Source organism: Prionailurus viverrinus, unplaced genomic scaffold (assembly GCF_022837055.1).
Source record: "Prionailurus viverrinus isolate Anna unplaced genomic scaffold, UM_Priviv_1.0 scaffold_38, whole genome shotgun sequence".
Taxonomy (NCBI): Eukaryota; Metazoa; Chordata; class Mammalia; order Carnivora; family Felidae; genus Prionailurus; species Prionailurus viverrinus.
Window position 1 is genome coordinate 162,677 of NW_025927606.1, and position 68,131 is coordinate 230,807.

Genomic DNA, 68,131 nt, shown 5'->3' on the forward strand with positions numbered 1-68,131 from the left:
GGGTCAGGCATCCAGTCCTGGGGCGGCCGCTGCCGGCCAAGGGGTCGGGGGCCCGCGGGAGCGACACGCTTCCGTGTGGAAGCAGAAACCGCTGTCAGCAGTTGGCAGAAAACAAGCCTATCTTGCAACTTGCTGTAGAACGCATTCCACGGCCCCCTGGCCGCCGCAGCCCCCGTGCGTGCGCGGCTTAACCATTTCCTCGCTCACTCGCCCGCGAACCGCCCTTCTGGGAGCAGGTCCTCCAAGGGTATCTGGTGCTCGATGAGCCGACCTTCGGCCTCCAGTCCATTTCCAGCCGAGCTATCGGTCTGGGGGAAATCCTCCGGCTTCTGGCCATTTTATTGCTCCTCTGGTTTCAACACGAGCCGACCACGATAAACAAAACTTGACAAGCAGGCCGGGAGGGGGACCGACACGGGGAGCTGTGACCGTGCCTGGTTGGCACAGAAGCCTCACGTACGCGCCTTCCTAAGCCTCCCCGAGCGAACCGTGTGTTCCTGGCCCTTCGAAGTCGGGGCCTTCAGGGACGTGTGGCACAGCGTTCTCGGGGGGCCACTCAGGGTTCTGTGTGGGACAGAGAGCGGCCTCTCCAAAGGAAGTTGATTAGACGCGGGGAGATAAATCTTCGGCTTCCTTCCTCTCTGAGACGATTCTGGGCAAAGTGCCCCCCGCAGTCCCTGCCGGGGGAACAAAGGCCCTCTGTCCAGCCAGGCGCCTCCGCCCGACCTCTTCTGCGTTATGAGCCGTGACCTCATGATCATTTCATAAAGCTTGCCAGCCTCTGAAACGGCCACTCCCCGCCCTCGGGCTGCAGGAGACGGCTGGGCCTCTCCAGACCTCCGTTCTCCCCCCCATCCAACTGTCCCTGCTCTCTAGCCCCGGGGGCCTGCCAACCCCCCACCCCACCCCCCCCCCAGCCATAAATGCAGCCAAGGCTTCTGCTGATGTCACCCTGGCTGTCATCCAGGCCCCCGGAAGGCTTCCTCTAGATGATCGCCCTGAGGGGACCCTGACCTGCAGGAAGGCCTGGTACCCCAAGCGGACGATGAGCGCAGGCTTTAGGGGCGGACACGGCGGCCTTCCAATCCACCCAGCACCCGCTTCCCAGGCACCACTGGGGGGGGGGAGGTGGAGTGGGGGGCTCCCGAGCTCCCTGCCTCCGCCTGCTTGTCTGCCCACGGGGGATGGTGACAGCAAGGCTGAGCTCACAGGGGCGGTGAGAGGCTACACGTGGTCACGTGTGTGTGCCGGGCTGGCAGAGGGCAGGGGCCACAGCCAGAGCGGGATAAACCCCAGCAGGGGGGAGGTGAGAAGGTGCGCCTCCCGGCTCAAAGGACAGGAAAGACCTTTCTCCTTTCTTCTGGCCACCCTCCCCTCCCCCACCCCGCCACCCCCTTCCCCCAACCCTACTTGTCCTGCCGTTTTTAATGCATTATTTGAGGACACACCCCCCGGGGCACAGGACGCTCTTGGACAAGTGGGTGGAGAGCCGCGGTGGTTCCTGGGGAGGGAAGGGAGCCGGCGGCTGTGATGGGTTCCGGGAGGCAGGGAGGTGGCAGCGGGAGGCACCAGCAAGGCCCCCACGCGTGCTCCACTGTCCCATCGCACTTGACTTACAAAACGCAAATGCAGGGGCACCTGGGTGGCTCAGCTGGGTAAGTGTCCAACTTCGGCTCAGGTCGTGATCTCGCAGTTCGTGGGTTCGAGCCCCGCATCAGGCTCCACGCTGGCAGTTCGCAGTCTGCTTGGGATTCTCCTCCCCTCTCTTTCTCTGCCTCTCCCCTGCTTGTGCATTCTCTCTCTCTTTCTCTCTCTCTCTCTCTCTCTCTCTCTCTCTCAAAAATGGATACATGGGGGCATCTGGGTGGCTCAGTCGGTTAAGCACCCAACTTCAGCTCAGGTCATGATCGCACAGTTCGTGGGTTCGAGCCCCACGTCGGGCTCTGTGCTGACCGCTCGGAGCCTGGAGCCTGCTTCGGATCCTGTGTCTCCCTCTCTCTCGGCCTCTCCCCGCCCAAAAATAAACCTTAAAAAATGTTTTTAATGGACAAACGAACTTTAAAAAAGCAGATTAAAACAACGCAAATGCAAAGATAAAATTATTAAGAATTTCAAACCAGCTACCACGGAAAATTAAATCCCAAGCGTGGCCCACCCAATCAGGGGGCCCCGTGTGACTTCACGGCCCCAACGCCCCGGAGACCAGCCCTGACCGTAGTTACTCTTTCGATGTATCCATCACCCTGATTCTTAGATTCGAGAATGTCATTCATCGGATAAACGGTTTCTAACCACTTGAGAGTATCTACGAATGCCGAACTTAGACACACGCAGCCACTCTACTCCTCAGAACACACCCACAGGACCAGGGCACGTGTAAGACCTTGTGCTAGAATGTTCTTAGCAGCACTACTCACGCTGGCAATGACGCGAATGCCCATCGACGGTAGAAGGGTGGGGGGGAAGGGTGGTCTATCCACAGGACAGAGACCCCCGCAGAACAAAGAATGAGTTACGACTGCCCGTGGCGGCGGGGCCGGGTCTCACGAATGTGACGCCAAGTCAGAGGAATCAGACAGAGCACGCGGGTGTGTGTGTGTGTGTGTGTGTGTGTGTGTGTGTGGTTCGCGCACAAAAGCAGGACAACAAATCCATGCTGTTAGAAGTTAGGATGATGTTTACCATGCGGGGGACTCAGTGAGCGAGAGCCAGTGGATTAAATACCGTGAAATACGAGGTCTTGATATCCTCCTGGTTTGATTTATGGCTCCTGACTGGAGGGGTTCAGCCAGCATTGGATGAGCACCTACTATGTGCCAGGTAACTGGGGACACAAGGTTAAGGATATCTCTCTCTCGAAGAGCTCAGGGTCTGGTGCCAGAGTCAGAGGGATGGCCCTTCCTTTAAAAAAAAATTTTTTTTTTTACGTTTATTTATTTCTGAGACAGAGACAGAGCATGAGTGGGGGAGGGGCAGAGAGAGAGGGAGACACAGAATCCGAAGCAGGTTCCAGGCTCCGAGCCGTCAGCCCAGAGCCGACGGGGGGGGCTCGAACTCACGCGAGATCACTCGAGATCTCGCGAGATCGTGAACTCCCGGACCGCGAGATCGTGACCTGGCTGAAGTCGGACGCTTAACCGACTGCGCCACCCAGGCGCCCCTATGCCCCTTCTTTTAGAGTTCAGCATGGGAAGTGCTCCCCAGGGGATTCCGGAGGACGGAAAGGCTGGAATGGTTTTATAGGCCCAAGGAGATGGGCCAGCGGGGAACGGGGCAAGCAACACCCCAGCAGCTCAGATCATTTAGGCCTCAATCTACGAGGGGCTCAAGAGCCATAAGAAGCCAATGGCAGGGGCCCGTCACTCAGCTTCCTTCTGACTCATGGTTTGGAAAGAGTCACACGAGAGCAAAGCTTAGCTACAAGACTGCTCACTGCAGCGTTGTATAAATAGTGAAAACATTGGAAATAACCTATGTTTCCGACAGCGGGAGATTGGTCCAAAGAGTGACAGGAAAGAGAAGTGAGGGAAAGCTGTGCACCCGCTGGAGTGGTGCTGGGGAGGACCACCGAGTGGCCCGGGACCGTGGACAAGCAGTACATACACCGGGAGGATCACTGAGTGGCTCAGGACCGTGGACGAACAGGACGCATGCCAGGGCGGACCACCGAGTGGTCCGGGACCGTGAATGAGCAAGATGTATGTTGGGGAGGACCCCCAAGTGGCCTGGGACCATGGACGAACAGTACATACACCAGGAGGACCACTGAGTGGCCCGGGACCATGGACGAGCAGGACGCATGACGGGGGGTGGGACCAATGAGTGGCCCAGGACCGTGGACGAGCAGGACTCATGCCGGGGAGGACCACCAAGTGGTTTAAAACTGTGGATGAGCAGTATATACACCGGGAGGATCACCGAGTGCTCAGGACCGTGGATGAGCAGGACGTATGCTGGGGAGGACCACTGAGCGGCCCAGGACCGTGGATGAGCAGGACGCATGCTGGGGAGGACCACTGAGTAGCCCAGGACCGTGGACGAGCAGGATGCATGCCGGGGAGGACCACGGAGTGGCCTGGGACCATGGACGAGCAGGACGCATGCCGGGGAGGACCACGGAGTGGCCCAGGACCGTGGATGAGCAGGACGCATGCCGGGGAGGGGGGGACCACTGAGTGGCTCAGGACCGTGGATGAGCAGGACGCATGCTGGGGAGGACCACTGAGTGGCCCGGGACCGTGGATGAGCAGTACATACGCCGAGAGGACCACCGAGCGACCCGGGGACTGCGGTGAGCAGACATCGTTCCCTGCACACAGCCCACGAGTGGCCTACCAGCTCCAAGGCTGCTGAAGGAAGACACGAGCTCTCTGGGTCAGAGAAGGGCTTCGTTACCCACAGCACAGCAGCAACGTGAGCTTAGGTCTGCCTCTGCTCCCTGTGTCCCAGGTCCCTCGGGGGCGATGAGCCGTGGCCCAGCATGTTCCTCCCCACGGAGGAACCCTGAGCTCAGGAAATCCAAACCTCTTCTGCTGGGCTGGAAGCCTGCCTGGCCATTGTCCTGAGGCAAGACTCCGTGTCTTAGCGGGCAGAGAACCAAAGCTGCCTTTGGCTCGGGGGAACACGTCCAACCAACAAGGCCTTCTTCTACTTAAACAGCCTTACAGACAGTCAATGCTTCTGCTTACAACACAGGCAGAAACCGGAGACGGCCACGGAGAAGGGTCCCCCCAAAATGACGCAGAGAAATCGCGGCATCGCAGGGAAACGGTTCACGAAACAGCCCATATGTTGTGCGAGATCTCGAGTCCCGGGGATACACACACGCATATTACAGAAGCGCTCATCCTCTCAGCAACCTCGGAGGCGGTGCTATCCATTATCCCCATTTTCCAGGCGAGGCAAACTGAGGCCTGGAGAGGTCACGCCGTGGGGAATCCGCACAGCTGGATTCTGAACCCAAGGTGTCGCGGCCGCTTAAAACCACTTTCCTCTGTGCCTTATTACTACAGGACAGAAAGCCCCTCCACCAGAAAAATCAAATGAAGCTAAAACCAGCCATGGCTGGTGATCAACACCGTGTAGTAACACGCAAATGCTCCAGGATTAAGTCAAAAGGCAGGATAAGTAATTTACGTTCAGCAGCATCACAGATACGTGCGAAGAAACAGGTACCAATACATATACCTGTGTACCAAACGGTGGGGGAGCATGAGACGCAATAAACGAAGATCCCACTGGCCTCGCTCTGGGGGGCTGATCTCTTCGGGCTGCTTTTTTTCTTTCCTCCATTTTCTGAATTTTCTATAATACAGTTATAATTCCCTCATAATGAGAAGAGGTAGAAACATTTAAGAAGATAAAGCACCAACGAGGCTACTCAGGAGCTTTTCGGGATAACAGAGGTCAAGACCTACCCAGCCGAGGGGCGCCTGGGTGGCTCAGTCGGTTAAGCGGCCGACTTCGGTTCAGGTCACTATCTCGCAGTCTGTGAGTTCAAGCCCCGCGTCGGGCTCTGGGCTGACGGCTCGGAGCCTGGAGCCTGCTTCGGATTCCGTGTCTCCCTCTCTCTCTCCGCCCCTCCCCCACTCATGCTCTGTCTCTGTCTCTCAATAATAAATAAATGTTTAAAAATAAATACATAAATAAATGTGGATTCATTCCAATGAGAATTGGTAAATTTCACATAGAATCCAGGTTTCTGACGCTTCTTGAACTGTTCGCTGATGACACCCCTAACCGGTGAAGTTCACTGAGTTAGGGGGCCACTGCCGCTTTCGGGGGGGGGGGGGACACCTGCTCTGCACGGCTCTACGGTCTACACGGGGACCACCAACCATTCTGAGTTGCCTGGGACGTGGGTCTTTCGGGTTTAACGCCAGACAGTTCTGAGGCCAGACCTGGGCGGTTGGGCACCCTTGTCCCCACCCAGACCATGTGCTCGCTCGTGGTCCCTGTCTGGCCCTGGAATTGGAGTCTGAGACCCCTTGTGAATTATATGTTAATAATATTCTGACCACGCATGATCTCAGGGTAGGTGGGATCGAGCCCCGAGTCAGGCTCTGTGCTGACGGTCTGGAACCGGCTTGGGATTCTCTCTCCCCCTCTCTCTCTCTGTCCCTCCCCCACTCACACTCGTTCTCTCTCTCTCTCAAAATAAATAAATACTAAAAAAATAATATAATCATATACGGACCATATGCCCTCTCTTTTGCCACTCTGGCCCCTGACCCCTTTGCCCTTATGTGATGCGCCCACCTGCCCTCCACCACCCACACCTGCATTTCTCTGCCCAGTGGCTGCTGTCTTTGGCCAGGACCACTCTGCTCACCTGTAAGGGAAGGAAATGCAGAGGCCTGATGTCCTGGGCCAGTGTGAGGGAGGGGAGGGCAAGTATCAGCTGCCTTGACCTTAGAGGGAACACGACAGCCTCCAGGGTGCCCCAGGGGGACCGAGTCCCTGCTGCCTTGTAAGGTCACAACCCTCCCATTATTTCTTCCCTCCTGTCTCACCTCGACCCTCCTGCTCCCGTATCTTAGACCACTTCCCAAATGACCTTGCCTTGGGTTCTGTTGGTTTGGGACCCGAATTAAGTCAGCCACGAAATGCCCAGCACAGGCTGGCCTGGGGAGCACTCAAGAAAGCATCTTTGAGCAAATCAGCCAAAGGGGTATGTTAGGTAAGCCTTCCTGCGGGCTGAAGTGGGGCCCAGGGCCCGGCTCTGGAGTCAGACCTGATTCCAGAACATCTGTGTCACTTACGGGGGTCACTTACCGCCCCTCTGGGCCGCAGGCCCCTCATCTGTGAAATGGGCGTAATCACCACTTGCCCCAAAACGTGGTTGGGAGGACGAGGGAGTTAATGCAGGAACACTCACAGCACAAGCGAGCACTCCCCGAATGTGGCACCATGTGGGGTCCTTGCTGATCCCGCGGGCATCTCCTCTACCCAGACCCGAGGACCCCCGCGGTCCTACAGCCAGACTGTCAGCGGAAGGGCAGGTGCCTGGGGGCTCGGACTCACGCTGCCTGGTGCCCGAGGGGCTAAAGCGCATCCATCAGACAGAGCCAGTACTCCTTCATGGTGAACGCGCCCAGAGGACAACCTGAGGTTGACTCTGTGAATACTTCCCGGGGACCAGTGCATAAGCAGAGTTCGGACAGGAGCCCAGGGAACATTCCAGAACAGCTCCTGGTTCTCAGGAAAACAGCCAGGCAGAGGTGGGGGATCTGTGCATAATAGCTCGGCTCTGGAGGCCCGAGCTGTCTATCTCCAGCAGGGGACGGCTGCTGGGAAACCGCACATCGGTGTGGGGTGACAAGCAAGCCCAGGCACTGTGCCTATGTGTCCATGGCTGACACCCCACCCCCATCACCATTTATCCTAGCTACACCGGCCTGGTGAAAGCCCCAGTGGATAGCATGCCTTTGTACCACAGGGCCTTTGCATGGCATCGTGGTTTCCAATGGCTGCTCGCCAAGTTTGGGAGTCCCAGGACCGCCTCACTTCTGACACACTCAGATTTGACGACTTACCAGGAGGACTCAGAAAAGCCATTGGACCCATGCCATTACAGTTGACAGACTGATTCAGCAAAGGGAAGAGGTGCCTAGGGCAGAGTTCCAGAAACACAAGCTTCCAGGGGTCCCAAAGGGGTGCTTATTCCCGCAGCGCTGATGTGCTCGGAGTATCGCCAAAACGAGCGGCTCACCGGAGCCCTGATGTCTAGTTTTCCCGGGGCTCGCTCACTGAGGATGTGGCAGACCACCTGCGTGGCCGACCTCAGCCTCCAGCCCCTCCAGAGGTCAAGTTGAGACTGTGCGTCCACCCTCATCAAAAAAAAAAAAACAATCCCACATTTTTAGCCCAAGGTTAAAATCCCCTCCTGGCCCTTCTGACCCCTAAGAGGCACCAGAGAGAGAGAGAGAGAGAGCATGGGAGCAGGGGAGGGGCAGAGAGAGAATCCCAAGCAGCCTCTGCCTGGTCAGCACAGCGCCAACGTCATCCTTGCTCCAAAGTCAAAGCCACGGGGCGCCTGGGGGGCTCAGTCAGTTAAGCGTCTGACTCTCGGTTTCGGCTCGGGTCCTGATGTCCCAGTTTCCTGGGTTCGAGCCCTATGTCAGGCTCTGCGCTGACAGTGTGGAGGCCGCTTGGGATTCTCTCTCTCTCTCTGCCCCTCCCCTGCTCGCTCTCTCTGTCGCTCTCAAAAAAAAAAAAAAAAAAAAAGTCGAAGTCGCTGAATCAGAAATGCTAGGGGTGGGCCCAGCCATCTGCATTGTAACATGCCCTGCGGGTGGTTCTGCGCCTGCTCAAGCGTCAGGACCCCCGACGGAAGAGTGAGCTTCCCCCGTGGATGTTTTAACATTCCAATGATTACACAGCAATTAACACGAGCCCTAACGTCACCCCCGCAAAATCTCCAGTCTCTTATCCATCGCATTAAGGAAGACTGACCAGGGGACACCGAGAGCCAGGGAAGCAGAGGGACTGTCAGCCCGGGGGGCCACACAGCTTGCCCGGGGCAGAACCAGAATCAGAGCGAGGTCCCCCACTCCCCGGCCTGCTGTCTCTGCCCAAGGACCTCCCGTCCAGTGATCCTATCCTGAGTTTTCTTGGTTTCAAAGCCCCCCCTGGGTCAAGGGCACACGATTTTGCATGAGAAAGCCTACATCTGGGGGTCAGATTGCTCTTCAGATGTGGCTTCTACTCTTCTGGCTGTGTAGCCTCTGCAGGGAGGCTGGCCGTCCCCGCGTGCGGGGCAGATGGAGACAGGAGGGCCCTTTTCGCTCAGCCAGCCTGGGCCCTGGGGGAAAGGGCCCCGGGGTCAGCCCAGGGTGGAAATCAGAATCTTGGAAACCAGAGCCCAGAGCAGCCTTTCAAAGTGGAACCCCAGGGTGCCGTGAAAATGGCCTCCGGGGGCGCCTGGGTGGCTCAGTCGGTTAAGCACGGGTTCGTGAGTTCGAGCCCCGCGATGGGCTCTGTGCTGACAGCTGGGAGCCTGGAGCTCGGGTTGGATTTTGTGCCTCCCGCTCTCTGCCCCTCCCCCACTCACTCTCTGTCTCTCTCAAACGTAAGCCTTTAAAAAAATATTAAAAGAAAAAAAAGAAAAGAAAAGAAAATGGCCTCTGGAGCTTTTTTTTTTTTTTTTAACTGAAAGTGTGCATCATGAATAATTAAATAGCTATCTCGTCCTGTCGTTATGATGGGTTCCGGGCGGGGGGGGGGGAGAGAAAGAAAGACGTGAGCGCAACCTTTTGAGCCGACAGACTTGGGTTCAAGCCCCAGCTTCACCGCTTAGCTTTGCCATCTTAGGCCAACAGCTTCGGCTCTCTGAGCCTCAGTTTCCTCGCCTGTAAACTGGTTTAACCATACCGCATCCCTCAGAGACGAGCGCGGGGTGTGCCCTCAGTGACAACGGCGGCCCCTCCTGCGCGGGGAGGGCCCCCACCCCCCTTCCCCAAAACACCTCTCACTCTCTCATGTCGGCACCGGGGCGCTGGGGGGGGGCTGCATGGGAGGCCCAGAGCCACGGCTTTCCCACACATAAATGAAACCTGAGATCCTAAGTTAATGTGACTGCAGACCTTTGGGTGTAACGGTCTTTGTCTAGAAGAGCCTTTTAGGAAAACTTCCAAGTGGGAGCCAGGTTTTCAGGCCCCTGTGGGCTTGTTAAAACCAGCACGTCCCCCCTCAGCCAGGCAGCCCTAGGGAGGCCTGCTTGCACCCCCAGAGCTCTCCAGCACCCCCCCCCCCGACAGCTGGTGTGCCCCCAGCCTCCTCCCAGAGGCCCGCGCGGGCTGCAGGCTGCAGGGGTGGGGTTTCCTCTCTCCCTCTTTCAGCCCAGGAACAGCCCCAGCCCCCAAGGCCAACTCAGCACAATGCACCCGGCTGGGGAGGTCAGAGCCCTCCCACAGCATCTGCTGAGGGCGAGCATAAATCCAGCCAACAACCCCCTCCGGGGGACATCTCCAGGTCACATGGGGAGGGGGTGCTCGGCCCAAAGGGGGCCTTAAGATACTCCAGGAAAGCAACACACCCAGGCTTGCTTTTCCTCAGATGCTCCGCAGTGCTATGGAAACAGCGAGGCACACAGGCAGCTGAAGAGAATGTTCTAGAATCTTTAAAGAGCCTGGCAGGAACGAGCTGGGCCTGGAGACCGAGCCGGGGGTGTCTGTCTGGGGCTTTCCAGCCTCCAGCAACCTGGGACCCGCTGTTCCCGCACCTCTCCTTCATTCCCTTGGCAAGGGAGCCAGCCCGCGGGGCAGAATGGCTCCCAGCTCCCGACCACCCCCGCTTCTCCACGTCGTCTGGAACAACTAGAACGTGCTTTCTGCATGAGATGCCAGCCCCTGTTCCATAAATATCCCGATCCGGGCCCTCTTTTGAACATCATGAGATCCAAGAACACAATGGCCACTGTGATGTGGGGTGAGAGCCGCCCTCTGAAACAGGGCAGGACCTCTTCCCTGGCCGCAGTCCCCACCCCTCCATGCTGTCCCCTCGCCACTCTGCCCCCTGCCCAGAGAGGGGAGGGCCTGAGGAGGCCCAGGCCAGACAAGATACAGGCGGCTCTCCCACTTGGGATCAGCAGGCTGCAGAACAAGGAAGGTGGGGGCGGGGGTGGGGGGGTGGGGGGGACCGGAGGGGCAGGGATGTGTTCATCCCTGTTTGTTTTTTGAGACAGAAAGCACAGTTAGCTGGTCTGGGCTGGGGCGGTGGGGGTAGAGGTAGAGAGGGGCTGCTTAATGGGTAGCAGGTGTTCTTTGGGGGTGATGGAAAGTTCCGGAACCAGACAGCAGTGATGGCCGAGCCATATGATGAATGTGTGTGATGCCGCCGAATAATTCACTTTAAAATGGTTAACATGGGGGCACCTGGGTGGCTCAGTCGATCAAGCATCTGACCCTTGATCTCGGCTCAGGTCCTCGGTTCAAGCCCCATGACGGGCTCTGGGCTGACGGTGCGGAGCCTGCTTGGGATCCTCTCTCTCTCTGCCTCTCTCTCTCTCTCTCCCCCCAAATAAATAAACTTAAACAAAATTTTTTTAACTAAATAAAATGGTTAAAGTGGTAGATGTTACGTGTATTTTACCACCAAAACAAAAAACAAAAAAAAAATCATAAGACCCAGTGCGGGTGAGGGCATGGGGAGGCGGGTGGGGCGCACACAAGCCCAGGGCTTCGAGACTGCTGGTTCCTGTCATCATCTAAAGGTTCAGCTTAAAAACCCTGCAGAAACTCTGGAGTGAAAACGTGTAACCAAAGGAGTTCACGACAAAGAGGCCAATTAAAGACAAAGAAGCAAAAGCTGGGGACAACCTAAATGCCATATTCCTTTTCTACGGCTGGGGAACAAATTTCCGCCACCTTAAAACCAGACCCTCCCGAGCCCTTGCCACCCACGGACGCCCCCACAGCCGCGCAGGTCAGCGGCACCGAGCACCACGGCCGGGTCCTCGGGGCATCGAAACCCCAAGGCCAGCAAGGTGCAGTCGCCTGGGGCTCAGGGCCGGCTCCAAGCGCGTTCAGCTTGGTGGCGGAATGTGCTTCCTCGTGGCTTTGTACCCGAGATCCCCGTTTTCCTGCTGACCATCGGCCGGGAGTCTCTCTCAGCCACCCGCCCCCAGCAGTGGAGTATCCCCATCGCACCAAACCCTCGGACACCTTGGACTTCCCCGCCAGAGAGGACTCACCCTTTTAGGTCAGGCCCACCAGGGAGAATCGCCCTTTCTTAAAATCAGCGGTGCCGTGGAACACGCCCCAGCCACAGGAGCGACGCCCCTTCCTCTTTATCGGTCCTCCGCACCCAAGCCCGGGGGGATACGCATGGTGTGGGTCACTGGGGGGCGTCACAGAATTCTGCCTGCCACAGTGTCCATCGCGGGGGACCAGTCAAGTAGGGATACCTCCATGATCTCGAAAGGGAAGGAGAATTTAAGTAAAAGGACATCCGTCTAGGGGCGCCTGGGCGGCGCGGTCGGTGAAGCGTCCGACTTCCGCCAGGTCACGATCTCGCGGTCCGGGGGTTCGAGCCCCGCGTCGGGCTCTGGGCTGATGGCTCAGAGCCTGGAGCCTGCTTCCAATTCTGTGTCTCCCTCTCTCTCTGCCCCTCCCCCGTTCATGCTCTGTCTCTCTCTGTCCCAAAAAATAAATAAACGTTGAAAAAATAAATTAAAAAAATAAATTAAAAAAATAAATAAAAAAATAAAGGAGATCCGTCTATGCGAATTGACGTCGAACATTTTCTTTGATGCGTTAACTGAAAATAGCACATTGCAAAACTATACACATGCACACGTAAAAATAAGGCTTCACGTATGTGTACAATGTCACTTAACGTAATTTCTTTTATTTTTGTAAGTTTATTTATTTTAAGGGGGGGGCAGGGGAGGGACAGAGAGAGAGGGACAGAGGATCCCAAGCAGCCTCTGTGCTGTCAGCACAGAGCGTGATGCGGGGCTCGATCCCACCAACTGTGAGATCGTGACCTGAGCCGAGGTCAAGAGTCAGATGCTTAACCGACGGAGCCACCCAAGCGCCCCACTTACATGTAATTTCATTGTATCAAAAAAATTCTATCTATGCACGCCTGTGTCTGTGTGTGGGTGTGTCTGTGTGTGCACATCAGAAAGCCTCAAGAATACAGATTGAGGTGCCCACAGTTTGTACTGTGGTCTGTGTTCTTCCAGACTTTTTCTTTTATACCCTCCGAAACTACCAGAATTAGTTACATCGGAAATCTATTACTTTTGTAGTTTACAAAGATTGAAACACTAGTAAGAAAAAGGTCACGATGTAATCACTAATTTAATCTCCACATTTTTTAAGTCACGTAAAGGAAAACTGGTCCACCCCCACAGGCCCTTTGATGTGATGACACTGGGTATCATTTCCAAGCCAGGCTTGTTCTTTGTAGTTTTGAAATATTCCTTAGTGACTCCTGAACTTACTCATTGCTAAGTGAGAGATTCCAGAAATCAGAGCGTAGCAAGAACCTGGAACCACTTGCCCGGTACCGTGTTTTTCTCGAGGAGCAGGGACCGAATGCTTGTGTGCAGGCGGGTCACAGTCTGAAGTGGGTTGTCTACACTGGAGGTAAGCAGCAGCCTGAGATCAGAGCCAGGCTCAGAATCAAGACCCAGCCGCTAATGGAAGGTTGGGAGGGGCACACACACCAGGGGCCGGCAGGGGTGGGGACCCAGGCAGGTGGGCTGAGTCAGGCTCTGTACAGAAAGCAGAAACGATTCAAAGTATTTCTAGCAGAAAGCAACTTAGTACAGGGCATTAGGTGCTTACAGAAGCGATGGCTGGCAGAGAAGCAGCTCCGGACCCAGCCGCCGTAATGACCCCCAGATGCCACCGAACTGACCCGCCGGGGGAACCGCCGCCCTCGGGAGGAGTAAGAATCAGAAAGTGGTTCAGGAGGCCACTGAGTCAAGAACACGCCCTCTGAGCTGCCGTCCAGGCTATCAGCCCCCACGGCTGCCCTGTACCTGCCTCGACACACCCACAAAACCGGAGACCGGACGTCAGCACCCGCCATGGGCGTCAGGGGGAAACAGGCCACAGACAGACAGCTTCCGTCTCCCCCGCCCCTGCCTTCCGAACCTCACACGAGTGCATCTAATGGACACCACCAGATTCCCACCCAGAGAGCCCTGGCCGAGAGCTTGGGGAATTCTTTTCTTTCTTTTTTTTTTTAAGATTTTATTTTTATTTATTTATTTATTTTTTTAATTTTTTTTCAACGTTTATTTATTTTTGGGACAGAGAGAGACAGAGCATGAACGGGGAAGGGGCAGAGAGAGAGGGAGACATAGAATCGGAAACAGGCTCCAGGCTCTGAGCCATCAGCCCGGAGCCTGATGCGGGGCTCGAACTCACAGACCGCGAGATCGTGACCTGGCTGAAGTCGGACGCTTAACCCGACTGCGCCACCCAGGAGCCCCAAGATTTTATTTTTAAGAAATCTCTGTGCCCAATGTGGGGTTACAATGTACACCCCTGAGATCATGAGTTGCGTGCTGTACCCACTGAGCCCGCCAGGTGCCCTGGGGAATTCATTTTTAACTTTTCAAGGAAGTTGGAACGGGTGCTGGGTCCAAGGGCGGTTGGTTACCCAGGAGGGGGCAGTACGCCCCAGGAGGTCAGGGACCCGGGCCGGGGGCGGGGGGGGCTGGAGAGTCAGGGCAGAATCCGGTTCGAAGGCCCAACACCTCGTTCGCAGCCCCAGCGGCAAACACTTTGCCATGGCGCCCAGTTTAGGGTTCTTGGATGACTCCAGTGGTCCTTAGCTATAGTAATGGGGGCCGGGTTTCTCTGCTTTACTCTCACCGCGGCTGCGCAGATAAACTCTCGCTAAACTCACACTCTGATTGTTCTCAGTCATCTAAGTTGTAGTGGCCATTATCAGCCAAGCACTGTGTTCAGGGCTAAAGGCCTTGCCATATATCGGACAGTTTGCAGCAACCTCATAAGATGGGCACTGCGCTTCGGGCGCCTGGGTGGCTCAGTCGGTTAAGCGTCTGACTCGTGGTTTCGGCTCAGGTCACGATCTCACAGTTTGTGAGACCGAGCCTCAAGTCGGGCTCTCCACAGACAGAATGGAGTCTGCTTGGGATTCTCTCTCTCTCTCTCTCTCTCTCTCTCTCTCTCTCTCTCGCTCCCGCTCTCTCAATAAATAAACCTTCAATAAATAAATAAATAAATAGTGATAAAACAGAGGCCCAGAGGAGTTTTGTAACTTGCCCAAGGTCACACAGCAACTGAATGGCAGAGCCAGGATTAGAACCCACTTAGTCAACTACATGGCATTTAATTAACGGTATGACAAGCACAATTCGGCTACCACAATTCATCTTTGATTGTCTGTTTTCTTCTTTCTCTTTTTGATTTATTTTGAGAGAGAGAGAGAGAGGGCGTGCGCAGGCACACGTGTGTGCAGGGTAGGCACAGAGAGGAGGAAAGAGAACCCCAAGCAGGCTCCACGCTGGCCCTGCAGAGCCCGACTCTGGGTTGGATCCCACAAACCGGGAGATCACGACCTGAGCCAAAATCACGAGGGAGAGGTTTCCCTGACCGAGCCACCCAGGTGCCCCTCATTTTCTCTTTAAGTGAGAGAACAACTCGGTGCTTCCTAAATGCAGCCTGCTTGGCAGACAAATGTTCAAAGCCTGGGATGCCCCGGGGCGGCAAATCATAAAAGGAATCCTTCCTGCGGGGGGAGGAGCCAGAATCTGCCGTCCTCTGCGGGCCCGGGGCTCCCTTCCAGAGCGAACATTCTGTTCTAAAAGCAAGCCTCCTTCCCCTGTGAAACAGTACCTGGGATCTTAGCCACCCTGGAGGTGAAGACTCGGGGGGGGGGGGGGGGAGGGATGGGGGGTGCTGCTTCTTGGAGGGCCCTCTGTGATCACTCTTGAAGCGGTCGTAATGCGGTCCCGCAGTTGCCATAGCAACCCCCCATCTGGGCTATTTAAATGAAATATAGAAAGCATCTTCGGCTTCCAGCCTGTCGTGGCTTTGAAGTGTGAACCCTTCATTCATTCAACACCTATCTACACGTGTCATCTATGTGGCCTCTGGTGGCCGACTCAGAGGCTTACGGGGGTCAGACGGTTAACAGAAAGGACTTTTTATAAAAGGACGGCAGGGAATTAACCAAAAGTTGGGGCCTGTAGGGCCCTGCCAAAGGCACCTCCCCCACTCCCATCTGTACGGGCAGCCGCCTCAGGCCCAGCCCCTCCTTGCTCTGCAAGCATGTAATCCCGGCGTTACAGATCTTTTTTGGGTTTGTCAAGAATTGTTGAGAGCTGGGTTTGCCTGTGAAATCTTTCCATCTTAAAAGAATTGGCAACCGAGGGCACCTGGGTGGCGCAGTCGGTTAAGCGTCCGACTTCAGCCAGGTCACGATCTCGCGGTCCGTGAGTTTGAGCCCCGCGTCGGGCTCTGGGCTGATGGCTCAGAGCCTGGAGCCTGTTTCTGATTCTGTGTCTCCCTCTCTCTCTCTGCCCCTCCCCCGTTCATGCTCTGTCTCTGTCTCAAAAATAAATAAACGTTGGAAAAAAAAAAAAAGAATTGGCAACCGGTTCAACATTTGGAGCGGGGCTTCTGAGGACTGGTGTGCAGGTGGCGCACTGCATCACTCAGGGGTCACCTGCTAATGACTATACAACCGTCCAGAGAAGACAGCAACAATAGGCCGGCAGTGTTCGCTGATGGGAAAAAGCATTCGCCATGTCCTAATAAGTGGAAAGCGCAGGTTACAAAAACATAAACAGAGCGTAAGCTCTGTTTTGGAAAATAAAAATGTGTGCTCTGTGTGAAAAAGTCTGAAAGGCTGGGGGCGCCTGGGTGGCTCAGTCGGCTGGGCGTCCGACTTCGGGTCCGGTCATGATCTCACGGTTCGTGGATCAGGCCCCGCGTCGGGCTCTGTACTGATGGCTCAGAGCCTGGAGGCTGCTTCAGATCCTGCCTCTGTCTCTCTGCCCCTCCCCCGCTCAAGCGCACGCGCGCTCTCTCTCTCTCTCTCTCTCAAATATAAATAAAAATATTAAAATAATTTTTAAACTTTTTCTAAACATCTATATTCCAAACAGACAGGAAAAGAGGGCAAATAATCTACCAAACCCCCACCTGTCCACCACACGGATGCTGACCTTTTATTGTATATATTGTCTGCAGCTCTTTTAAAAATAAATGAAACCAGGGCACCTGGATGGCTCAGTCGGTTAAGCGTCCGACTTTGGCTCAGGTCAGGATCTCGCGGTCCGTGAGTTCGAGCCCCGCGTCGGGCTCTGGGCTGATGGCTCAGAGCCTGGAGCCTGCTTCGGATTCTGTGTCTCCCTCTCTCTCTGCCCCACCCCCATTCATGCTCTGTCTCTCCCTGCCTCAAAAATAAATCAACGTTAAAAAAAATTAAAAAAAAAAAAATGAAACCAAAGGGATACAGCTGGAATCCGTCTGTGACCCATCTCCCTCCTTCCCTCCCCGCCCCCCAGGGCTCACTATTCATTCTCCCAGCGTCTGGTACGGTTTTGCCGATACGTATATATTCACAACCAGTACATTATTCTCTTTAAGAAGGTAGCTCGGGTGTAATCATCCTATATCCTTATCATTTTGCGAGGTGCCTTTTTCGCCCGCCTTTACGCTTTATGCTCTGGGGTTTACCGGCGGAATCACATTCCGTGTCGCCCGGGCACGCCGTCGCAGCTTTTGCGTGCCCTCGCCGGTGACATCAGACTCGGGGACTGCTGGGGACGAGCCAACCAAGAACGCGTCGCGGTCTGCCCCAGCTCTCTCCAATTTGCCAAAACGACCCGTGCCAGAATTAGCTCTCGGTTCAAAGAGCCCTCTTCTCTCCCTTGTCCCCCAGCTGCTGGGCAGCTACCCAGACCAGGGATGGGGTCCCCCCCTGCAGGCTGCAAGCCCCCTCCCCACACTCCTGGTCTCCAAGTCTCCCCAGACTCACCAGTGTGGCTCTGGGGCTCAGGGCAACACCGGCCCCCCTCCTGCCCCTCCTCCCCCACCTGGGAGGGAGCCAGCCTCCCAGCCCTGGGCGCCTCCCCAGTGGAACCTTAAGGCCCCCCCAGGGACAATCAGAAGGGAGGAGCAGTCTGGGTAATGGTGGGAAGCTCCTGGAGGTAGAGAAGCTGGGCAGGTGCACCAGATAGGTGGACGGACACATAAGGCCTGTGCTCGGCCTCCAGGGGCCATCTGGGGACACAGCCGGAGGTGGGAGCCAGCGTCCAGGTGAGGAAGCTGGGAAGCACCCCCCACTCCCCGCCGCTTTGCCTGGCTGAGCACAGAACAGATGGGAGCAGGGGTGGGTCCTGTGTATGGCCTGGAAGGCAGTGCAGCCCCATTCACTGACTGTCGCCCGAGCACCTCCAATGTGAGAGGCTCTGGGGACGCTGTCCCTGCCCTGGAGAGGGTGACAGTTAATGGGGGAGGGGGCAGATGCAAAAGAGGTAGGGACGGGTCCTGGGGCTCCTGTCACTTTGACCACCACCTGGGGACTTAAAACAACAGAAATGTCTTCTCTTACGGTTCTGAAGGCCAGAGGGCTGAAATCAAGGTGTGGCAGGGTGGGGCGACCTCCAGATGCTGGAGGCCCTGGGGAGGACACTGCCTGCGTCTTCCAACTGCTGTGGCTCCAAGCGTCCCTCGTCCCGTGGCCACGTCACTCCAATCCCTGCCTCTGTCTTCACCAGGCCTCCCCCTCTGTGGCTCTGTCTCGAGTCTCCTCTGCTTCCTCTTATAAGGACCACCTGCCACTGGTTTCGGAGCCCCTCCCAAATCCAGGATGATCCCATCTGAAGATCCTTAATGTAATTACATCTCAAAGGCCTTATGGCCAAATTCGATCACGTGCGTAAGTTCCAGGGCACGGACACATCATTCGGGGACTGCTATTCACCCCACTACAGAGGACCTTCTAGAAGAAGCAGATCAGGGCGGAGACCAGTCTCTTGTCCAGGGGGAGGGTGGGGCCTTCAGGAAAGTGAGGGGAGGATGGCCGGATCAGCGGTCCAAGGAGGGAAGTGCACAGAGTCCTGGCCGGAGAGACAAACAAGGCCTGCTATTCCCCCGGTGGGAAACTTAAACTTGATCCCAGGGCAATGAAGCCCCCCTCCCAGGGGGCTTTTAGCAAAGGGCTGATAAGGAGCTGTAGTCTGGGGAGGGAAACTCTCTTCTAAATTTAGGAGGAGCTTTTCTTTCTTTTCTTTTTAAGTTATTTTGAGCGAGAGAGGGAGCTGGGGAGGGGCAGAGAGAGGGAGACACAGAATCGGAAGCGGGCTCCAGGCTCCGAGCTGTCAGCACAGAGCCCGACGCGGGGCTCGAACCCACGAACCGGGAGATCATGACCGGAGCCGAAGTCGGATGGTTAACCAACTGGGCCCCCCAGGCTCCCCTCTGAGGTTACGGTTTAAAAGGCTATGACTCGACCCATCCCGACCAAGACAAGCAGAATCCAGGCTCGGACGATTGTCCCCGTTGGAAGATGCTTCTGGGTCTGCCTTCAAGGCACATCAAAGATGCCCGCCAGGTAGAGCGTCATGCGGTCTCCCCCAAGACACCTTCAGTTTTTCTTTGCTCTTATCTTGAACTACAGGGAAAAAGTGGCCATGGTTCTCACGCTGTCATGGCCCCATGGCCCCATGGCGCCATATTGGAGTTCGAATGCCTGGCATTTATCCCTCTTTCTTTTTTTTTTTTTTTTTAATTTTTTTTTTCAACGTTTATTTATTTTTGGGACAGAGAGAGACAGAGCATGAACGGGGGAGGGGCAGAGAGAGAGGGAGACACAGAATCGGAAACAGGCTCCAGGCTCTGAGCCATCAGCCCAGAGCCCGACGCGGGGCTCGAACTCCCGGACCGCGAGATCGTGACCTGGCTGAAGTCGGATGCTCAACCGACTGCGCCACCCAGGCGCCCCTCCCTCTTTCTTTAAAAAAAAAAAAAAAAAGTTCCTTTGAGAGAGGGCGAGAGAGCGCAAGTGGGGGGAGGGCAGAGAGAGAGAGAGAGAGAGATCGAGAATCCCAAGCAGGCTCCACACTCGGTATGGAGCCCAACGATCTCGTGACTGTGAGATCGTGACCTGAGCCGAGATCAAGAGTCGGACGCTTACGTGACTGAGCCACCCAGGTGCCCCGTCTCTCTTTCGTTGAATGGGAGCCCAGCTGCCAGAATTCCTACTACAGCCTGCCCGGAAGGACCACCTGCTAAGGGGCCCTGTCCCGGCCAACAGGCAGCTGGGGACCCGCGTGAGGCCACGCAGCCTCTTCCTGTTGGGCGGAACGTTGGTGCTCCCTCCATTCCTGGGGCAGACCCACAGCATGGGCCTGGGTTCAAATCCTGCCTGGCTGTATTTCTGTTCACAAATATTTGGGGACATATCCCTGCCCCACTGGACTCCAGCCTGGCCATATGCCTTGCCCTGGCTACCCCAAAGGGAGGTGAAGTGTCCTCCCTGAGGTCACACAGGCTATAATCGGTAGAGCTGGGATGGGAACCCTCCCACCTCACCCGGTGCCGGCTCCCACCACCGGCCCCCCTCCCCATCGGGACGGCCGAGAGCCCCTCCCAAGCCCCATCCAGATGTCTCCCTGCTCTGGAGAAACACAGCTCGGGAGGTGTTTGTTTTCCCATCCGCCGAGCAGCAGGGATAGAAGGATCTGGACGCTCTATCTGTGCCTCGGTGTCCGGCCGGAAGCTACTCACGGCCCAGCCCTTCCCAGAGCAAGGACGGTCTTCTGGGACCACTCAGAGAGTAGCCAATATAACGCGAAGATAACGTCGTCGTGCTGAGCTGTTGGCACGGTTCACCCACGGACGGGACATCCATGTGGCTGTCATATAAATGCATGAGGGAACACCGTGGTCTTGAGTGTGTGTCCCTCCGATTCACGCGTTGGAACCCCAACGCCCAGCATGATGGTGTTAGAAGGTGGCACCTTGGGGAGGAGACAGGGTCGTGAGGTGGGACTAGACCTCACGTAGGAGACCCCATGGAGCTCCCGCCCTCACCCCTTCCCTGTGACAACACAGTGAGAACCAGGAGAGAGCCCTCACCCGACCACGCCAGTGCCCTGACCTTGGACTTGCGGCCTCCAGGCTGTAAGAAATCAATCTCTGCTCTTTATAAGCCCTCCCGGTCCATGGTATTTTGCGTAGGAGTTCAGCAGACGAAGACAGGTAAGTACTGTGTTCACGGTCCTGGTTTCTTATTTATTTATTTTTTTAAGTTTTATTTATTTATTTTGGCAAGGGGGGAGGAGGGACAGAGAGAGAGAGAGAGAGAGAAAGAGAAAAAAAGCCCAAGCTTCTGCACTGTCAGCCCAGAGCCCAGCATGGGGCTCGATCCCACGAACCCTGAGATCGTGACCCGAGCCAAACTCGAGAGTCGGACGCCCCACGGTCCTGCTGTAGAGAGGAGGAAACTGAGGCTCGGAGAGGCGGAGAGGCGAAGGCACCGGCCGCCTCTGACCTGGCTCGGCCCGAGTGCAGAGGTGTCTCCTGTCCCCAGCGGTCACCTCCTCACAGCCGCCCTTTCGGCACCGGTTTCTTGCCTCTCTTCTGCAGCTCACCGAGAAGCGGGGGGCCGGGAAGCAGTGGACTGACAGTAATGAGGACAGCCCCTCCTGGGCGGGGGAGGGGCCGCAGGAGGCCTGGCCCCAGCTGGGGCACCCGGGGGCTGGGCCCCCAGAGTCCACGTTGATCAGGAGCCCTGGGTGAAGTAGAGAAATAGGGGCCTCCCCCGAGGAACAATCAGCCAGGAGCCGCGAGCTCCGTGCTCCCCGAGGGCCCAGAAACACCAGGGCAACAAGTGACTTCTTTGACTGCGGATCGCCTCTGCCCCACCCCCACCGCCACCGCCACCGTCTTTGAGTGGGAGGCTGCCCCTGCCCTAGCAGATGCCTGGCCGCTAACAGGGACACACAGGCCGTGGCATGCCCCCCACTGAAAGGTGAGGTCCACGTCCCCTCCCCTTGAATTTGGGTGGGGGAGGCTCACGACCGCTGCCCCAATAGAATCCAATGGATAGGCTGCCACGTGACTTCCGAGGGCCACCCAGCCTCCCCCTGGTCCTCAGGGACGCTCGCTCTGGGGGAAGAAGTCCAGAACGCTGACCCCGCCAGGCCAGGGTTGGGGTGGGCCACGCTGGGTGCTCACATCCATGCCCCGCCGAGCTCCCGGACAGCCGCCCGTGTCGGCCGCCGGCCACAGGAGAGGGGCCACAGGAGAGGGGCCATGGGAGAGGGGCCACAGGAGAGGGGCCACGGGAGAGGGGCCACAGGAGAGGGGCCACAGGAGAGGGGCCTGTGGCCGGCTAGCACGACCGGCCAGGCGGATCTGACCGCCACCGCGTTGACACCCTGCTGGTGAGAACCGCCCCGCTGAGCCCTTCCGGGATCCCCGGCTCACAAAATCAAGGGCAGAATAAACGGTGGCTGTTTTCCACCGTGCGATTCAGGGGAGCCCGGAACAGCTGTCGAATGACCAAGCGAAGGGTTTCAGAGCACACCGAGGCGGAGACTTGAGTAGCTAGAACCCCATCCCTACCACCTGGCAGGCCCTGACCGAGGGGGGGATCAGGGAGGGGGGGATCGGGGCCCATCCAGGCCTCTGCTGAGACGGGAGCTGCCGGAGGTCGTCCCCGGCAATGTCACTGGCCCCCTGCCAGGCGCTGGTTACAGGGGATAAAGAGACGCAGAGGCAAAGCCTCTCTCTGCCCTCGAGACCTCATGCTCCCCTCAGGTGCCCTCTGAAATCCCAGCAAAGGCCGGAGCCGCCACTTGAGATTAAATCCAAGCTCCTTGACACACAAACCCAGCTTCGCCCTTTGCTTCTTGCCCCGGGCACACATCCCCACGGAGCCTCTGTCCCCCGACCCCCTCCACCCACCTCACTGCTCCTCTCCTTCAGGTTTCAGGCGTCACCTCCTCAGGGAAGCCCTCCTTGATGCCTCTGACCAAGCCCAGGGCCCTCGTAACTTGCCCTCCTGGAGCCCGGCTTTTCTTCCAGAGGGGGCCTGTCCTGACCTGTAAGTGTCCCCAGCTCTCTCACCAGAGTTAAAACCCATGTGCCGCGAAGCCGGAGACCTAGTTCGGCTCGCTCCGTTCCGGGTGTGGGAAAAATCTGGGACACGCAGAGCTAACAAGACCTAGAGGTGGGCCTGGCGTCATGAGAGCGGAGCCCCGACGGGGACACCGGCAGAATCCTTCCCACCCCTTCTGCCTTCCGACCCATCCCGGCGGGTGGTAGGTATTACTGGTTTTGCAGATGAGGGAACTGGGGCCCAGAGAGGTTCAGTAACGTGCCTAAAGCCACTGAGCTTTAGGGAGACGGGCAGGCATTCAAACCCCGTCGCGGCTGGGGCAGGGTGGTGGTGGTGGGCGGGGGGGGGGGGGGGGGTGCGGCGGGCTGCCTTCAGCCCTGCGCCGGTCTTGGGTGCTGTCCTGTCCGGCCCCACACTCAGCTCCTCTGCGCCCGCTGTCTGTGTGTCTGAAACTCCTCCGGCCTGATTCTGAGTCCCCCCCCCCGCCAGGGCTGGCGTCCCAGAAGTACGGTTCTTTGGCTCGAGGACAACCTCCGAAAGGCTGTCGCAGCCCAGCTGAGGAAGGCGCTCTCCATCAGCCTTTCCTGAAAAGCCAGCGTGGACGGTCCTGGCCACTCGGCAAATGTCACAACCCTGATGCGTCGTCACCCTCTCAAACGCAGGGCCTCTCCGCCGCCCTCCCAGATGCGGCGCCTGGGGCCCTGGGAGACGGAGGTTCGAATCCCAGCTCCGCTTTCTAGCTGGGCGGCCGCAGGTGACCCACTGAGTCTCTCTGAGCCTCAGTTTCCATGAAAGGGACACAAATGGCATCTAGTTCTTCAGGTTGTGGTTAAAAATTAAGCTACTGGGGCGCCTGGGTGGCTCGGTCGGTTGGGCGGCCGACTACAGCTCAGGGCATGATCTCGCGGTCCGTGAGTTCGAGCCCCGCGTCGGGCTCTGTGCCGACAGCTCGGAGCCTGGGTCCCGCTTTGGATTCTGTGTCTCCCTCTCTCTCTGCCCCTCCCCCACTCACGCTCTGTCTCTTTTAAAAATAAATAAGTAATTAATTAATTAAATTTAAATAAATAAATAAATAAATAATTTTTAAAAATTAAAAAAAAATTAAGCTACTGAATGCGAACGTGCCTCTGTCCCCAGTAGCCCCATAAATGCCTCTTAGGTCCGAATAGGACAACTGCCTCCGTTGTTACAGGGAAGGAAGACGCTTCCTAAGACAAATGAGGCAAACTCGTTTCTTTTTGAAAAACAAAAAAAACCACATTTATTTCTGTAAACTGTTTGAGGGCAGATGTTCGCAGCCCCGATACAGCACAGACTTCCTACCCCCAAATGAAATGAGCAAGGAAAGAAAGAAAACGAATTGGACGCGTGAAGAAACAAGCCAATCTCATCTTCCTCTGAAAACAAAACTGCGTTTGGACGTGTGGTGTGGACCTGGGATGAACACCGCTGACTTTCTGGGGCCACGCGGGCGGGGGTCCGTTCCACCGGCGGCTCGGCGGGGGCCCCCCGAAAGCGAGGAATCGGGTTCTGCCCGAATCCCCACTCGGCACCCCGGCCTCCCTCCCTGGCGTCCTCATCACCTTGGGAGCCCCTGAAGCGAACCCTGAGAGATGCCAGGTCACAGCTGGACTCGGACCCGTGTCCCCACTCCGCGCCGCGCAGTGGGGTTCCGAGCAAAAGGGTAGGAACGAGCCGCTGCTGGGCGACTGTTAAGGCAAATTTTCTCTCTTCTCTTCGGTCGGAGTCAGGCTTCGATGTGTCACTGCCGGGCATGGGTAGCTTAGGCAGCTCTGAATGCAGGGGTGAGGGACCCCCGGAGCACGCTCTGGGGGGGTCCGAGCCTGACGCATGGGATGAACGAGGGTGCTCCCAAGACGGCCCCCCGACGGGCGCGGCCCCCAAGCCACGCGGGCTACGGTGTAAGAGAAGGCCAGGAGAGGGGGGTCACCGCAGGGGGAGCCTCAGATCTGATGATGTGCGTGGCCTTGGGATCAAAATGATTTTTCCTTAGAACGAGAAAGAGCGGGAAAGGAAGAGGAGATAAAAGAAACATGTTCCGCGAGCTTCGGGAGATGGGGCGCAACAGGGCTCGGGAGGGAAGCGGGGAAGGGGAGGCAGGCGGCAGACAGGGAGGCGCGTGCCTCTCACTGCGTCTCCCGTCCCTGGCGGGCTGGTGGGCTGGTGGCTGAGGCCGCGGTCCCCTCCCCCGGGGGGCAGGCAGATGACTTTGCAAGGGGCAGGGGAAGGGCTGGGGTTACTCCGTCTGGGCGTCGTAATTGGCTCCCCCCGCCTTCTTGAGCTCGCTCTTGATGAAATCTTCCTCCAGCTCCTTCCGATCGCTGATCACAAACTCTTTAGCAAAATTCTGCAAGAAAAGAACAAAATAAAACACAGAGTTCCCGTGAAGAAGGGACAGGATCTACACGTTGCTCAGACGACACACGAGCGAGTCCTGGCACCTAAAACGCTAAGAAATGATCAAAACGACAATCGCGTGGTAGCGTGGTTTGGCACGAGAAAGAAAAACCGTGACTGGAGATCACACAACGTGTGACATCAGGGTACGGGGTAGGCCCGAGGCCAAGGACGTGGGGCCAAAGTCAGCCCGGGTTTGAATTCTGGCTCTGCCATTTTCTGGCTGCGTGACCTTGGGCAAGTTCCTGCAACTCCCCGGGCCTCAGTTGCCCTGTCTGTGAAAGACCAACCTGTCAGGAGAACAGCAGGAGAGGAGGCTGGAAAGCCCGGCTGGAACACCAGGCTTTCCAGAACAAAAAAGAGACAGGAAGAAAGACAAGTGGTGAGTAGCTTTTGCTCATTTCCATGGTGTGAATATTCCCGCAACGGCTGGTTTCAGCCACAGCAAAGAGCTAAATGGGTATGGCCACTGTCCCCCCTCCCCCCCCGCCCCCAGAGGACACAGGCTTCAACCATAACATCCCACAGGCCAGGCGCACGTGGGGCACGCCGTAAATGCCTGTGGCATGAATGCATGAAGCGGGTGACCGGGCTTATCCGATAACTCCGAGCCATGAAGAATCAACGAATCAACGGCTGTTGTGGTATGTGGGTCACAAGACTTGGATAAACAAGGAAAATTTCAGGATGGTGAAAGAGACGAATACAGAGAAACTTACCAAGGTACAAGTAACAAGCCTGAAGGTCAGAAAAATCATCCCCATAAAAAAAAAAAAAAAAAAAAGAAATCCACAAGGAAATTGTGTTAACAATTACCGCCATTATTAAGCACCTACGGGTACCAGACACGGTCACGCATTGGCAAACTTAAAACACTTCAGTGTGACCCAGCCATTTCACCCCCCAGAGCTCTACACAAAGAAATAAAGCACACGGTCCCACAAATACTTGTACACGAATATTCATAGCAGCATCACTCGTAACAGCCCCAAAGTGGAAACCACCCAGACGTCCGCCGACAAATTGCAGTCTATCCACACAATGGAATATTATTCAGCCACAAAAAGGAACGAACGTCATGGATGAGTCTCAGAACCGTCACGCTGAGTGAAAGACACCAGCCGTGAAAGATCGCCTGCTCTATGATCCCTTTTATATGAAATGTCCAGAAAAGGCAAATCCACACAGACAGGAAGTAGATTGGCAGTTTCCAAGGACTGGGGGTGGAATGGGGTGACTGGTAATGGGGACGGGGTTTCTTCCGGGGGGATGAAGATGCCTTGGAACTAGACAGGGATAGTGGTTGCACAACACTGTGAAGAACTACCAACGAACTCTATGTTTTAAAACGGTTCGTTTTAGGTTATGTGAATTTCACCTCTACTGGAAAAAAAAAAAGTCACCATGCCTCCAAGAACAATGACTAAACCAGGGGAACACTCAAGGTTGAGCCTCACAGTATAAAGATAAACCATTTGCCAGGCCAAGGAACTAAGACTACTAACTGGGAGGCGAGAGGGGAAGGTTAATATTTATCAAGCAACTAATATGTGCCAGGTGTAGGCTCACACATTTTCTCACTTAATCCTCCCTCAGTAGATTAGCTGTATTCCTTTAAGATAAGACCCACGGGTTGGGTTTGGAGAGATTGTGTAGCCCAGAAGGACGAGACGTCCTTCTGACACTCTCTAGTCCCATTCCGTCATCCTGTGCCGTCTGTCCTCACTACAGTGAGGGAACACGAGTTGGGGCAGAAAGGGGAACTGAGAATTAACGTGTTTCTCAACCTGAGCCCAAGCGGCACGGCGGGGGGGGGGGGGGGGGGTAGGCAGAGAGCAGACCCAGGAGGAGGAAGCCAACATCTCGAGAGGCCTCTAGCAGGAAGTCCGAAGTTCCCCTGCCTCGTGATAGCTATATATGGCAATCTAAAGAAATAAGAACACTCCTGTTTGTGTCTGTTAGCCATTAGAAGATTTAGATTAAGAAAAGTTTGATAAGGGCCTAAGAAATCTACAGTAAAAGTGTAAATGGAGCTATGCATCGTCCAACTTAAGACCACAGGTATATGGCAAACCAAATCACGGCCAAAATGAGGAACGATCCAGAATAATGGAACCCAGTAAAAACACGACATAACAATAAATGTAAATGAGCAAAATTACCCTCCCCCAACACAGCTATGTCTTAGACTACCAAACCCCCCCCCCCGAAACCCTATGCTACATACCAGAGACATGATTTAAAAACCAAAAGGCTAGTAAGAACGATGATTATACCGAACAAAAGTACATAGAGAAGCAGCCCCATCCGCTCCCACTATGGGAACAGCACCCGCCCTCCAGGGGGCCAAAGGAGAGGGAGGGGGTGGAGCCACATGGAGGGGGCCCCACCAGGCCTCACAGGCCTCCCCCACACAGGATGCTCGTCACCCCCAGAGGCTTCAGAGGGGAGCTGACACTACCCCTGAGGGTGTGGACTCTACAAAAAGTCCCTGAAGGTCTGAGTCAATCTAAAACCCAACTTGCATCAACCCCCTCCCTCCCCCACCTCTGTCCCTTTCCAGCAGTCCTCAGGACGGGCCTTTCACTGGGGAGGGGGGACACCAGCGCCCCTGGGGGGGGGTGGGCTTCATTGTGACATTTCAAAAAGAGGCAGAAACAGCAAAACCATACGCCCATGGGGCAGAAGCTGCAAGAGACAGAGGCATGTCCTCACCAGGAAGGACACAGGGCCCAGAGCAATGCTAACACATAGGGAATCTTTCATTTTCTAGCATCCACGGTGAAAACAGTAAAAAACAAACAAACAAACAAACAAAAAACAGGTGATACTTTCATAGGATTGTATCTAACTTTATATATCCCAAATACTGCCATTTGAACAGGTTACGGACATACAGAATCACTCATGGGACCTTCTACGTTCTTCTCTCCGTATTAAGTTTTAGGAACCCGGTGCACATGGCCCACCTACGGCCCAAAGCGGTACAGATGTGCCAAACCTCAAGAGCTCAGCAGCCACGTGTGGTTGGTGGCGGGGCAGGTCTAGCTAGAACAGGAAAGAGTCTGAAAGAATAATGTGTTCAGTCAAGGAGAAACATGAATCATAAAATAGCTGAGCTGAGCTGACTGGAGGCCTGGAAATGTTCGTCTTGATCTGGAGTTGAAAAAAAAAGAAAGAAAGAAAAGAAAAAAGAAACCTTAACTCCGACATTCACCCCCTCCTTTGATTGAAAAGCAGCATGAGACCCAGAGAGGGGAAGCTATTCATCCCCGGGCACACAGCAGCCTCATGGCAGGGGTCCTGGGGGCAGGTCCTGACCCTAGTCTGTCCTGTCCTCTCCCTTCCTCTGCTCCAGACTGCCCGCCCCACGACAGCCTCTGTCATACCCTCAAGGCTGCCAAAGCCACATGTCATAGACTTCAAAGCAAAAAGGTGCCGGTCTGCAGGTAGGGTTACCTATGGTTCTAGAAAGATCTTCTTTGTCATATCTAAGAACACTCTGTCCCTGTCTGATAGCTTCCAGAAAGGGTCACTCCCCCACCCCACCCCACCTTTTTTTTTTTTTTTTTTTTTTTTTTTTGCCATGGCAGGACTTTTCCAAGGAAGAGGCCCATCCATCTCAATCTGACTCAGGGATGGCTTAGAAACCAATAACCAAGTTGAGGACACATTTGTCCCTGAGACTTTTCTCAAGTGCATACATGTTCATATTTCAAAGATGTAAGACAGACATTGTTTCCAGCGGAAGCTTCCAATGGTCTGTTCCAAGGAAGGCAACTCTAGAGGACAGGTTAAGAACCAGGCTCTGTACACAGCCAAGAATCTATTTGCAAAGTTGGTCTAAAAAGCGCTGGGGTGCCTGGGTGGCTTGGTCGGTTAACTGTCTGACTTCAGCTCAGGTCATGATCTCGCGGTTCGAGGGTTCGAGCCTCGCATCGGGCTCTGTGCTGACAGCTGGGAGCCTGGAGCCTGCTTCAGATTCTGTGTCTCCCTCTCTCTCTGCCCCTCCGCTGCTCTCTCTCTGTCTCAAAAATAAGTAAACATTTAAAAAAATAAAAAACACTAAAACATTTTCCGATCTTTGGTTTTAAACCATGTCATTTTCAAACAGCTCCCAACTGGCTGGCTTTAAACCCCCGCGTCAATCCTGAAGCATGCTGGGTGCCGCAGGTTTGGACCGAACACAAACAAGGGGCAGTTGTCCATTTGAATCTGCAGCAGCCGGCCCTCCCCAGGGACTTACCCCCCTCCCCCATCCCGAACTACCACTCCCCACCCCCCACTTCCCTGTCCCCCCAAGATTCCATCTCCTGGTCGGGTGGATCCGACGAGTGTGCAAAGGGCTTAGACACTCCATGAGGGTACCCAAGAATCATTAGGTGATAGTTTGGGTGATCCTGGCTGGGTTCACCTTTGTTTGCAAGATTGCCAGGGGACTCCGAGATTCAAAGTTTCCTGAAACACTCGAGTGTGAAGGCATAGAGATCTGGCTCGTTCCTCTTCTCTCACCCACGATGATTCCTTCACCTCCACCCTTATTTTAGTGGAGGAAAGTCCGGGGAATTCCTGAGAATAACCAAGGCAGTGACTCTGGCATCACCTCGCCCTTGGAGAGAGAAGATAGCAAATCCAGCTGCACACCCAAAAGCTGGGTGGGACACGGGGTGAGCCGTGGGAGGACAGCCTGTCAGGGTAGAAGTGTCAGGTCTCGTACCCAGAACATTAGGACTAAGGTGGGTTGCGAACCCGTGCAGACAATGTGGGTGCAGAGGAGGGTCTGGGAAGAGAAGAGGAACGTGGAGTCTTTAACGGTGAGGTTTGTGATGTCAGCAATGCACATTCCTACAGAGCAGGGCATGGTAAGAGAGGTGACCTTCATTGTATCCAAAGATGAGGAGAGCTAATGCAACTCACACAACCAACACATGCTTACGAAGCACCTACTGCACAGCAGACATTCTGCCAGGTCCCGGGAAGTCAAAATTCTGGTACCTAGGGCTCTCTCTGAGAGTCTGAGAGCATAAAAGGAGAAGCAGAGGACTCTAAAATGCCCTAAGGGAAGCAGCCAATGGCTCTGGGCCCTGGTTTCTAGCTGCGTGAAAGAAGAGGGCTAGGCAACAGGCTCTTCTGACACCTTCCCACCAGCCATCCCGGGTTTGCACTTAAGCCATCGGAGCGCGTGGGACAAAATTCCACCTCAGATGCCAGAATCTGATGGGCAATAGGGAAAAAAAAACTGGCACAGAAAAGCCAACTATGGGATTAGAGCCTGGCCTTCAAAAGGAAGGCCCGTCTTCAAAAGGAAGGCCAGACGTGGCCCGTCCCAAACCCTTGCGTAGACGTGTGGGGAATAGGCTCTCTCCTCCTGTGTGTGTGAGACACAAGACAAGACACACGCTGGCCACGATCACGCATCTTTCCCCCAAGTGGGTGGAGATTAATTAGCAACCAAAGACCTCAGTGTGCTGAAGGAAAGCAGTTGGTACCCTGCCGCCTGAATCTTGCTAGGAGAAAGCACACCCTCCCAGGACCATGTGCCAGATGAAAATGCACGGCATCGAACCCGCTGGGCATTCAGCTGCAACCCCTCCTGGGCCCCCCACGCTTTGCCCTCCTACAACCATTCTAAAGAGCTTCAAAGACCCAGCTTCTCAAAATCCTTCCAGCAAAGTGTAACTGACTCAAAAAGAACAGGTTCTTATAACAGCCGTGAGTCATCAGAGAAACAAGAAAAACACAAACACCAAAATTGTACAGTCTAGTGTTCGGCAGGTTCGGGAACAAAGGCACATACGTCACCTGAGCATCTCGTGAATGGTGTGACCCTCCTTCGCGGGGGAGAGAAAACAAAGGCCACGAGAGAGGCACGCAGTCAGGTTTCAGGTGGGCACGATTCAGGGAATCGTCCAACGCAGACGGATGGCAAGGAGGCATGACATCCTAGAACACGCTGTGGGTAGGTCTGGGCCAAAACCTAATAGGGCCAGTTGTCCATATGCCTCGAATCCTGACCCCGGCAGGGCCACCCACCTCTTTAATACTTGGGTGACTGCCTAGGTTCTGACCCCCGTTTTCCTGACCGTGGACACTGACAGAAGCCCCGACTCCCCTCTGCCTGATGTCTGACTGCGCCTACGTCCAGATCAGGAATGTGGGAAACACACGTCACTCCTCCCGCATCCACGGCAGACATAACCAATCGTGGCACTTTCCTCACGAGTCCAGACTTCGCATCAGAAGCCTCCTTAACCCAGAGCCCCAGCTGTCGACCAACTGGCAAGCACAGTGCAATCCGGGCTGGGGTGTTCAATTTCTGCCCGGTCAAAATCGTGCCTGTCATTTCTTGTTCCCCAGCCACGCCCACTTGGGGGAATGTTGCCCGGGAAATAATTCAGCAGATTTTTTTCCCTAATTATAATATATACGCACAGATGTTCGTTGTCCGTAAACACCAGACTGTTTTCACTTTTCGACAAAAGCTGAATAAGTAAATAGCATCGCCATCAAACCCTTCATACACATCAGGCACTTTGATAGGGTATTTTATTTAATTTTTGCGACTCCACGCGTCAGCCAGAGATGCTCGTCCCGAACTTTCAGAGGAGGAGGCTCAAACTCAGGTTAGGGAAGTAGCCCGACAAAGGTCGCACCTGCCGAGTGCTGGGCTGGGCCCGGGAGCCACGACTCACCCCGTGCTGAGATCCCTGTCGGGAGAGCGTGCCCGTGTGCACGCACACGGGCACTACGCTGAACACAACAGCACGCAGACGCTAAAATGATGAAAGCACACTTACGAAGCGTTAAGAGGACGCTGCTATTAGTCTGCTATGACTAATCACCTTCGTAAAACACGTTCCATTGGCAAGGGCTCCACAGGAAGCCGCAGCAATCAGAAATCTCTGCGTGAGGTGAGGGATTGCGGCTGATCGTTCTTTTCTGCCTTCATTTTGTCTGAGCCACTTAAAAAAAATTTTTTTTATGTTTATTTATTTTGTAATAGAGAGAGAGAGAGACAGAGGGTGGCAGAGAGAGAGGGAGACACAGAATCGGAAGCAGGCTCCAGGCTCTGAGCTGTCAGCACAGAGCCCGACGTGGGGCTTGAACTCACGGACTGTGAAATCATGACCTGAGCCGAAGTCAGACATTCAACCGACTGAGCCATCCAGGCACCCCTATTATTATTATTTTTGATGTTTACTCATTTTTGAGCGCTAGAGAGAGAGAGAGAGAGAGAGAGAGAGACAGCGTGAGTGGGGGAGGGTCAGAGAGACTGGGAGACCCAGAATCCAAAGCAGGCTCCAGGCTCCGAGCCGTCGGCACAGAGCCCGACGAGGGGCTCGAACCCACAGACCGCGAGATCATGCCATGAGCCAAAGTCGGATGCTCAACCGACTGAGCCACCCAGGTGCCTCTGAACCGTTTTTAACAACCACAAGGCCCTGCGATGCACCACCACGGGGGAGAAACCAGGGTGCCTGGGGCTTGCTCCAGAAGGGAGTCTGAAAGGCAGCATATCCAGGGACAGAAAACGACAAGATAAATACAAAAGTGAGGAGCGGTACAGGGAAGGCACAAGAAACAGGGAGGAAAAATCCAAACGACACACACAAGACGCCAGGAGCAGAGACAGCTTCGGGGCGCCTGGGGGGCTCAGTCGGTGAAGCATCCGACTTCGGCTCAGGTCATGATCTCGGGGTTCCTGAGTTCGAGCCCCGCGTCGGGCTCTGTGCTGACAGCTCGGAGCCTGGAGCCCGCTTCGGATTCTGTGTCTCCCCCTCTCTCTCTGCCCTTCCTCTGCCTGTACACGCTCTCTCTCTCTCTCTCTCTCTCTCTCTCAAATAAGCATTTTTAAAAACATCTGAAAAAAAAAAAAGTACAGGTGGCTCCACAGAACCCCAACGAGAACGCGGGGTACGCGTGTCACACGTGAACAGGAACCGTCTGGACTCGGTGCTCCGGGACCTGGCTGCGTTCTGACCCCGTCCCCACCACGGGGGTTAAACTGCATGCCGGTGACAGCCGAAGGGATTGCTGCACGGGGCACCAGGAGGCCAGCCGCTGGAGGGTGACCAGGCAGGGGCCGTGCCACCACAGGCTGGCGGAGGGTGGGGACCCGTCCGGGGCTTAGCGAGGGGCACCCAGGCCCCAGCCCGCCGGGCAGCGCTCTTTGCTTGTGACGGCGGCTTCCATTTTTGCGCCAGGCTCCGGGTGTGGGACAGCTTCCTCCCTTCCCGACTGGAGCTTGCAACTTCTTAGCAGCAGGAGCCCAGAGGGGGCCGTGGGGCTCCCTGCCCTGAAGGCGGCCTCTGACCCCCCCATCTGCTTCTCTGCCTCAACGCTCGCCTTGGCTCCTCCCTCCGAGCCTCAGCTTCCCCATTTGTATGTTGGGTGTGATAACCGCACCCGGTCCCCTCCGCGATACCCACCCACCCCTCTTCACGGGCTGCCGGGGCGTTGGATTTCCAATCAGGTCGTTTGGGTCTCAAACATAGGCCACAGGCCACAGAAAGCCCCTTTGCCCCAGCCCAGGCCCAGGTGAAATGCACGGGGCACAGAAGGCCCTCTCCGGCTCCTAGAATAAAGGGCCTTTCCATAAACCCCGAGCTTGAAGAAGCGTACACACTCCCCGGTGAAAACGAACAGCTGAAATCCCCTGGAGGGCCACAAAGCAGCCAGAGCCGGTCCCCCGAGTGCTGGGCGGCACCGAGGCTCTGAAGGCAGAGCGGGGACCCCACGAATCTCGTCCCACGGAGGAGCGCGGCTTTCTCCCGGGCGACCCAGCCAGCTTCTCTATTGCAACGAAAGCAGAGCCTCTGGAAACTCCAGCCCTGCCGCCAAAGCCCTCCCTGAGGGTAACTGGCTTCCACAATTTAATCCAATCCTGACACCGGTTATGGAACATGTAGGAACGTTCTTCTGTCCTAGGGATACGCAGAGTAAGACACCGTCCGAAGCCAGCCCGTGTGAACAGATGTGTTTCTTTACTTTTTCGCACCTGTTTTGGTGCGTTTCCAGGTACGAGGAGTGTTCTGTAATAAAGCAGGCATGGGGGCGCCTGGGTGGCGCAGTCGGTTAAGCGTCCGACTTCAGCCAGGTCACGATCTCGCGGTCCGGGAGTTCGAGCCCCGCGTTGGGCTCTGGGCTGATGGCTCAGAGCCTGGAGCCTGTTTCCGACTCTGTGTCTCCCTCTCTCTCTGCCCCTCCCCTGTTCATGCTCTGTCTCTCTCTGTCCCAAAAATAAATAAACATTGAAAAAAAAAATTAAAAAATAAATAAATAAATAAAGCAGGCATGGTCCCTGCCCTCGAGATTGATTCCTTTTGAGGGTCCTTTAATTATACTTAAATGGGACCCATGTAATTCATGGGATCATAGCAGAAACACGTGAAGGAGAAATTCTGCCTGAGGCTGGTAGGAGAATGGAGTAAAGAATGAGGGTTTTGAAGGATGAATAGAAGTTCACCAGTCACCAAAACAGAAAACTTTTTTTTACACCCTTTGCATTTCTGGATGCTTTGCAACAGCTCTGTGGACATTTGCGTTCTCTTTTTCGTAACAGATTCTAAAGAAAAAGTTACTTGCCCGAGGTCCTAAATCAAAGAGTTGTGGAGCTAGAGTATCACCTTGGGTCTCCCTCCCCCTTCAGCCCATGACCTTTTCCGTTGGACACAGCAGCATTTTTATTTATGTATTTATTTTTTAAACATGTTTATCTTGAGAGAGGCAGAAGCGTGAGTGGGAAAGGGTCAGAGAGAGGGAGACGCAGAATCCCAAGCAGGCTCCAGGCTCCGAGCCGTCGGCACAGAGCCCGACGCGGGGCTCGAACCCACGAACCGCGAGATCGCGACCTGAGCCGAAGTCGGCCGCTCCACCGACTGAGCCACCCAGGTGCCATTTGCGGAGTCATGATATTCCGTTTCCAGAATTTTTGTTAAGGCTCTACCGTCAAGAAGATGAAGTATGTCTGAAAATAAATCTAAGAGGTTTATTTCCTGCACAACTTCTCAGAGCGTTTAATGTGCCGTGTGATCTTGCAAAGGTAGGGTTTCCGACCCGCACGTGGCCTCAGAACATTTCCTTGCGACTGAGGACTTCGGAAACGTGCGGGAGGGCAAGGTGACAGCGTCGGGGCTCCGGGGCCAGGCAGTCTGGGCGCTGGATGGAGTGCCACCGCGTCCAGGAGCTGGGAGCTTGAGCAAATTACTCAGCCTCCTTGGGCCCCAGGCCCCTTATCTGTAACATGGGGACAGTGAAAGAAGTGGCCTGTTCGGCAAAGAATACACGATTGTGATATGGGGCTTTTCCCTCCTGTCTGAGTGTTAGGTATATCTGGGGGGTGGGAAGGGGTCCAGAATTTTTTTTTTTCAACGTTTATTTATTTTGGGGACAGAGAGAGACAGAGCATGAATGGGGGAGGGGCAGAGAGAGAGGGAGACACAGCATCGGAAACAGGCTCCAGGCTCCGAGCCATCAGCCCAGAGCCCGACGTGGGGCTCGAACTCACGGACCGCGAGATCGTGACCTGGCTGAAGTCGGACTCTCAACCGACTGCGCCACCCAGGCGCCCCAAGGGGTCCAGAATTTAAGCTGACCCCGCTCCCAGGGCTCAGGAGCCATCAGAATACACATTAAGCTGATGGTTGCAGAGTCCCTGAAACGTCGGTCCTTCCTGCCTCCCCTGCCCCTTGGGGGAAACAACACCTCTCTCCTCTGCCCAGGCTGAGAGCGGAGACGCGCCCTCTGGCTGTTCCCACTCCGGAACGTTCAGAGGACATCAAAAAATAAATAAAAGGATCACGTGAATAGAGACATTCTGCAAGGCTAGCACGACACATCAGTGACAGAGTCTGCTCCCAGTCAAGACAGCCTGGCCCAGCACGGACAGCGGGCCCCGGACAATGGTGGCTGCATTGTCCCCGTAATCCCCCACAGGCGCCAGAACAACGCGCACTCCTGTGCGGCAGACGACGGCCGCGGCGAGGCAGCCACGCGTGCTGTCCCCTCCGCGCAGCCCCCGGACTCAAGCCCGGGCGTCGCTACTGTCCGGCCCGACCCGCCCGGAAGCTCGTCTCGGCCACGCAGGCGCCCCGGCGCCAGGACCTTCCGGCGTCGTTGATGGCGGAGGCTGTGGTCCAAGAGGCAGGTACTACTTTACTCCCGTTCTTGGACTTCAGGGGACCCGGAGGCCCAGAGAAAGTAAGCAACGTGCCCAAGGCCGCCCAGAGCTGAAATCTGAACCCACAGCGCCCAGCTCAAAAAGCTCCGCCCCTTCGCCGGACAAAGCGATACGAGGTTCCTGTAAAGGTATGATGCCATCGACCAAGGAGCACATTTTAAAAATGAAAACACTAAGAAAAATAAAAATAAAAATAAAAAAATCAAATCAAATGCAAACACTTGGGGATACGTCCAAGCAGAATATGACCCAGCAAATCAACCCACTCAACCCTTCGTTTTAGCTTCAGATACTAAACCCTTTTCAATGCAAGAGTGGAAGGTAACGGTCAAAATGCAACCCGGCACCTGCAGGTCAAGATGGCGCCCCAGCTCCCCCACCCAAGGGACATCTGAGCGTTTCATTCATCGGCATCCCTTGAACACGGAGCCCCGCCTCCCTGCCCAGATGTGCATGTGACCTGAGTTGAGCCAATCAGGGTCCTTTATAAGGGAATGATTGACGCCGAGGGCTCTCTCTTCCCTTGGGATCAACACCCAGAAGAACCACCAGAGCCTGGACCACTTCTGCTGTACAGAGGCCGCCGAAGGCTAAACTCAGGAGAAAAGAGAGATGAGGGGAAGCTATTGCTTGAGCCCAGAACCCACCCACGCCTAAAGCCCAGTAACCCTGCACTTCCCAGTTTAGAGAGTCAGGCAATTCCCTTTTTCGCTTTCGCGCCTTTGAGCTCGCCAACCAATGGATGATGGCCAAGAGTCCCAAGTGAAACTCCCCACCAAAGAATTCTGTTTCCCCAAATCACCCTCGGTCACTGGCTCACTGAACCAAACTGGGGTGAGCGCTAGACCCAAAAGGAACTCTCCCGGAGGGAGCTCTGCTCACGGAGACGGAGTTTCCTTTGGAGGTGATGGGAAAGTTCTGGAACTAGACAGGGGTGACGGCTGCTCAACGCTGGAAATGTGCTTCCAGGCCACTGAGTCATAGGCTTTAAAATGGGTAAAATGTGGGGCGCCTGGGTGGCTCAGTCGGTTGAGCGTCCGACTTCGGCTCAGGTCGTGGTCTCTCGGTCCGTGAGTTCGAGCCCCGCGTCGGGCTCTGTGCCGACAGCCCGGAGCCCGGAGCCCGCTTCGGATTCTGCGTCCCCCTCTCTCTCTGCCTCTCCCCTGCTCGTGTTCTGTCTGTCTCTCAAAAGTGAATACACATTAAAAAATAAATAGATTTCTTTAAAAAATAAAAAATAAACAAACTAAAATGGGCAAAATGAGCAATTTGATGTTATTGAATTTTTACCCCAATTATTTTAAGTGGAAAGGAAAACGGAGCCCTGCGAGATTCAGAAGATTGCCCCACTGGACGTCACCCAGGCAAGGCGCTCTCTCCCGGGCCGCCAAGGGGAGAGGAATAGAGCGTGCAAGGAGGAATTCAGCGGGAGACCTTTGGCCACGGAACAGGCTGCCGCCATAAAGGAGACCCCTGACGGCCGGTTGACCATTACAACGGCCCTGGTTTGAGCAGGGGGCTTTCCAAAGCGAGGGTCCATGCCGGACAGGGTGCAGCCAGTGGTGTTAACCAGTAATGTGGATCAGAATGCGAAATCAACGACATACATTAAGCACATACTATGTCCCAGACACGGTGCTAACCCGGTTCTAGAAGGTAATCTGACACCGCGCACCTTTTTAAGATGATTTTCGTGTCTATTAACTCTGGAACCCCGCCTCCTGAACATGTACCCCAAAGACCTAAGTCAGCGGGGGAGGCAGAGGAGCCGTGTATATGAAAAGGGTGGTTGGAACGTTATCTATGAAAATAAAAACTGGCAGCAACTCGATGGGCCGACACCAGGGGAACATTCGGCCCATGACGATGCACTTGGCAAAGGAACACACAGCCACCAGAAAAACGCGCATCCCGGAGCCGGCAGCCACATCATTTAGGAGATGCCCCCTCGCGTGCGATGTGCAGGCTGTGACCGCGGGGATGCGCAGAGGTCGGTGGGAAGAAATGGGCCACGATCATGCAACGGAAGGCCTTCTTTTTCTCTTTCCTAATATAATTTGTTAAATCAAAGTTTTCCGCGAGGGATGATTTTACATTCACAGAAAAGCTGCAGGAGACAGTGCGGGAGCTCCCACACATCCCACACTCTGTTTTCATGAGGCTTACGGTCTTCCGTTGCTGCGGTACGTTTCTCGCAACTGAGAAGCCAACACTGACGCGTTACCATTAACGAAACCCCTGACCCCGTTCTGATGCCACTGGCTTTTCCGTGCCAGGATCCGACCCACGATACCGCGTTCCGTGCGGCCTGTTTCTGTGCGTGTTGCTGGTCTGGGTTTTTACAACGCAGTGAGTGGCTTTTCACACATTCGTGGATACGTGCAAGCATCACGCCAGTCAGTTCAAGGATATTTTCATCCCCTCCGAAGGAAAGCCCATACCCGTCCGTCCGCCATCATGTCCCGATCGTGGGCTTTGAGAAACCCTTTTGCGAGACGGAGAACACTCCGGGAAGGAGAGAGGACTCCTTCGCCTCCCTTCCCCTGGATTCTCTTTCTGGAATTCAGATTTTCTCTTCTCAGTGTGACCCTAAGCCTTAGCCCCAAACGAACCACCTCGGAAGCTTCCACCAGTACCGATCTGTGATATGTCCGCTTGGAAACAGAAACCCTCTAGGGGAAGTGTCAGGAGCTCGGAGACAAAACCAAGGGTATTCCCACCTCCCCCTCTTCCTGCTGATCTAGCAAGGACTGGGGGATAAGTGTTATTGAGTACCTACTGTATGCCAGGCACCGTTCAGGGAGGCCATGCATGAAGGTGCCCATTGGGTCGTCATGGCCACCACTGGGAGCCAACCATGATCACCCGCGATCCAAGCAGGTAGAGGTCCCCATTTTGGTCGTCCTTCTAGCCCCCTTCTTCATTCTTCCAGCTCCCTTCCTCATGAACCGCCTGCCCCACCTCAAAGGTGGGCCCCCAGCCGCCATGTTTCCCCGACGTGGTGGTCAAGTCCTGAGCCCGCACCCTGCATACAACTGCGGTGACATTTCGCCGGTGGCTCTGGCGGCACGGAGATGTGGCCCAGCTCGCTTTCAGTCACAGGCGCCAACCCCGGCCTGCTCTGTCCCTGGGGACGGCGACCCTGAGTGGGGCGTGACCCGCCCAGCCTCGGAAAGAGCACAAAGCCAATTACCTGCACTACCTCCTTCACCAGGGTCTTGTCCGTGCCCGTTTTGGCTCGCTGCAGCCCGCTGACGTTCTCACCAATCCACGTGATGAGGGCAAACTTGGACCTCTTGCTCATGGCATCCCCAGTGGTGAAACGCACGAAGGCGAACAATCGGACGTCATCTGCCGGAACAGCAAGGAGAGGGCACGGGGCTCAGTTAAAACGTCCCAAGACGGTGTCCCCAGGGAGCAGCCACGAGCCGGAAGGCACCCAGGGCAACGTGGCAGGCGCTCAACACGGACCTCGGCCAACACTCCCTCATTTAAAAAAAATGTTTATTTATTTTGAGAGAGAGAGAGAGAGAGAGAGAGAGAGGAGAGGGCACGAGCAGGGGAGGGGCAGAGAGGGAGAGAATCCCAAGCAGGTTCAGCATTGTCAGCACAGAGCCCGATGCGGGGCTCGATCTCACGAATCGGGAGATCATGACCAGAACTGAAACCAAGGGTCCGATGCTTAACCGACTGAGCCACCGGGCGCCCCCGACATTCCCTCGTTTAACCCAGCATTGCCACCACAGCCTCCGAGGCCCAATTCACAGCTGGGAAACGGGGGTTCAGAAGGAACATGTGACGCTCCCACGGCCACATGGGCAGTTCGAGGCCACGCTGGGATCTGAACCCAGGCCTCTGTGGCCACGACCCCTGCAACCTCCACCCCCCACCCCCCCACCCATCCCTCACGCGCTCAGGGAAGGGCTCAAATTCTGGATCTTATGTAGGGAGGCCTTCCTCAAGTCTTCTGAGCCCCGGAGGCCCTGCTCGGAATAGGAACTGAGCTGCGGGGTGGGAGTTGGGGAGGATCGCGTGGCCCCGATCTTGCTGTGGGATACGGCTCCAGGACCGCGGGCCACGTCTAGCTCATGGCTGGAACTCGCTCTTTACGGTGGGGACCGTCCTGAGCAGAATCCCTGGCCTCCACTCGCTAGATGCAGGATCACCCCTCCGCCCCAGGGACAACAACCGTCCTCTGGGGGGCGGAACCGCCCCTGGCTGACGATGACCTTCTAGATAGTCGGGGTCCCCCTTTGATGAAGCCCCTCTTTGTGTTTTCCACCGAAATCATAGATCCTTACTCAGCTGGGTTCCCAAATGGTTCATATTTTAATCGCGATGATCGCGGAGAGCTCATCTCAATCCCTGGCTGGAGACGCCCGCATGGGACTGTTCTGGGCGGGGGCGGGAGGGGGCTCCTCTCCTACTAGGTGCTCGGTCAGCTTTTCCAGACTTGCAGGGCTTTTAGCTGCCGGCTGTAGGATTCCTCAGGTTCCCAACGACAGTGGGGAGCTGTGCTTCTGACATGTCCGTGTGTATCTGAATCGCTCGGGGATCCTGCTAATGTGCAGATTCCGAGGCCTCGGGTCTCGGATGGGGCCCCGGGGCCTGCGTTTCTAAGTGGCTCCCCGGCGACACAAACGCTGCTGGCCAAAGGACCACATCTGAGGCCTTTTTTTATTTTCCTGTATTTTTCTTAAAACCCAAGGCATCTTCCTTCCTAGACTTTCCAGGTGCTTCTGTGCTGAATCCCACACAGCGTATATAGGTTTACAACAGTCTGGGGCTGATTAAGTTCTCTGCCTCGTTAGGACCTCAAAGCCTGAGCACAAGTTGGCCAAGAAGCTGTCTGGAGGGGCAACCACCTGTCACAAGGGAGCCAGGGAACACGGTCCTCTGCAGGCCACGGACTCCTGACCCAGACACTAGAGGCCAAGCCAGGAGGCTCCATGGTGCCGATTTCTTAAAGGACACGGAACCTGGGACACGGAACACAGCCCTGGGATCGTGACCTGAGCCGGAGTGTCCAAGAGTCGGACGCTCAGCCCACGGAGTCACCCAGGCGCCCCTCATTTGGTCTTTATAATGATGCCGTGAGGCGGGCAGTGGGGGAGGAAGGGACGTCAGCGTCTTCTTCATCAACATGCACTCCACCCGGTGACAGATGAGGCTCAGAGGTCATGCGATGTGCCCAAGGTAACGCATCCTGGCCAAGGGGGCTGCAGGCCGAGGCCTGGGTGGCTTGGGCGTGCCTGCCCAGCCCCCTTCCTTTGGGGAACTGCCCCCACCGGCCACGGGAGCCTGGCGGACACCCACTGGGGGACCCGCCCACGGGGGCCCAGGGGGACAGAGAAGGACGGTCTCAGGGACACCGCATGGTCAGATCGACAGGGCTTGGTGACAGACTGGCCACGGGAGGAAAGGAAGGAGTCCAGGGGCTCCCACGTGGGGGTGAGACCTCTATCTCGTACCCTCACGGACCCACCCTGACTTAATCCCCAAACACTGAGCCTCCACTCCCTCCTCCATAAAACGCGGTGAGTTTTTTGTTTTGGGTACTGCCTGCCCCGCCCCCCTTTTTATTTTTAAGAAAAAAAAAGAAAAAGCCACAGTGAAAGATAAAAGTCACCACGTCAACTATTTTAAAGCGTACGTTCAGTGGCATTTAGTACGTTCACAGTGTTGTGCAATCACAGCCCCCTACCTCGTTCCAGAACACAGGCCTCTTCCCCAAAAGGAAACCCTTTCGCCCACGACAGTCGCTCCCTGGCCCCCGTCCGCCCGGCCCTAAGCAACACTAAGCCGCTTTCTGTCTCTGATCTGCTTGTTCGGGGCATTTCACGTAGATGGAATCACACTGCCCGCGGCCTCTGGGGCCCGGTTTCTCTCCCTCAGCAAGTTCAGCCCCTGCGGTGGCCCGATGGGTCCCTTCCACGGCCAAGGTCTGCTCCTCCCACATCCAGCTGCTGAGGCACGTGTGGGATCCTCCCAAACAGGGGACCACATCACTAGTCGCCCACGGGGATTAAATACGGAAGCTGGACGGCCCGCCCGGCCCGCCACAAAGGAAGCCTCTCCCTGAAGCTGTGGCCACAGGACGGAGTGCGGGGAATGAGGCGGCGGGTCTGAGGACCCGAGTGGACGCAGCCACGCGGGATGTCTGGGTTCCCGTGGCTCCAGCTGGATCCCCACCGCCCCGTCGCCAGCCAGAGCCTCCACGTGGGAAAGTTGCCTGTCGTCCCAAGTGCCAGCCCGGGGCCTGGCATGAGACAGGCCCACGAGCAGTCAGTCACCAAGGGCGTGGGGAGCCCGGCCTTTGCGGACCTTCCAGAAGCGCAGGCCAATGTCATTTACATCATCGTGGCAGCGGCGGACTGTTTGCCCGGGTGGCCGCTGGGCGCTGGCTTATCTGACACCGGTCTGGCCAGCAAGACTGCTGACGTCTTTGAAAATGCGAGAGTCCCGTTACGCCTGCAAATGTCTGCTGCTCCAGATCGGGCGTGACACCGGGAAGTCAGCTGAGCCTGCGCGGGGAAAGCGCGGTTGGTCGGGGCGACGTTTTCACAGCTGCCCACGCAGGCGCGAAGCCTCTCTCCCCCTCCGCTCTAAGCCCATCTTGACCGCAGACTGGTTTGTGCAGGGGGAGGCGGTCGTTCGTAGCCTGGGCTGGGCCACCTCCTCTCCTCCAGACACACGGGGCCGACCTGAGACACACACACACACACACACACACGCGCGCAGCCACAGCACCGCAGGGGCGTGGAAAACGCCACACCCCTCACTTCTGTCCCGCTGGCACCCCGCTCACACACAGGAAAACGTGGGTGCATCCACAGAAAGGCAGAGCTAAGGCTCATCGTAGATGTGCGTGGTGTGTGTGTGGGGGCACACGTGTGTGGACCACTGGCCGGGAGAACATGAGTACTCGACGTTGCTGTCCCTCTCATGGTGCCAGCCGGTCCCCAGGGGGCCAGTGGCACATCTCTGGGGCCTGAGACTGGGAGCCAAGGGTGTGGGCAAGCCCAGCGGGGGAAGCCGGGCCCAGACGCTCCCACAGCACGCGGGCCCCCGCGCTCCCTCTCCCAGAGGCCTCAGCCCAGCCGTCTACACCGGCCGCTCACGTTCAGCCTTCTGCTCCCCAGCCCAGCACCCAGGCGAAGAGTCCAAGTTCCGGAATCCAAAAGAAGCTCCCCCCCGACTTCATACCAGCTCTGTGACCTGGACCAGACGCACGAATGCCCCTAAGCCTCAGTTTCCCCACGTGCGGAGTCATGAGGCGGCTGAGAGCGCTGCCGGAAACGGAGGGCACGTGACGGGCGCGGCTCATGGGGGGACTGCTCTTTTTCTATCCCTACCTTTCCAGTTCCGACGGGCATTTCCGGAGGGCCTACTATGTGCCAGGCACAGTGCTAAGCACGGGGGGCACAGATAAGACGAACAAGGGTCCTGAGGATAACAGGAGCCGTCTGCTGGGCGCCGACGACGGGCCGGGTACCGTCCTAAGCTGACGCGTATTGGCACTTCGCTTCGTGCCGAGCTCTCTGTGAGGTCGCCAAGGCTCCCGGGCCCATTTTACAGCCGAAGACACTGAGGATCAGAGAGCTAAAGTGGTAAGAAGCCAGACAACGCTGGCCCTGCCCGTGGGAGCACTGGTTAAGCGGAGGACGGTTCTTGGAGCGGGGGCGCCCAGACCAGTCCGGTCAGCATCCCCCCCCCGCCCCCCCAGGAAACCATGAGCACGCGGTTGCCCGGGTCCACCCCAGACCTACTGACTCACAAGCTCTGGGAATGGGGAGTGGCAGCCGAGCCCCTGGGGGATCTGGGTGCTTCCAAAGCTTGAAAACCACTGACCTAGGGAGGGTGGGGGAGGGGAGGAGCATTCGTGCCAGCGCTGGTGGGAAAGGGGTGGCAGGAGGTTTCAAGGGCAGAAAAGCTTCAGTGCCCCGAGCCCAGCCCACCCCCTCCCTTCCCACCCACACTTCTCTTGTTTTGAGGAAGTGATCGTGAGAAGGAGCTTCCTGTATGGCCTGGCTTCGCATCATCATAATTTATAGACTGATTGTGCATCAGGCATCATTCCCAATGTGGGGCTGTGAACACCCACTCCTTCTCACCCAGCGAGAACCTTGGCCATGAAAAGACGGCCCTCGCATGGTGTGAATAAACCCCACACGCAAAAGAACTTAACCTTGTGGGTGGCCTACAGAGCCTCATAGTGTGAAAGAGATCCCACCAGCCCTAAGGCCCCACCAGCTCAGGGCAGAGCAACACCGGGCAGGGTCCACCCGGTTCCATGTTCCAGTTCTCTCTTCAAGGTCTTTGCTTGCATGTACTTAGCAAGTTAATACACAACGTGAGGCTGCCATTGCCAAGTTCGTGGGCACGGCCTGGTGCAGAGTAAGCGCCCAGAAATGCCGCTGTCGTCACCTTGGGCTCTCTCCTCCATGCCCCTCGTTGCCTTGGGCTCTCCTCCCCTCTCACCCCCTTCTGGGCCTTGCATTTCCCTCCTTTCTCTCCCATTGACCACCTTCACCCCTCACCACCTGCCCCTGTATTTCCTCCTCTCACGCTCTCTGTCTGGGGCTGGACTGGCAGGAAGGAGTCAGGAGCGAGAGTAGACATGGCAAGAGGACGGGGGGTGTGATGCTAAGCACTTAGGACAGGGTGGCTGTGGAAGGAAACACAACGAGAGGAGATGACCACACAGGGCACAGAACAGAGGGAGGAAGGAAGGAGGAGTCAGACTTCGCTGGCATCGCCACGGCCACCAGGATGAACCATTCTGTATTTTCCCAAAAACTGTGAATGGCACAGAATCTCCACCAAGCTCTCAGGGACTCTCCTGCCCTCCCCCCACTGATTTGAAATCCACCCCCCCCCCCCCCCGCCTTCAGCTCAGGTAATCCTGAGAGGCAGATTCTGACCACCCCACCCAGCATTCTCAGCAGGGTGACCCCAACACAGGGTCCACACTGACCAAGGGCCCCCACCTTCTCCCAAAAGGGACCCTAGTCTTCCCCTCTGCCTCTCCTTGAAGCCAGCCCTGGCTGGAAAGGGACAGAACCCAGAGGAGACTGAGGATCGTTTACAAATGCTTTGAACAATTCTTTTCCATTTCACACAAAACACAAAGCAGACAATCATGAGAAGTACAAAAAAGCCAACGATAAGGGTCTCGCCACCTACGTAACCCCCTAAGTAGACGCTCTGTGCCCGGTTTATCTATTTAGCTACTTCCACATCTGTCCACTCGGTGTTATCTCCCACGGCACGAGGCACTTCGTGGGCACTAATACACATCTGCTGGCCAGCAGAGGGACAGAGAGAGCACACGCATCATTTCGTAACCTCCATCCAACAGTGAACTCGCTCTCGAGAGCGAGTCACAAGAAAAGGGAAGGAGAAGTGGGGAGGAAATTGCCCCAGAGCGCGACATGATTGCAGCCTGCTCTGAAGCTGACCTTACCTTATATAGACTCCCTAAGAAGTTATGCAAACAAGGTTCATGTAAGGAAGAAAACAACCCACACACCAAAAAGCTGAGCTGTTAGCTTCCACCAAGAGAGCTCCCTGGAGTGGGTGTGGGAGGAAATGGGAAAGAATTCGAACATCCTGCTGCCTGGGGCCGGGGGACAGCTGGACAGGGACCACAGCAGCCCTCCCTTCCACGGGGCTGCTCACAGGGGTGGGGGGTGGGGGGGCAGGCGTGGTGGGGAGAGGGGAGGGGAGCCCAGGCAGTAACGGACGAGGACCTGGGAGGTGGAGAACGTCCTCTCTAGGAGTCAGAGGACAGGGGGCTTGGTGGCTGCCCCCGGGAGGGGACTGAGGCCTGAGGCTGATAGGAACGAATTCCTCCCTTGACAGCAGACCTGTCATTACTGAAAAGCCCCATGTGACTCACACTCTCTTTTTCAAGGTGGTTCTTAACTGTTTGCCCCGATTGGTTAAACACACAACAAAAAAACCCTCCTGTCCCACTCAAAAAATTTGGGGGAAATACTAAGCACAAAAAAAAAAAAAAAAAAAGAAGAAGAAAGAAAGAAAGAAAGAGAGAAAGAAAGCCCATTGCCCTAGGAATAAGGCCCCTGTTCACATCTTGGTTCGTTCGTCACAGAGCAGGCATGGAGACTGGATTTGATTACGTGCTCTGTGCTGTGGGTCCGTATACAGAGGGTACACACCTGCCGTCTGAGATCTGCTCCCCCATTCGTCAAAGGGAGGCTTTTTAAAAACTGTTTTTTGATGTGTATTTTTGAGAGAGAGACGGCGCCTAAGCAGGGGAGGGGCAGAGACAGAGAAGGGGACACAGGATCCGCAGCAGGCTCCAGGCTCTGAGCTGTCAACACAAGAGCCTGATGCGGGGCTCGAACCCACGAACCGCGAGATCCTGACCTGAGCCGAAGTCGGACGCTCCACCCACGGAGCCCCCCAGGCGCCCCTCAAGGCGGTAGACTTCTCCAGGGATTCCTGACTCACTGCGGTTCCATTACACGCGAGTGACCCAGCTTTCCCACTTTGGCAGAAAACAGGAGAAAATGGAGTACACGATAGCCAGAGGGAAGGCAAGGTGATTACTTCGGTAGAACCCTCCGGGGGCGGGCTGATCTGGATACCCAAATTGTCAGGGTAGCTGAAGGTTCTCCCCAAATGACAAGGCACCAGAACTTTCTTGCTGCTTTTTTTTTTTTTTTTTTTTTTTTTTTTTTTTTGATGGTTAGTTTTACTTCCTTAAATGGAAGTCAGCATGCTAAACCCTTCTGACTTAGAGACCACAGGCCACAACCAGGTCCCGGAGGCAGAACCCACTCCTACAGCACCTGCAGCGAGACACCGTGGGGACGCTGGATGTCTGACTGTCCAAGCACCACAGTCCCCTGTCGTGCCCCGCTCTGCATTCTTGCATCTGTTTTTGCTGTCGGTCGTCACGGACACGTATTAACAATCTGTGAAGAGGGACCTTTGCTCAAGAAGACACAGTCCCTGGGGTGCCGGTGGGGTGGGGGGGCTCAGTCAGATGGGCGTCCGGCTTGGGCTCAGGTCACGATCTCGCGGTCTGTGAGTTCGAGCCCCGCGTCGGGCTCTGCGCTGACGGCTCGGAGCCCGGAGCCTGCTGTGGATCCTGTGTCTCCCTCTCTCTCTGCCCCTCCCCTGTTCACGCTCTGTCTCCCTCTGTCTCAAAAAGAAATAAACGTTAAAGAAAAAATTTTTTTGAAAAAAGAAGAAGACACCATCCCTGCCCTCAAAGGACATACACTCTAGCCCGGCAAACAAAAACAGAGCGTGTGACACAGGGCAGGTAATGCCACAGCAACAAGTTTCCACAGGGCGGATGGGAACATCAAAGAAAGCAGGAAATTTATTCTGCCTGGGGAGGGGCGATCAGGGCGAGCTTCCAAGAGGAAGTGACGTTTCAACTGGGTCTCAGGAGCCAAGCAAATCCTAGACCCCAGCAGCCTGAGGGAGCCAGGAGCCCCAGGCTTGCATCCCGGCTCTGCCTCTTTCCACGGGGTGACTGGGGCCCAGTGGCTTCTCACTCCGATCCCCAGCTCTCCGGGCTGCGGCGTGTGGCTCTTTCAACTCCAGTGCCCCTGGGTGCCGGGCACAGAACTCACAAAACGTTTGCACCCCCACCGATCCCCACGGCTGGTAACCTTCCAGCCCTCAAGTTCGCCCACACGTTCACAGCTGACTCATTTCACTTTTACCGACTCACCAATTTATTAACCCCTATGAATATCCGAGACGGAACCCCTACTTTTCTTTAAATGCTCATTTCCGACGCCAGGGCTGACGGCAATGAGCTACACACGCCCTGGGCACCGGCTCCGTCCTGGGCGCGGGCTCGGGAAGACGAGAACACAGCCACGGGACCTATGTCTCTGGACATCAATCCTCCCCAGAATGGAGAGCGAAAGCCTCAGAAGCGAGCCTTGGCACAGAGCCAGCGGTGAAAAAAACGCTAGACGGTGATGACAAGAGGTCAACTATCACGGAGCCAATGGAAATGGCGGGGAGAATGGAAATCCAGGACATCAAGTGCACACGGCACGTGCAGGGGGGGCGGGGGGGGGCGCGGGGAGGGCAGCGCTGAGTGCATCCGAGGGGCCCACGGGGGTGGAGGGTCCCCATGGGGACGGGCATGTCTGCAACAGACAGAACAGTGACAAGAGCGAAACATGCTGAGCAGGGGATTCTCCACAAGAAGGACCGAGGCAAACTTCCAGAAGGCTGTAGAACAAAGGCATAGGAAGAAAATGCTCAAGTAAAACCCAGAGTCGTCGCCGTGGCCCACGGGGCCCCCCGGACCCCCTTGCCTCTACATATTGCAAAAAAGACATCATTCACGTATCCTAAAATTCACCCCTTTTAAACGCACAATTCATTGGCCGTTAGGTCTAATTCCAAAACATTCCGTTAGCCCCAAAAGGAGACCTCCTACCTGCCGGTGGTCTGTCTTCCTTCATCCCCTGCCCCCCACCCCGGCAACTACTCCCCAGCTCTCTAGCGCCTCGTTCTGGAACCTTCAAATACGTGGGCTCGCACAACGCGTGGCCTTTCGCGTCTGGCTTCTTTCACTCGGCATCATGTTCTCAAGGCTCGCCAGCGTCACGGCGTTGACAAATCGCGATTTCCTCCCTTGCTATGGCTGGGTAACGTCCCACCACGTGGAGAGACGCGTTTTGTCTACCCTGCATCCGACGACGGTCAGCCGGGCGGTCTCCGCTCCCCGGCTCTCGTGAACGATGCTCGTGAACATTCGCACGCAACTTTTCACGTAGACCCGTGACTGCGTTTCTCTCGGGTAGATACTAAGGAGTGGGATTGCCAGGCTCCTGGGAGAGATGCCTGTTCAAACCCCTCGCCCATTTTCTTTTTTATTGTTGAGGGCCTTCCTTTGTGCCGGGCCCACTCCACTCCCAGGCACCCGAGTGTCCACCTCCTTCGCATTCAGGCTTGCCTCAGCGTCCCCTCCTCTTTAGGCCTCCTGTGACCAAACCCTGGCTGACGGTGGCCCCGCTGAAGGCCACCTCCAGGCCGTTGCTTCTTTTCATCCTCTTTGGGGCATTCGGGAGTGACCCAATTTGCCAGCTTGTCTGTGATCGGTCCCTGTGCTCCCAAAACAACGCGAGCTCTGTGACTTATGTCCCTTACGGCCAGAGGGGCTGGCATGCGGCAGGTCCTCGATTTGTATTTGTTGGATGGGAGTAAAGAGAAGTCACGGTGAGGGAGAGAGTAAGCTATTTTCTCAGAATCGGACACGTGGCAGTGGGTTTTGCTAAATCGAGAACGGGGCGAGGGGCATCGTCTTCAGGGCTGCGGGGCTCGCGGGAGTGAAGACGGGCCCTCCTCTGTTGGGGGGTGGGGGGCGGAGGGGAGCTCGCAGCCCAGGACCCGGCTCTTCTCAGTTTTCCCCAGGAGCCCAGCGTGACCCAGGGGGAACCCTGGCCTGCCCGAGGCGGCAACCGGCTTTTATCTGAAACCAGGAACTACACGCTCCAGTCTACAGTCGGGGTAGAATTAGAGCCCCCCAAAAGGGACGAAAACTACCTCCGGGTCAGATCAGATGACCTCCCGGAACATCCTTTCAGACAGAAGTAGCAAAGTCAGAATTGTCCCCTGGGAAGGACAGAGGCATTTGAATCACAGAGGTGTCCCTCAGAGACCATCGCAGGTTTTCCACTTCTTCCAGAAAAATCACCTCTGAGCTGTGAGTCCCACTAACGTGTGCCACCAGCCAGGGACACAGGCCTTAGGTCTGCCCCTGAGCGTTCCAGAAAAGAGCTTGCAGAAAGCTATTATGAGCGTGGGTCCTAAGAGCTCTGATCACAAAGAGAAATGCTTTCTCTTTCACTTTATTGCACCCCCCATCAGATGACAGATATCCACGGAACCTCCCGTGGTGATCATTCCGCAGCACGTAGAAAGCAAACCATTGTGCCTTACGCTGCTAATGATGTCTGTCAAATATCTCTCAGTAAAACTGGGAGGTGGGGGAAGGAAAAAGCTTTTTTGTTTTTTTTTAAGAGAGATTTTTTTTCATGTTTTTTTCAAGAGAGAGCGCGCGCACGCGTGAGGAGGGGAGGAACAGAGGGAGAGGGCGACACCGAATCCGAAGCAGGCTCCAGGCTCCGAGCTGTCAGCGCAGAGCCCGACACGGGGCTCGAACTCACGGACTGCGAGATCACGACCTGAGCCGAAGTCGGACGCTTAACCGATGGAGCCGCCCAGGCGCCCCCAAAAGAGCTTGTTTGAAAAGAATTTCAGCTGCAAGCGTAGGGAAGCAGCAGGGTATCAGGGGCGGGTGGCCAGGAACCCAGGCGCCAGGGAAGGAACAGAGCGGGGCCTCTGTGCAACCTTGGGCCAGGGCCTTCCCATCTCTGAGCCTCAGTTTTCCCACCTACGGAGTGGGACTTACAGCGGGACCTTCCACACTGGGCCACGGTGTAGATGAGATGAAATCATTAGACCACAGCGGCTGGCAAGATGGCTGGCCACGATGTCCGCGTCGGAATCTCCAGAACCCACGACTATAGCATCTGACCCAGAAGGGCCTTTGCAGAGGTGATTGTTAAGGATCTGGATAGGAGAGAGCATCCTGGATGATGCAGGTGGGCCCAACGTAATCAGGAGCCTCGAGGCAAAAGAATCAGAACCAGAGACACAGCAGCTTGACAAGGACGCGACCCGCTCTCGCTGGCCTCGAAGGTGGAGGAGGGGCCCTGAGTCGAGGGACACAGGCGCCTCGGGGAGCTGGAAAAGGCCAGGAAATGGACTCTCCCCTGGGGCCTCCAGAAAGACCACACCCCTGCCTACACCTGGAGTTTAGCCCGGTGCGACAGATTTTGGACTTCTGACCTCCAGAACTGTCAGATGATAAAATCGCGTTATTTCAAGCCACTCGGTTTGTGGGAATTTGTTCCAGAAGGCACAGGAAAAATGAGGTAGAGGAGGATAAACGAAGTCCAGGACCAACTCAGGACGTAAGGCAGGCTGATTTCAAAATGCGCTGGTGAAATAAAACACAAAATGCTGAGGGCATAGCCCCGCCATCAGGTCAGACGCAGGCCTCGGGGGACCTGCCCCTGCTGAGGCCACTGACTGAGCTGAATCTGAAAAGCCAAGCACATAAAATCAGGTGGGTGAGGAATGCAGCCATGCAAGGGCCCTGGGGCAGGAAACCGGAGCCAGAAGCCAGTGGGGGCAGAGGCAGCGGCCAGGGAGCCTTGGCACCTGCAGATGTCCATACGGGCCACTGGGCTGCAACCTCAGCAGGGGCACAGCGTGCCTTCCTAGGGGGGTGGGGGGTAGCTCAGCTCTCCAACATCTCAGGGGACTGTCATTCCTCTACTCAACAAGCAGCAGATGAGAATGCCAGGTGCTGTTCCAGGTGCTGACGGGACAGCAACCAGGATTCCGCCCCGGGGGGGGGGGGGGGGGGGGGGGGGGGGAGCTCAGCCTCCAGCAGCAAAAGTCAGACGACGACGTGAGGCGCTGCTGAGTGCTGCAGCCCGCGACTTGGGCCCACGTAAGGAAAAGAGATTGGGACCGGCTAACCTCGGGGGGGGCAGGGGTTTGCCACCGAGGAGGCCACCACCCCGGCCCGAGTCGCTCTCTCCAGGCCCTTGCTGCAGCGCTGAAGAAACAGGCACCCCTCACCCCGCACAATGTGGTGAGCATCACGGAGGCAAGGAGGCCATCTGCACGGAGGGGACATTTCCACTGGGCCTTGACAGGCGTATAGAAGTCCTCCGGGAGGACAAAGCTCCTTGGACACAGATCTGGGGTCCAAGGCCACCTACTCTCCCATCTCAAGCAAGCAACTTTCCACTCTTCAAGGAAACGGTCAGACTCCTCATCAGTGAAACGGGAAAACTCCTACTTACTCATCACACACACATCCTTCACGGATACGAAACAGTATCTGTGCCAATATGTGCAAAGCGTCCGCACGGAGCCTGGCCTTTGAGCAACCGAGGGGTCAGGACCCTCTGTGTTGGGGACGGGGCTCGTAAGGGCCATTCTGTGTTATCGCTAAGCATTTGGACCTTATGGGCAAAAGCCACCAGATGTTCCAAAGGGGAGAGGAGTTGACGCCACCTGGCCCTGGGCTACGCGGTCACCAGGCAAAGGGCGTGGCACCCAGCAGGCGCTCACCCCATTCCCTGCAGAAGGAAAAGCCAAGATCAAGGGTGGGAAACGCCCACTCTTGGGGGGCAAGAAGGGAAAAGAGAAGCGGGAGCAGGAAATGAGAACAGGAGGTAAGAGACATAAAAGGAGAAGTATGTGTGTTTGCAGGGGGAAGCAGAGGGAAGGAAACGTGTTTTTTCAGTGAGTCGTGCTCACCGACAAAAGCTGGGAGAACACAGAGTGGAATAAGGACAAAGAAACGGCCACTAATTTTGGTGACCAGATTACCAAAGACCTACGCGTGGGGTGCCGCGCTCTAGGGGTGAGGGGACAGTCCCCAGAACGTAACAGGTGGAGAAATGATGGAAGATGAGGGGGCGGAGGGAACACCTAGTCGCTCCACAAGCAAAACTTTAAAAGTCTGCACCAACTCCCAGCGATTTTCAAGGAGCAAAAACTCAATTCATTTCAACTCAATTCAATTCAATTCAATTCAATTCAATTCATCGAAGACTCTTTCTGAACAAGGACACGCTACTTACCAGGCAGATGGACAGGTAGCAGCCTTCCCCATGGAAGGGGAAAGACCACAAAGTCAAAAGCAGGCACCACTATCACCCCAGAGGCAATCCAGACGAGCCATCTCAAGCGTGCCCATGCATCTTAGGACACAAGGAAGCAAGGCAGTGCAGCTCAAAACCCCTCGGCGACACACGTGTGGGAAAAGAAAGCAACGAGACACTGTATATCGCAGAGAGCCGTGCAGGTAGTGGCTCACTAGCCTTCAAAGTGCCACCTAAAAATCATAAACCCAACACTGTCCCTGGAACAAAGGAGGTGCTCCGTCCTCGTTCGTTCAATGGGCGGACAGACTGCTTAGCGCTTTGCCACGTTCACAGCACTGTTGCAGATTTAAAGCTTCCTTTCGACCTCCTATTCCCTTAGACTCACTAGACGTTTCTCTCCTGACCTTTTGGCTGAAATTTCTGGAGTCTGTACGTGCATGGGCCACAAGGGAGGTCGGGAAACAGCCAGGTGCAGAACAGCACGACAAACTGACCGCCGATTGTACGTGCGTTGTGCAGCTGGACACGCAGAGGCCCCAGACGAGGGCATTTGTCTTATTCGCGCCCCATCCGCTTTCTTTTGGTAGCAGCCAAGGTTCCGTCCTTGACCAAATTCTAATCTGGCCTTCTGAACGCTTCTTCACCTAGGTCTCAACTTTCGGACTTCTATGTTCATCTGCGCGTTACTCGCGTTCAGCAAGAATCCTGCTAAGTTTAGCAGTTCGGCCAGAATCGCCCTCAGCCCTGACACTTCCTCTTGGCCACTCCCCACCCACTGGCCCCCATCTTGCTTCTTGACTATAAATTCGGACTTTTTCTTGTTGTATTCAGAACTGAGCCTGATCCCCCTCCCCCGTTGCAAACCTGCACGGTAATGGTCCCTACACCTGTCACACAGTCCCCCTGAATAAAGCCTGCCTTCCTGTTCTTGGGCAAGTGTCAGAATAAATAGTATTTTCTCTAACTACAAACGCACCCATTTTCCTTAGAAACCACCCGACTGCCGCTCTCAGCCCCTGGTAGGGCTGACCCCATCCCGGGCCTATACTAATGCATTCTGTTTCTCTTCCTGGGAGTAGAACAGACCAGAAGAGGAGAGTGCATGGTCATGGATGGCCCCTTCCAAACCCTTTCTTAAACATCTCTGCTAAGTGGTCAGGCAACCACTCCTGACATACCTCCCATGATGGGGGTCTCACTACCTTCAGTGACAGCCCATTCTAACCCAAGGACAGTCCTTAGGTGAACCTACAATCTACCCCTGAAATTCCTGTCTGGTCCTTCTACCACGTGGGGTTGGGGTGTGAAGAAGCAAAGTGGGCACATGCCACACGGCAGTCCCTCAAACACCAAGGACAACACTCAAGTCCCCTGAGGTGCCTCTCCAAGCTAAAAATGCCCGGATACCTCACCCAATCCTCATAGGAGAGCTTTTGAATTCCTGGGCCAGCCTGGATTCTCCTCCCTCAGCCCCGCCCAGCCATCTACCCTGGGGGCTATGGCCTCGGCTCTTTTCGATGGAATGGAAATGATAAAGAGCCTACTCAAGTTGGCTTGAGGAAAAGAAATTGAACTGGCCCCTGGAAGCAAACGGCCTCAGGAGAGAGCTCCAGGCGCGTGGCTGCACCTGAGAGTTTAAGCCACGCCCTCTAGGACGCGCTCCCCATCTGTGGCTCTGCTCCCCACAGGGTGCAAGGGTCCCGAAAGCTCCAGGCCTTCACTATGCTAACAGGTCTTAATCCCAGAGCAAAATGGGCTCACCCAGCAACTCTGTCCAAAGTATCAGGGATGCAGCCGATTGGCTCGACTTGAGTCACGAGGGCCCAACCCCGAACCAATCAGCCAACAGAGGACGCGGCTTACTCTGAGTGGCCAGCGTCTTCCCAGTGGGGCAGTACGGAGTTAAGTCAGCTTCCCCGGAACGACACTGGCAGAGCGGGGATTACTCTGAAATTTGAAAAGCCCCCCACCCCAAGGCTGGGACGTCCAAGGATGGACAAAAATATCAAACCCCGCTTTTCCCTGTGAGTGAGGTTTTGAGCTGAAGACTCCAGGCCCAACAAAGCATCGTGGGAATATCATCTGCACCCAGACCCTCATCTAGCCAACATCACAGGGCATCGACCCCAATCAAGCTTCACGCGGACACTGACCCCCAAGTTTATTTCAACCTATCCATTGATGTGTGACACCTTCCAAGAAGGTTCCACATTAGCAACAAGTATAGTTTTGAGCCCTGAGGCCGTACCAAGTGCCGCTTTGTATATATCATGTCAATGTATTCTCACAACAAAGCGGTGCAGCCATTATCCCCATCTTACAGAGGGGGAAACAAAATGCGGGAGTCTTGCCCAAGGTCACACAGCACCTCAAGGCTACAAGTCCAGGCAAGATACCCTGGCTTGACCATCGATGCTCGAACCCGATCGGCTCTAAAATATGCACCCACAGAAAACTGGATTCATTCCCAGGTGCTTGGATCCTTTCCAAAATAAAACGGGCTTGCGACAGACTACTTTGGGGTCCATCAACAAAGAATTGGTTAAACAAGGTTACACTTATATGAGAGAACATTACGTAGCCATTTTAAAGGCTGGGCAATGACAATAAAACATGAGCTCTCTGAGGACAGGGACCTTCTCTGTTTCTATATTTATCCTCAGTGCCCAGAACAGGACCCTGCAGAAGAGCCACTCACATACGTGGAAGGAAGAAAGGGAGGGAGGAAGGGAGGGAGGCATGAAGGGAAGGAAGGAGGAAGGAAGGAGGAAGGAAGGAAGGAAGGAAGGAAGGGAGGAAGGGAGGAAGGAAGGAAGAAGGAAGGGAGGAAGGGAGGGAGGAAGGGAGGAAGTCTGGCTTTCTCAATATTCCACCAGGGACACACATTACTTATCAAGTACAAAAACAAAACTTGATTTCATAGACAGCTTGAGCCACTGATCGTCGCGTACCCATGATCCGCAGGCCCTCTCTGCCGCAATCAGAGAGATCACACATCCACTCGGCCTGGCAAGTGGCTCCCCTCGGCTCCCCCAGGCTCTGTCGGGGGCACCCCCCGCCCTCCAGCACAGCTGGCTACCCCTTTCCTCCCCATCGCTTCTTGACCCTCCCACCTCTCTGGTGCTCTCAGACCACACAGGCTCCTGCCACACCAATTAAGTTCCACCAAGGAGATGACAATCACAGTCACTAACATTTAAGGAGCGCTTAAGACATCGTCAGCACGGTGAGTTGCTTCCTTAACCCTCCTAATGACCACGCTGTAGCAAAGGATGGTCACGCAACTGCCCCAGGTCACATGACTGGCCCAACCTGGAAGCCAGGCCGGCCCGATGCAGCCTAAACCTTGAACCGCTGTGCCAACCATCTCTTCCGCAGTCGGTGCTTATGGACTGAGCGTTACTGCGCGCAGACCCAGGCGAAAGGTCCAAGGCGCCGCCCTGGGGTCGAGTGGCTACTGGGGCTAATCTGGAGCTCTGGGCCCACTGGGCACGGCGCTGAGGTACATACCGGGAGCTTCAGAACAGAAAACACAACGTCCTCGTAAGAGCTACGAGAGTAAACCCGATAAAAAGTACCAACAGTCGACGTGCCATCGGGGGCCTGCGGTCTCCTTTTAAATGTGTTCTTTCGGCCAACCCTCCCAGTCACTGTCAGAGGTGAGCACCGCCAGGACGCCCATTTCACAGACTAGAACACTGAGGCACAGAGAAGGGGATGTCCTTGCCCAAGGCCACACAGCGAGCAAGAGACACAGTTGGGATGTGACTCTAGAGATTTTCTAACTCCGGGCTGTGGAAATAAAAAACACACCCCACTATGTGAGCTCTCAGACCATCTCTCGTGGACTGAGGTGTGGGGCAAAAAGCCAAGAGTGGAGGCAGTAAAGCAGTCGGGGGGTGGGGGGGCAGGTGCATCCAGCACCCAAAGAGCCAGTACAGAACACAGAGGGCTCCAAACCCTGCCAGCAGAAACAGGAAGATGAGCAACCTTCCAGAAAACAGCCGCAGCCAAGGAGAGGCCAGGCCTGGGGGCGAGGAGAGATGAGAGGCAGAAGCTGGGCGGGCAGGATGGCAGCAGCCAGAGGGCACGGGGCTGGGAAAGAAGGGCTGGTTCGGAGAGAGAATGCCAGAATCGGGCTGTCTGGGAGGAGAGAAAGCCCGGGAGGAAACGCCCCGCCCCACCGCCCCTCCCCCACCCCACCCCAGCACCTTTGGAGGGAGAGATGGATGGAGTGATGGCTTCTGGCTTCTAAGTCCCCTTTGCCCCTTGTTAGATGTTTGGAAAGGGGAAGGCTGGGCCAGAGCGAGAGCCTGTCCCCACGGCCTGGGCCCCTCAGGCTTGCAGGACACCTGCCTGGGAATTAGGGCCACAGAGAGCCCTCCCCGCATCACATAAGTGATGTATCCTGCAAACAAACTGGAACCTACTGTAGCACTAAAGAAGCCTCCTGGCTTGAAAATGAGAATCTAAACCACTTCCGGGGTACCTAGCAGGCTCGGTCGGAAGGGTGAGCAACCCTTGATCTCGGGGTCGTGAGTTCAAGCCCCACGTGGGGTGTGGACATTACTTAAATAAATGAAACTTTAAAAAAAAAAAATCTAAACCCACTTCCTTAGAGAGACGAGGCCACGAACATGGGACTTGGAGCCAGCCTGCCTGGGTTCAAGTCCCAGCTCTGCCGCGTCCTAACTACGTGATGGCGGGCAAGTTACTTAACTGCGCTGGGCCTTGGGGTACTCACCTGTGGAAGGGGAACGATCTCAGTCATGGGGACAAGGCACGCCAAGTGCAGCGACTCGCGTGTAGAAAGCTACCGGCCGGTGCGTTCTGAGTCCTTTGTCACTGGGTCACGAGGACACGGCCGTGGTTTTCCGAGGGGAACCAGTGCAGACACAGCAACCATAACTCGTCTATACATTTGTCCAACAGATGGCTGGGGAAGGCAGGCAGATTTCCAGCCAAAGCAGACGGAGCCTTCGGATCCCACAGCCCATTCATAAGATCAACGAGCAGCAGGGAAAGCATTTTTAGTTCCCCCCGCCAGGCACTCCCCACTCCCATCCCTGCCACTGGGGGAAGGGTCAGAGTAACACGCCTGCAAGGCCCCAGGGGAGGAAGGAAGTACTCTCTGACCGCACCAAGCCCTTCCAATGGCCGCGAGCATCTGTTCAGAGTCTCTTCTAATGACAGGATGCACTTTCGTCCCTGGGTCGCCTTCTCCTACTTGCTGGAGCGAACAATAGCTTCAGAAGCAAGACCCAGTCTGATGGCGGCGGCGGGGGCAGGGGTGGGGGAGGGGGGTTGGGTGGGAAGTGATGGATGGTCAAAGGGAGGAAAGAAACTGCTAGTCTTCTGTTCCTGAATTCAGCGAGGAGGGAAGCTGGCCGGTCGGACAAAGCCTCAGATCCGACCAGGCAAAAAATATTGTTAAATCTCCTGGTTGTCCACCAGATTGGGGGGAAAGCCAAGAGTTTGGATGCTACTTGCAAAAGCATCCACCGCAGCGGAGGAAGGGTAGTGGCGGTACAGAGGCAGGGATCCTGAGTCAGGGGCCTGGGTTCAAATCCCGCCCCAGCGGCTCTCCACGAGACACCCTCGGTGCCTTATTCAACGTGAGCTGTTACAGCATTTCACACCTCTGATATTTTAGGTTTAATTTTTAAGCAATCTGTACGCCTTAGGACCGCCCAGCCCCCAGCAGACTCTTCAGAAATATTCTTTCAATTAAACCAAAGGCAAAATACCATTTGGTTAAGGAAACAGTGAAGGAAAGGCGCGGCCACGTGATCCCGCGGCACAATTTCGTACGTTTTCTTCATTTCACGGTTGGCCGCGTAGTTTTGTACAGGCACTGCCCTGAGCATTTTACACACGTTGACTCGGTTACCCTCACAGCAGTCCTGAGACTACAGGTAAGGAAACCAGGGCCCCGAGAGGTTAAGTAACTTGCCCCCAGTCACACAGCCAGGAAGTGGCCAGTCGGTGATTCACACCCACTCTGCTGAGCTGGCCCAGAGTTCCTGCTCTAACCTCCAGGCCACACTGCCTTTGTTTGCACATCTGTTTCAAAGCTAGCGACCAGAGACCTGGAATGGGTCCCATTCCCAAAGGGGCTGGGCTTTCTGCCTCTACCGAGGGGTCTGTGGTTATATACACCATGCATTCCTTTCTTTCAATGGTTTAACACACCCCCAGGGAAGTGCACAAAGTTTACACATCAGAAGTATTTTGCTCAATGATTTCTTACCTAGGTACGCACCTGTGTAATCACCTCCCAGACGGAAAGAGGAGACATTTCCAAAAGCCCGCGGCCTTCCGTGTGCCCCTCCCAAGTCAATGGCTATCTACCCCAAAAGGAGATCACTCTTCTGACTTTTCACACCACGCATCAGATTTGCCTTTTCTACAATTTCACATCAATGAAACTGTACTCATCATATGCCGTGTACTCTGTCCTATCTGACTCTATTTCCTACAAGTAAAAAACACACATATAACCAAAACACTGACAATGATCTCGGGAGAAGGGAGGATATAGCTGAGTTTCTTTCTCCTGCAAGTTCCAGGATTGTTTTTATTTCGGCTCACTGACTGGTGAAGGTGGGGAGGGCGGAAGATGAGTTTGGAACCACACTGAGCTGACCCTTGGAAAACCAGTGACCCGCAGGGGGCAGAGGAGCCAAAGGAGCCAACTCTTCTGGAGAGGGTACTGTGGGAGCAAGGGAGCCAGGCAGTCCTCCCCTGGTTGCTCTGGATGTCCAGAGGGAGCACGTTTCACGAGGCTTTAAAATCCTCAAATCTGGTTCCCCCAGCGCCAGAGGCGCGGTGGGGGTGGCCAGGCTCCTCCCAGCTTGGCCTCCGCAGAAGCTCCTTTTTCCCGCGTTGACAATTTCCCCCAAAGATCAGCAATCTCCCCCCCACACACACACACACCCCTCGAAGGCGCGTTTCCCTACCTGTGCACTGTTGGATGAAGTCCTGATACTGTGCTCCCTGCTCGCCGGGGACGATGGTGGAGCCGTCATATTTAAAAGTCACCCTTTGGATTGGGAGAAGAAAAAACACACACATACACACATCAGCGATGGTAGCAGCCAGGTGCCAAGCCTCCAGCAGGACAATCTAAAGGATGCTCTGAATAGGGAGAAGCCAGCGCTGGCTTTCCACGCTGTCCTGGGTTAAGGCTGCGGGAGACAGCACGGCATGACCCTTAATCCGTCCCGTTTGGAAGCCGGCTCAGTGCACCAGGCCCCTCGCGAGCCCGGGGAGCGGGGCTTGGAGAGCAATGGAAAGTTCCTCACCAGATGACGGCCGAGCAGTCGTCGCGCACCAGGTTGTACGCCGCCCGGCAAGCCTCTTTGTCGATCTTGGTGGCCATCGCCGCAGGGCCGCAGCAGGGACACTCTGCCCGGAGCGACCGAGCGCTCCCCGGGCCGGCCGCAGGGAAAGGAGCGCGGCGGGGACGCGCGGAGGGCGGGCGGCGGTGGTGGCAGCGGCGACAGCGGCGCGGGCTGCGAGGGGCGAGCTGCGAGCTGCGAGCGCGGCGGCGGCTCCGAGGGCGCACAGGGCGCGCGCTGGGATCCAGGCCGCGCCGCCACGCCCCCCTCCGGCCATTGGCCGCTGGGCCGTAGGGGCGGGGCCTCTTGATTCGCCCACGACCAATCCCGGTCCGGGCGGGTTGCGCAACTCCGGGGCCGGGGCTGGAGGAGGGGCTTTCTGCTCCTCCCTCCCCCTCCTCCCTCCCAACCCCCTTCTCGTTCTCCCACTCCCCCTCCCCCTCCTCCTCCCCCCCACTTCCTCGTCCCCAACCCCTCTTTCTCCTTTCTCTCACCCTTCCCTACTCCCTCTCCCTCCTCCCTCCTCCCCTTCCTTGTGGAAGCCCTCCTTATTCCCTCCCTGCTCCCCTCCTCCCCTCCCCCTCCTTGCTCCTCCCACTTCCCAACCCCTCCCCCGCCTCTTCTCTTACCTCCCCTCCCTTCCTTTCTTCCCCCTTCTCTCTTCCTTTTTAACTCTCCCCGTTATCTCCACCACTCACCCCTTCTCCTTTCTCCCCATTCTCTCCTCCTCCTCCCTTCCCCCTCCTCCCTTGTCTTCTGCCCTCCTCTTCCGTCCCACTCCTTGCCTCTCGCTCTTCCTTATTCCTCCTCCCCACCCCCCACCCCGCCCAGGCTGCAGAGCTGCAGACCTCCTAGCCTCCAAAGGGGACCTCCAAGCGGGTGACTTAATGCAGCAGACCAAAGGAACTGACCCCACCCCGTGTTTGACTCTGGGTTCTAGGTGCGGAGGGACTGGAAAGCAGGAAGCATTTCGAATAGGAGGGGATAGCAAGTGGATTGCTTCCAGAACGCTGGTGGGATCACTGTTTACTTTGTATTCTGGTTATTTGTATTCCGGTTATCTCCCCCTTTGGGTTCCTCTGAGTGCAAAAGCTGACTCATTCGGTCTTCCTCCCTCCCTGGCTGACTCACTCATTCATTCCTTATCCTCCCAGACCACAAAGACTAGTAACAGTGTCAAGGCAGGTAAAAAAGAAAAGGAGGAGCAGGTGTTGTTATAAATAAAAAGTCAAAAACAAATTCCAGTCTGAGGCAGCCCAAAGCAGTTCCTATCTTACTCCTTGATAAAGGTAATGATACAATTGCCCGTTGGAAAGAAACAAAAACCTGGATTCGTACCTCGCACCACTGATCAGGGGCAACCCAAAAGCATCACGGCTTTGAATGTAAATAAAGGAGACCGCAGAAGTTTCCGAAGCAAACCCGGGAAGAAGTCTGGAATGAGAAAGGTCTTTCAGGCTTGACTCAAAATCCAAACCTAGAACAAAACAAGGACACATTTCTGTGGATAAAGAGCGCTCTTCAAGGAGAAACAACATAAACGACACATAGTGCCTCGTGCAAAGTGTGAAAACAAAAGACAAAGCAGGGAACAGTATTTGCAACTCAAATCACAAAGAATTCATCTTGCTGATGTATACAGAAGCCCATCTAAGCAAAAAACGAAAGCAAAAACCGGCCCAGGCCACGACCAGATAGATTAAATGGCTCTCAAACATATGCTCCCTTTCAGCCCAAATTAAGGCAGGACAGAGATCCCTTCAAAATAAACTAGCAGGTCAGCAAAGATCAAAGTTGGACAAGCCTGCTCTGTGGTGAGGCTAGGGAGACCCAGCCCCTGTCCACACTGGTGGGGGTGCACGTGGGCATAACCCCCAACAGAGGCCACTTGGCAATGTCTAGCAGATTTACAAGCCTACGTGCTCTTGACCAGTCAAGTTCCCCTAGAGGTCAGTGGTGCCCAGGGCTGGCTGGACCCTGGAGTTAGCGTGGTGCCCTGACGCCACACTCGGAGATGCCGATGCAATTGATCTCAGGTCCAGCCAGGGGGCTGGGATGCTTAAAGTCCCCCTAGGTGATTCTCCTGTGCAGGTGGGGCTACAGCCGCTGCTCTAGCCAGGCTCACGTGTGTGTAAATCTGTTCAAGGTTATTCACTGAACTTTATTTCCAGCCGCAAAAGGTTAGGAGCGACCTAAAATGCCCATCGGTAGGGGACTGGGTGAATAGAGTATGACACAGGTCTGCCAAGGAGAACCAATGCAGCCGTGACAGAGGTGAGGGAGGGGAGTCTGGGGTGGGGACAGACCTTCTCTATGGACTGATATGGAACATTCTAACCCGATACGTCATGAGCACACACAGCAAGGTCCAGAACGGTGTTGCTCCCTTTTGGGGTAAAGTTGGGGGTGTAAATAGATATTTCTATTTGTTCAGACATGCCTAAAAGCCTTTGGGAGAGCGCACAAGGGTCAAAGAAGTCATACCTGTGATGGAAATGAGTGGGAGGCCAGATACCAGCGGATGGGGGGATTGAACCATCTGAATGCATTATATATTAAGTAATCTCCCCCTCCTCCCCCCGCAAAAGTGGCTCCCATCCAGAATATGACTCCACGGGCTCAGCATCCCTGTAGGAAGCACCTTGACTGTATTTCGCCTGTAACTATTGTTCTCCTTCTATTCGTTGTTGCTGTCGCCCCCTATTGGACGGAAAGCGTAAAGGGCTGGTTTTCAAGGGAACCGCGGTTCTGAGCACCGCGAGGTCAACTCGGCGCAGCAAAGGCGGCAACGGAAACCGGCACGCCGGAACTAAATACTGTGACAATATTTGTTTAAACTGAAATCCGCACCCTATACCCAGCAAGCTAATTCGTGTTTCTTTAGAAATCAAATGACAATATTTGACACCTTGTTTAATGTACTGCGTCAAGAATTGAGGGAGTGGTATAAATGCATGCTTGCATGCATGCATGCATGCATGCGTTCATTCCTGGCCCTGGGCTCATTATGGTTCCAAAGGGATCGCAAACTCACTCGCCTGCAGGGGGCAGGCACGGAATAGAAATGAGCTAAGATCTTCCTGCAATCTGCAAGAAAAGTGTTTCTGCGAAAGGCGATCCTCTGTTTTGCGCCCTCCCCTGGCGGTCACTTTCAGCTTCAGAGCTGACATCCAAAGGGAACCACTGGTTCTCCGCTTTGCCCTCACTGGCATTCTCACTGCAGGAACCTTGGCATGGCGGGTGCCAAGCCCAATTGTCTAGGGAAAGCAGAGCAGAATACCCGGACCTCTCTGTGAAAGCTCTTGATCCTTAAACTTTGGCAAACATGTTCCATTTAAGAGTTGCCTGGGTGCAGGGGCGCTCAGTCGGTCAAGCGTCCGACTTGGGCTCGGGTCATGATCTCGCGGTTTGGGCGTTCGTGTCCCGCGTCGGGCTCTGCGCCGACAGCTCGGAGCCTGGAGCCTGCCTTAGGTTCTGTCTCCTCCTCTCTCTGCCCCTCCGCAATTGTGCTCTCTCTGTCTCTCGACAATAAATAAGTGAAAAAATTAAAAAAAAAAAAAAAAGAGTGTCTGGGTGCAAATCTGAGCTAGACAAATACTCTTGTGGCCTCGTGGGGCTTACAGTCTAGCAGGGGAGCAAGCAGTTATTTCGGGGTGAACGCTGTTGGCTGCTGACCACAGAAGGTTCTACTTGAATAGACTTCCACAGTGGAGGGCAAGTAATGGCTTGATGACAGGAAAGCCCAGGGCTAAGGGGGCTTCAGGTGTGTCAACCTACGGCAGCAGACCCCTCATGCAGATGTCAAGCGTGCCCCTCGGAGAGGCCTTCCCCAGCATCCCAATACAAAGAGCCCCTTCTAGGGGCGCCTGGGTGGCGCAGTCGGTTAAGCGTCCGACTTCAGCCAGGTCACGATCTTGCGGTCTGTGAGTTCGAGCCCCGCGTCAGGCTCTGGGCTGATGGCTCAGAGCCTGGAGCCTGTTTCTGACTCTGTGTCTCCCTCTCTCTCTGCCCCTCCCCCGTTCATGCTCTGTCTCTCTCTGTCCCAAAAATAAATAAACATTGAAAAAAAAAATTTAAAAAAGAAAGAGCCCCTTCTAGAACGTCCGCTGGTCACTCTCTATCGTGTAACCTCCTTTTGTTTTCCACGGCACTAATCTCTATCTGAAATTGTCTTCTTTGTTTATCCCTTGACTTGCCTATTGCCCTCCACTCCCAGAAGAATGTCGGGTCTGTGAGGGCAGGGACACTGTCCATCTCCTTTACCATTGTACGCCCATGTCCAAGCACATCCCCAATCCCAGACAGACACACGGTTCGTTGTCACTGGACGGATGGATCTCGGATTAGGCAAGAACTTCTCAGCTATGACGCAAAAAGCAGAAACAGCAACAGGAAAACATTAGATACATTGGACTCGCAAAATTAAAACAAAACAAAACTGTGATTCAGACGCACGGTCAAGAAAGTGAAAAGAATGCAGAAAATGGGAGAAAGTACGTGCAAATCATATATCTGATAGGGCTCTTGTATCCAGGATAGATAAAGAACACTTACGACTCAAACAAACAAAGACAAGTAGCCCCATTTAAATAGAGGAAAAGAGGGGCACTCGGGTGGCTCAGTCAGTTAAGCGTCCCACTCTTGATTTCGGCTCAGGGCATGATCTCACGGTGGCAGGATAGGGCCCCCTCACACCCCGCTGGTGGGCATGTGAAATGCTGTGTCTACTTTGGAAAAGAGCTTGGCAGTTCCTCAAAATGTTGAACGTGGAGTTGGCACATGACCCAGCGATTCCAGCCCCAGGAATACACCCAAGAGAAATGAAAACATACATCTACATAAAAACTAGCGTGTGAGTATCCACGGCAGTGTTGTTCACAATGGCCAATGTTCCAGAATTTTCGTCTCCCCCAAAAGAAACTCCGCAGTCATCGGCAGTCACTCTCCTGGCCCCCCGCTCCTGGCCCAGTCCCTGGCAGTCATGAGCCTACCTTCTGCCTCTCATAGATTTGCCTCTTCCTGATGCCTTGTACGGATAGATTCCCGCCATGTGATCTTTTGTGGCAAGCTCCTCCCATGTCGTGTAATGTTTTCGAGGTTCCGCCAGGTTGTAGGATGAATCTGTACCTCTTTCCTTTCTATGGCTGAATAAATCTTTCATGGTATGCAGAGACCATATGTTGGGCGTCCATTAATTAGTTGGTGGACATTTAGGTTTCTGCTTCTTGGGTGCACAATTTGTGAATATATGAAAAATCACTGAATTGTACACTTAACAAAAGGTTGAATGAAGTTTTTTAAAAGAGTCAAGGAAGGGGTGCCAGGGAGGCTCCGTTGGTTGAGCGTCTGACTCTTGGTTTCAACTCAGGTCGTGATCTCGAGGTTCGTCTGTTCAAGACCCACATCGGGGTCTGTGCTGACAGCGTGGAGCCTGCTTGGGATTCTCTCTCTCTCTCTCTCTCTCTCTCTCTCTCTCTCTGTCTCTCTCTGCTCCTCTCCCATGCATGCTGTCAATCTCTCTCAAAATAAACTTTTTAAAAAAATTAATAAAAATAGTCTCTCTCTCTCTCTCTCTGCCTCCCCCCCCCCGCCTTGCGTGTGCTCTTTCTCTCTCTCTCCCTCTCAAAAAAAAAAAAAAAAAAGAATGAAGGAACGTTCTCGAGCTTGGGCCTGAATATCTGGGTAGGCAGAGGGAATGAGTCCAGTTTGGGACAGGTGGCATTTGAGCTGCCCGTGGGACATCGAAGTGGGGACATCCAGCAGAACCACAGGGCTGCAACGGGACAGGAATGGGTCAGACATGCAGATCTGGAAGCTATGGGTGTGTTCGGTGGGGGCGATCAGGCCAGGGATGTGTGAGATGGCCCGGGATGTTCAAGGTAGAAGAAGAAGGTCAAGGGCAGAGCCCAGAAGCCCCAAGGATCCCCGGCCCTAAGGAAAAGGAGCCAGTGAAGCAGACTGAGAAGGATTTTCCAGCGGGAGAGGGGGCATTTCAGGAAGAGGGGAGTGACCAGCATTGGACAAGCTGGGACCCATCCCTGTGATATTAAGCAGGGGAGAGATAGGGGTTCAGCCGGGGGGGGGGGGCGGGATGTAAGACAGTACACAAAGTGTTTCATCTGTTATTGACCCAGGAACGGACCACGGACAGAAACTAGTGTGTGTGAGCCCCACAGCGCCTGTTTCACAGCATTGCCTCTTTCGGGCCCAACCGCCATGCCAGATGGACGAGTTATACAATATATACAAATGCGTGATGACAGTAGGGAGTATTAGTAATAGTAATTATATGGCGCATATGTTATATGGTGATTGTATCATGCAATATTAGCCATAGTAACGTCTTCCTAATGAGTGTGTGCCAGGCGCCGTGTTAAGTGCTTTGCAACTACCTTCTCAGCTAATTCTCGCATCCACTGGGGCGACCCTGTCACTAACACCCGGACATAGATGAGGGAGCCGAATTCATCCCCCAAGGTTGCACAGCTAGAACATTGCACAGATACGAATTGAACCCAGGCGGTCTGCCCTCAGGGGTCTGAGCCTCCCCACCAAGAAGCAGAGTTTGGAGACCTTGACATCGATCCGAGGTAGCTCAGCTATACATGCCCTGAGACAACCAGAAAAATCTGTGCTTCCTTTCAAGACCATTCACTTTGTGCATGGGTTTTATTTCTTTCACTGCAAAAAGCTTACAGACTTTGTAAGCTCGGCGTCCTGGTTTCCACATTTTCCTTGGAGCTACCAGTTGAAAGAAAGAAAGAAAGAAAGAAAGAAAGAAAGAAAGAAAGAAGAAATCCCACCTCAGCTGTAATTAGAGATGGGAATAAAACATAACCCTGAAACTTGCTGTTCTCAGCAAGGTGGTCGTCATTCTGAAGCAGGTGCCTTACACGGAACAGATATTTATAGCAAATGATATTTATAGAATCGGTGCTGAGCTCACCCATTGTCAAATCTCTGAAAAGAGGTTCCCAGGAACGTTTGCAAAATGAAGATGCTGGGCCAGTGATTGAGGGAGTGTAAAACAGGGCTCTTGAATGGTCTTTTTCAGGAACTGAGTCGCTCAGAGCCAACGCCGCTCAGGTTCCAGACATCCAGCCGGAAGACACTGGAAAGGCAACGTGACCTGGGGTCTTAGCTGCTGGTGAGTAGGAAAGTGGTCTAACAGTTAAGGGTTTGGGCAGCCACTCACCCAAATCTGGGCTCTGCCATACCTTTCCCCAGCCTTAGTTTCCTCTTCCACAAAATGGGTATCTCCCACCGAGGAATTCTTTGAGCATCACATGTGGAAAATGCGTGTGAAAGATATAACAGCGGCTGGTATTTTACGTGCCAGCCCCCACATCTGTTTGCAACCTTAAACTACTTAGTAGAAGTCACACGTTGCACTAGAGTCCACAGGGAAGCATAAACTATATATACATACACACAGCTGACCTTTGAACAACGTGGCTTTGAACTGCGCAAGTCCACGCGGGTGTTTTACGGTACAGCACTATAAACGTATTTTCTCTTCCTTGCGATTTTCTTAATATCTTGTTTCCTCCAGCATCATGTATTGTAAGCACACAGTACCTACTACATATACAAAATATGTGTGAATTGGCTGTTTACCTTATCAGTAAGGCTTCCAGTCAACAGTCAGCTATTACTAGTGAAGATCTGGGGGAGTCACAAGTTATATGCAGGTCTCCAACTGTGCAGGGGTTCAGCCGCCCTAACCCCTCATTGGTCAAGGGTCAAGTGTGTGTGTGTGTGTGTGTCTGTGTGTGTGTGTGTGTGTGTACACACACACACACTCTCTCTCTCTCTCTGTCCATATATGTATCAAGTATATAAGCAGGAAGAATTGAATACAGGGTATTGACTGCACCAGGGCTGGGAGATCTGAGAAGCCACGCAAGTTGGTGAAGTGCCCCCAGAGAATAAGCACAGCA

At 55.2% G+C, this 68,131-nt stretch overlaps 1 protein-coding gene across 1 annotated transcript; it reads right to left on the bottom strand.

Annotated features, from left to right (window-relative positions):
• Positions 1–23,795: 23,795 nt before the first annotated feature.
• Positions 23,796–60,479, bottom strand: COTL1 (coactosin like F-actin binding protein 1). Its single transcript, XM_047846221.1, has 4 exons — positions 60,156–60,479; positions 59,811–59,893; positions 39,351–39,508; positions 23,796–24,928 (listed from the first exon to the last, which is right to left on the bottom strand). Exons 1-4 carry the CDS (start codon positions 60,230–60,232, stop codon positions 24,818–24,820), a joined length of 429 nt encoding a protein of 142 aa, XP_047702177.1. The 5' UTR covers positions 60,233–60,479; the 3' UTR covers positions 23,796–24,817.
• Between the last annotated feature and the right edge of the window lie 7,652 nt (positions 60,480–68,131).

What these genes read in the sequence shown, in the direction of transcription:
- COTL1 (XM_047846221.1), bottom strand. Translation starts at nt 60,232, where the DNA reads ATGGCCACCAAGATCGACAAAGAGGCTTGCCGGGCGGCGTACAACCTG. An exon ending in CTTCATCCAACAGTGCACAG is followed by an intron (nt 39,509 to 59,810) that starts GTAGGGAAACGC and finishes CTGTTCCGGCAG; the next exon opens with ATGACGTCCGATTGTTCGCC. An exon ending in TGGTGAAGGAGGTAGTGCAG is followed by an intron (nt 24,929 to 39,350) that starts GTAATTGGCTTT and finishes CTTTTCTTGCAG; the next exon opens with AATTTTGCTAAAGAGTTTGT.